The sequence below is a fragment of the Engystomops pustulosus genome, chromosome 3 (genome assembly GCF_040894005.1).
Source record: "Engystomops pustulosus chromosome 3, aEngPut4.maternal, whole genome shotgun sequence".
Classification (NCBI taxonomy): domain Eukaryota; kingdom Metazoa; phylum Chordata; class Amphibia; order Anura; family Leptodactylidae; genus Engystomops; species Engystomops pustulosus.
Genome location: NC_092413.1, coordinates 102886574 through 102958662, shown reverse-complemented (window position 1 = coordinate 102958662; position 72089 = coordinate 102886574). Strand labels below are relative to the sequence as shown.

Below are 72089 nucleotides of genomic sequence, written 5' to 3'. Positions count from 1 at the left end.
AGGCACTCAATCTATTCAATTTTTCTGGAGGGCCACCTACCTGCTCCTCTGGTTTGAAAACTTTTTTGGACTGCCACATACAGGCACTCAATCTATTCCATTTTTCTGGAGGGCCACCTACCTGCTCCTCTGGTTTGAAAACTTTTTTGGACTGCCACATACAGGCACTCAATCTATTCCATTTTTCTGGAGGGCCACCTACCTGCTCCTCTGGTTTGAAAACTTTTTTGGACTGCCACATACAGGCACTCAATCTATTCCATTTTTCTGGAGGGCCACCTACCTGCTCCTCTGGTTTGAAAACTTTTTTGGACTGCCACATACAGGCACTCAATCTATTTCATTTTTCTGGAGGGCCACCTACCTGCTCCTCTGGTTTGAAAACGTTTTTGGACTGCCACATACAGGCACTCAATCTATTTCATTTTTCTGGAGGGCCACCTACCTGCTCCTCTGGTTTGAAAACTTTTTTGGACTGCCACATACAGGCACTCAATCTATTTCATTTTTCTGGAGGGCCACCTACCTGCTCCTCTGGTTTGAAAACTTTTTTGGACTGCCACATACAGGCACTCAATCTATTTCATTTTTCTGGAGGGCCACCTACCTGCTCCTCTGGTTTGAAAACTTTTTTGGACTGCCACATACAGGCACTCAATCTATTTCATTTTTCTGGAGGGCCACCTACCTGCTCCTCTGGTTTGAAAACTTTTTTGGACTGCCACATACAGGCACTATCCAAATTAAATTGTCTCCATAGCAGCCTCCACACGTTGTCTCCATTGCTACCTCCAAAAGTCGTCCATATAGCTGCCTCCATACATCGTCCCCTTATCAAACGAGGTGTGTCAGGCAGAAATTTGGGTTGTTTTCATGGATTCCACATCAAAGTTGTTAACTTTGTCGCCACCCTGCTGTGTTATCCACAAAATATACTGGCAAACTTTTATCATTTACCAATATTATTTCAGCGCTTCTTGCGCATCTGTTTACATTCCCCTCACCCGCCATATCCTAAACTTATAAGAACGCTACTACACTTGATCTTATACAAAAGGTTCTTAGAAGTGCTGTTTGGGGAGTAGCCTAGAGACAGGGGCTTGGATTGGCGAAAGCTCGCCTGGCAGCGGAGCGCCAGCTCCATGCGCATCATGCGCTTCTTGCGCATCTGTTTACATTCCCCTCACCCGCCATATTCCAAACTTATAAGAACGCTACTACACTTAACTTGGTGCAGGCTGGGACCGAGTCTGACCCTGGGGCTGGTCATATACTGCCGACGCAGAGAATTGCGGGGCCTACCTCGGTCCAGGTCTCAAAGGCCTAGTATACCTCCTCCTCCTCCAACCCCTCCTCCACCTCCTCCTCCTCCGAATTACCATCCGTGGCCATGGCGCCATCAGTCGGTAGCTCTAGGCACAGCAGCAGTGCCGTCGCTAAGCGACAGCAGGCGGTGCTCAAACTGCTGAGCCTAGGCGATAAAAGGCACACCGCCTAAGAGCTATTACAGGGCATTCCACATCAAACTTGTTAACTTTGTCGCCACCCTGCTGTGTAATCCACAAAATATACTGGCAAACTTTTATCATTTACCGATATTATTTCAGCGCTTCTTGCGCATCTGTTTACATTCCCCTCACCCGCCATATCCCAAACTTATAAGAACGCTACTACACTTGATCTAATACAAAAGGTTCTTAGAAGTGCTGTTTGGGGAGTAGCCTAGAGACAGGGGCTTGGATTGGCGAAAGCTCACCTGGCAGCGGAGCGCCAGCTCCATGCGCATCATGCGCTTCTTGCGCATCTGTTTACATTCCCCTCACCCGCCATATCCCAAACTTATAAGAACGCTACTACACTTGATCTTATACAAAAGGTTCTTAGAAGTGCTGTTTGGGGAGTAGCCTAGAGACAGGGGCTTGGATTGGCGAAAGCTCGCCTGGCAGCGGAGCGCCAGCTCCATGCCAAGATCCAACTAACATAGTTTTAACTGCAGCACCTTTAATCTACTACTAGTTCACTGCCTCCATACATGGTCCCCTTATCAAACGAGCTGTGTCAGGCAGAATTTTGGGTTGTTTTCATGGCTTCCATGTTAACTTTGTCGCCACCCTGCTGTGTAATCCACAAAATATACTGGCAAACTTTTATCATGTACCGATATTATTTGAGCGCTTCTTGCTCACCTCCTTTGGTTCCTCTCTGCCACCCATTGGTTTGAAGCCTGAGTCCATTTAGGGTATGTTGTCATGCCACTCTCTAGCCTGCCGCTGCTGCCGCTGCCTCTGCATGCCGTCCCCTATAGTGTCAGGGTCAATTATTGGATGTTTTACATGCTATCTAGCTTCATTCTGTCACTCTGTCATGGCCATGCTGTTGCCCATAATTTTGGCATAATGGTGCGATTAAGCAGCCTCAGAGGCATCCATGCATGCTGCCCCTGCTGTTTCCTGTCCATTTCCGTGGTGTTTCCATCCTTTTCTGAGGTTCCCAGGTGTTTGGCCAAGCTTCCCTGTGCAGAGCCTTGGTCCCCTTGAAAAATGCTCGAGTCTCCCATTGACTTCAATGGGGCTCGTTATTCGAGACGAGCACTCGAGCATCGGGAAAAGTTCGTCTCGAATAACGAGTACCTGAGCATTTTAGTGCTCTCTAGTTAAGATGCCTAGAGATTTACCTTTTTTGGAGAGAATGTCCAACTCTTTTTTATATTGATTTGTTGGGTCAGATTTTAATTTTTCATAGGTACGGCTATCCCCTAATATGCGTTGTAATTCTTTATTGTAATCATCTTGATTTAATATAACAATACTCCCCCCTTTATCTGCTGGATGTATCACTATTTGTTCATTTCTTTGCAAGGATTTGATGGCTTCAATTTCTTTCCTAGTTAAATTATTACTATAAATAGACTGTTTTTTTGTTATTGGTATCTTCTTTATATCACGGACCACAAGGTGTTGGAAAGTATTCATGGCCTCTGAATATTCGTTTGATGGGTGAAACGTAGATTTATTTTTTAAAGAGGTGTGGATATATTGGTTGTTATTGGTCTGGGTCGTTATGTTTGGGGGTTTTTTAAGAAAATATTTTTTTAGAGCTAAATTGCGCATATATTTTTTGACACCAATGAAGGCATTAAATTTGTCAAATTTGTTAGTGGGCGCAAATTTTAACCCTTTATTCAATAGAGTATTTTCATGTGGTGTCAAAATATGTTTACTCAAATTATAGATCTTTTGTCCCGTGTCAGTCTCCTTTGGGTCTGTAATAGTTATTAAGTTCACTGTCTTTTTCTTTTTGGAGAGTTTCCCCCCCCTACAACCCCTTTTGTTACTTTTGTGTGGTCTATGTGAAAAAAATCTTGTATATTTCTGTCTCTGTTTTGATTATGTTTAGTGACATTTCTTGTATCCATTCTACCTATGTGATTCTGTTTATTTCTACTTTTCTTCGGTGGCATACTTGATGGTATATGTGTATGCTTAACAGTATTATTTATTTGGGGCGTTTAGATTATTTCCTAATTGTGCAGTGTTTTGATGAATTTCTTCCATACTACCATTTGGTATGTCCAGTGTTTCAAATCTATTCTGAGTTGGAATGGGGGACAAGGTGTGCCTATGTTCACAATTGATGAACTCGTGATGATCAGGGTTATGTTCCCCACCTGTATTTAGTGCAAGAGTATTAGATGTTTCATTTTGAGTGGTGGGATATGTACTGATATTATTTATATTTCTATCCTCCGTAGATGTATAATCCAAGGTGTGATAGCTCACCTGTGAAACATCTAATTGCGTTTCACTAATGGATGTTTCTAAGGGCTTTAAGTTGGTGTTATTATGGGGTACCCAGTCCCTAGAAAATGTATGTCTCTTTTTCTCCATGATTTCTTCCTCTTTCTGTCTCATTTGTTTTTTTATATTACTAGCTAAGAGGACAATATCCGGGTGTTCTTTATGTGGTTTGATCTGTTCAAACAAAGCTAATATCTGTTCGTTAACTTTCGTTAACTGCACCCGCCTTTTTTCAAAGATAAAGCGGACAATACGCTTAGAGAATTGGTGAAACATATTGTTCCATTCCTGGAGGATTGCATCGTCCCCCATATCTGATGCCAAATATTTATATACAATTAAACCTTTCGGTACCTGCATCATACTCAAGGTATTTTTCAAGCGATGCTATCTCCCATAGGGTTTTCATTTCCATTAACAAATACTTCTCTAATGATTTCAGAGCTATTTTGGTGTTATTAATGACCTCGTCCCTAGTTGGGACTTCCCTGGATGAATTGGGGAGTTTGAAAAATTATTGAATGTTGTTAATACGTTCTTTTCTGTCGAACCATAGTTCACTCATTTTGTGAGTGGTATTTGCTGCCTTAGTGTAATAAGAGGGCACAAACGTAAGTTTGGATTAAAAAAGGGGGGGATTTTTGATATACACTGGCGCAAAGATGTAGATGGGTTGGACAAAGTGCTTAAATAAGCAAAAAAAGAGAAAGGAAAAAACCTTTGCTGGTAAGGACAGTGTGCCTCTCCACTGCTACAAACACTACTTAAGTAAAAAACAAGGATACCTGCGCTGGCTATAAAATTAGGACTATTAGGTTCGGATAAACGCTAAACCACTAACAGATCTACAATGATTTAAACATCAGTGTGCACGATGCACTAACCTGTAAGTGGCACCCCTCCTGTGTGGGAAGTTTGATTCCTTCCGTTTAGTGAGGTTTTGTCCCGTAGGTCTCGTAAATCTCATGTAGAGCAATAATCTTTTAGTGAGGTGTATTTCAATTCGGATAGCGTTTCCAAGCCAAGTAGTAATCCACAAAATGCAGATCAGCACGCGAGCCCCGGCCGGTGGCTTCGCTGTATCTGACTAACAAGGTACCGGTGACGTCACCCTAGGTACGGTCCGTCTGGTGAGACAAAAGGGTTTTCCACCGACGCGTTGTTGAGAGCTCCGGCTCTCTTCCTCAGGGTTGAATTCTTAATCTCACTGATGCGGGTAATCTTATAGGTACGGTGCCATTATTAGGGAGAGAGCTGATCAAGTTCTTGTGGTTGGTCTGGACAAATAGTTTCGTTCTGTTTAGTTTTAAAATGCGTCTTTTTATAATTCTATTGTATCGCTATACCCAGATAAGATGCCATTCTCAAAACATTTTTATTAATTTATAAAAAAATATATATATTTATTGTTAAAAACATAGTATTAAAAAATCATTGTTTCCACCACTGTTTTAATTAATTAATTAGTTGTCTTCCTAAAAAAGTATATATATATATATATATATATATATGTATATATATATATATATATATATATATATATAGTCATAAACTATAATATAAAAATGTGTATAAAAGTAAAAATAAAAAGTATATATATATCAGTGTACTTCAATTGGGCAGTGGGTACCAGTGTAAATCTTCCACTTAAAATGCAAATAATTCGATCTCGCTGTTCAAACCATTATGGATTAGCGTATCTAGCTCGAATATTTGCGTCCCTTAAGAATCTACGCCAATTTATATGTAGGGCGGTGGGAGGAAGAAAATATCTACCCTACTGGCGGGCTCGGTGCGAACTTGGTCCTTTGGCGCAGGTTTATCGATGATGTCATCTTTATTTGGGCTGGAGGGGAAGAATCCTTAAAAAGATTCTTAAGGGACGCAAATACAAACACCTTCTTTTTGAAGTTCACTTCAACCTACAGCCAGGAAGAAATACACTTTCTGGACCTAACAATTTATGTCGATAAAGGAAAAATTAAAACTAAAACATACAATAAACCAACTGACAGCAATAGCCTGATCCTTAGAAAGAGCTGTCATTTGCCCATATGGCTAGACAACATCCCCAAGAGTCAATTTCTACGTCATCGGAGAAATTGCACTGAATTGGATGATTTCCTGAAAGAAGCGGACCATCTAGAGAATAAATTTATTCAAAAAGGATATGAGCTAGATCCTATCAGGTTAGTACGAACTGAAATAGCTAACATTCCTAGAGACACATTGTTAGCCACTGGGCGAGATAGAAAAGGAAGCCCTCCAAAAGAAAATGGAAAAGATGATATAGCGAGTATCCCAATAATTACACAATTCTCAAAAGATCATTTTATGTTCAAACGAATCATCCAAAAACATTGGAGTATCCTTAAGCAGGATAAAACCATTGGTGAACACATTCCAAAAAAACCAAAATTCGTGTTTAGGAAAGCACAGAATCTGGGAAACATGATAGCACCAACTGTCCAAAATAAAAAGAAAAAACCAACAACTAATTCTGGAACATATAATAACAACTTTCTGAAACAACCAGGTTTTTATCCGTGCAGACACTGTACAGTATGTAAGAATATAAAAGCAAGATCTATAGTACAGATGTTCGGAAATAAGAACAACTCCTTCCCAATTAAACATCATATCAGCTGCAATACAAAAGGAGTCATATATTGCATACAGTGCCCCTGTGGGAAAAGTTACATTGGAAGGACAAAAAGAAAACTTAACATAAGGATAAAAGAACATTTGCGGAATATAAAAAAACAATTTGACGGCCACCCACTATCACGCCATTATAAGGACAAACACAATGGAAAAATCGAAGGAAGTGTAATATTTGGTATTGAACAAGTGAAAAAGAACTGGAGAGGGGGCAATTATATTAAATGTATGTCAAAGGCAGAAAGCCGATGGATATTCGAGCTAGATACGCTAATCCCTAATGGTTTGAACAGCGAGATCGAATTATTTGCATTTTAAGTGGAAGATTTACACTGGTACCCACTGCCCAATTGAAGTACACTGATATATATATACTTTTTATTTTTACTTTTATACACATTTTTATATTATAGTTTATGACTATATATATATATATATATATATATATATATATATATATATATGTATATATATATATATGTACTTTTTTAGGAAGACAACTAATTAATTAATTAAAACAGTGGTGGAAACAATGATTTTTTAATACTATGTTTTTAACAATAAATATATATATTTTTTTATAAATTAATAAAAATGTTTTGAGAATGGCACCTTATCTGGGTATAGCGATACAACAGAATTATAAAAAGACGCTTTTTAAAACTAAACAGAACGAAACTATTTGTCCAGACCAACCACAAGAACTTGATCAGCTCTCTCCCTAATAATGGCACCGTACCTATAAGATTACCCGCATCAGTGAGATTAGGAATTCAACCCTGAGGATGAGAGCCGGAGCTCTCGACAACGCGTCGGTGGAAAACCCTTTTGTCTCACCAGACGGACCGTACCTAGGGTGACGTCACCGGTACCTTGTTAGTCAGATACAGCGAAGCCACCGGCCGGGGCTCGCGTGCTGATCTGCATTTTGTGGATTACTACTTGGTGTGGAAACGCTATCCGAAGTGAAATACACTGCACGAAAAGATTATTGCTCTACATGAGATTTACGAGACCTACGGGACAAAACCTCACTAAACGGAAGGAATCAAACTTCCCACACAGGAGGGGTACCACTTACAGGTTAGTGCATCGTGCACACTGATGTTTAAATCATTGTAGATCCGTTAGTGGTTTAGCGTTTATCCGAACCTAATAGTCCTAATTTTATAGCCAGCGCAGGTATCCTTGTTTTTTATCATAAATGGGTTAAGAACAAAATAATACTTGGAGAAATGATATACAGTATTAAGCTAAACAAGATGGAAATTGAGCCAAAGGATAACAGACAACTGGCAGCTAACAGTAGTAGTATAAAAATGTACCTAAGAGTCTAAGGTCATTATTATTGATCTGAAAACCCCATTAAAATAGTTTTAATTAAAATGAACTAAAATGTAATCATTAGATGTTTCAATGCACAAAGACCAGTATAAACAAAGCTATTATCCTACTGTTCTGAGTGACTACAGGCATAAACAACAATTATTGGCCATTGTAAAGAGAGTAAGCAATGAATAAGAATAAAAATGACCTTCATCATTTCCTAATTGATCGTTAGAAGTTTTACAGTCTTTTGTTATGAATGCAAGGTTATGGGCGTTATAGTAACTTGAGAAGATCAAAGGAATAAAAGTAATATTTACTAGATAAAAAATGGAACGCTCTGGTAATTCAATTGGAAAATTTAAACTTTCAACATAGATGACAATGAATTTGTGTGTTGAATTAATTTTTATATTTGCTTGTATTTTTTTCTTTTGCATTTCTAACTAATTGGAGGTGCTGACTGAATGTGAAATGCCACAACTTAACTGCATTAATGTGAGGAACAGACTTCTCAAAAGGATCTATTAAGCTTTTCTAATCGAGAAGCACAGCCTGGCTTCATAAGATAGCAGATGTGAGGATGATTGTGAGCCTTTTGTGTGCATTTCTTTGGATAAGAAGACTAATTTGATTACAGTGGAAGCAAGTGATATCATCACAGAAACCTGTATAAATAATAAAGTCATGAGTTAATGAGCCTTCCTGAGAAGGGAATCAAAAAGTTAATTTTTTTGTCACATACCCAGCATGCCAAATCATTTTGAAAACCTATTTTTAGAAATTGATCCGTCCTCAATTAAATTACTTAATTAAATTAAATGTCATGGTTATTATTTTATTATTCAAAATTCTCTCTGAATTGTAAATCATTTAATTCTACTCAATTGAAGCTAGTCTGAAATATTTAATTATTGTGTTTTTTAACATTAAAAGGGAACATTTTATGGAAAATAACAGTTCAAAACATTGTTTTCCTTGAAGACTATGGAAGTGTGTAGACAAACCAGGGCCGATTCTAGCCTATTTGTGAAACTTGAAAATGCTCCCCACCCAGCGCGCGCGATAATGCTACCTTACATATTCATTAGACACAGACATTAGTGACATCTAGTATCTTACAGGTAATGATCTGCTCCTTCAGGTAGATAACATCTTTATGATTTATCCCAGCCATGGTTTTTCTCTGCTCAATTGACAATCAATTCACAATCTCTTGAATCAAACATCTTCAGCTCTATTCAGCACAACTCCACACTGTGCCCCTAAAAATCCCACAGTCACTTACAGTATAATGGAGCGTTTTTCTAATATATATTATCCTCACAACATGACTGAACAGACTATTCCCCACATAAACCATCCTTTATATAGTCACTCGAATTATAATATATACAGCTCCCACAATTTATTAGGTGCGGTCATGGGGCAGTAACGTTCTTTTGAGAAACCAGCAAACCTAAGTCTCTTGATTAGAGATGAGCGAACATGCTCGTCCGAGCTTGATGCTCGGTCGAGCATTAGGGTACTCGAAACTGCTCGTTACTCGGACGAATACTTCGCCCGCTCGAGAAAATGGCAGCTCCCGCCGTTTTGCTTTTTGGCGGCCAGAAACAGAGCCAATCACAAGCCAGGAGACTCTGCACTCCACCCAGCATGACGTGGTACCCTTACACGTCGATAGCAGTGGTTGGCTGGCCAGATCAGGTGACCCTGGGATAGACTAGCCGCTGGCCGCGCTGCTCGGATCATTCTGTCTCTGGATGCCGCTAGGGAGAGAGCTGCTGCTGGTCAGGGAAAGCGTTAGGGTGTTCTATTAGCTTACTGTTAGGCAGGAGTGATTCTCAAAGAACCCAACAGCCCTTCTTAGGGCTACAATAACGTTCTACTTTTTTTATTTTAATTTGCATCTTTTACCATTTTGTGAGGAATTAGCAGGGGGACTTGCTACCGTTGTGTTTAGCTCTTAGTGGCACACATATCCATAGCAAAGACCGAAGTGGGAAAATTCAGTAGGGGTTGGATTTCTATTAGGCAATAACTCAGTGTCATCTCATCTGGCATAGTAGTGTGCTTCCTTTGATACTTGGCTAGAAAATAGCCATAGGAGAATACAAACAGCTTCTTGAAGCCTACAGTAGCGTTCTATATATTTGATTTCTGGTTGATCTGCTGGTGGCTGTAGTTTCTGCAGTGCATGTACTTGCCAATTCTGAGCAATTTGTAGTGAGACTTGCGACCGCTGTGTTCTGCGCTTAGTGGCGCACATATCCATAGCAAAGGCCGAAGTGGCAAAATTCAGTAGGGGTTGGATTTCTATTAGGCAATAACTCAGTGTCATCTCATCTGGCATAGTAGTGTGCTTCCTTTGATACTTGGCTAGAAAATAGCCAGAGGAGAATACAAACAGCTTCTTGAAGCCTACAGTAGCGTTCTATATATTTGATTTCTGGTTGATCTGCTGGTGGCTGTAGTTTCTGCAGTGCATGTACTTGCCAATTCTGAGCAATTTGTAGTGAGACTTGCGACCGCTGTGTTCTGCGCTTAGTGGCGCACATATCCATAGCAAAGGCCGAAGTGGCAAAATTCAGTAGGGGTTGGATTTCTATTAGGCAATAACTCAGTGTCATCTCATCTGGCATAGTAGTGTGCTTCCTTTGATACTTGGCTAGAAAATAGCCATAGGAGAATACAAACAGCTTCTTGAAGCCTACAGTAGCGTTCTATATATTTGATTTCTGGTTGATCTGCTGGTGGCTGTAGTTTCTGCAGTGCATGTACTTGCCAATTCTGAGCAATTTGTAGTGAGACTTGCGACCGCTGTGTTCTGCGCTTAGTGGCGCACATATCCATAGCAAAGGCCGAAGTGGCAAAATTCAGTAGGGGTTGGATTTCTATTAGGCAATAACTCAGTGTCATCTCATCTGGCATAGTAGTGTGCTTCCTTTGATACTTGGCTAGAAAATAGCCAGAGGAGAATACAAACAGCTTCTTGAAGCCTACAGTAGCATTCTATATATTTGATTTCTGGTTGATCTGCTGGTGGCTGTAGTTTCTGCAGTGCATGTACTTGCCAATTCTGAGCAATTTGTAGTGAGACTTGCGACCGCTGTGTTCTGCGCTTAGTGGCGCACATATCCATAGCAAAGGCCGAAGTGGCAAAATTCAGTAGGGGTTGGATTTCTATTAGGCAATAACTCAGTGTCATCTCATCTGGCATAGTAGTGTGCTTCCTTTGATACTTGGCTAGAAAATAGCCATAGCAATAGGATAGGATTGTTTGGTTTTAAAAACTCAAAAAAAAACAAAAAACACAAAAAAAAAAAAAAAACACAAAAAAACACCAAAAAAAACAAAAAGAAGTAAAAAAAAGAAAAAAGTTATAACTCTCATTTTAAAAATGTTTAACCCGAGGGCTAGGGGTAGAGGACGAGGGCGGGGACGTGGGCGTCCAACTACTGCAGGGGTCAGAGGCCGTGGTCCTGGGCGGGGTGAGACACCACCTGCTGATGAGGGAGCAGGGGAACGCCGCAGAGCTACACTCCCTAGGTTCATGTCTGAAGTTACTGGGACTCGTGGTAGAGCACTGTTGAGGCCAGAACAGTGCGAACAGGTGATGTCGTGGATTGCTGACAATGCTTCGAGCAATTTGTCCACCACCAGTCAGTCTTCCACGCAGTCCACCCATGTCACCGAAATCCCCACTCCTCCAGCTCCTGCACCTCAGCCTCCTCCCCCCCAGTCTGCCCCCTCCCAGGAAAATTTGGCATTTGAACCGGCATACTCTGAGGAACTGTTTTCTGGACCCTTCCCACAGTCACAAACCACTTGTCCGGTTGCTGCTGAGCAATTTTCCGATGCCCAGGTTTTCCACCAGTCACAGTCTGTGGGTGATGATGACCTTCTTGACGTAGTGGAAGTGTGTAAAGAGGTGTCCGACGATGAGGAGACACGGTTGTCAGACAGTGGGGAAGTTGTTGTCAGGGCAGGAAGTCCGAGGGGGGAGCAGACTGAGGGATCGGAGGATGATGAGGTGACAGACCCAAGCTGGGTTGAGAGGCCGGGTGAACACAGTGCTTCTGAGACGGAGGAGAGTCCTCGACCTGAACAGGTTGGAAGAGGCAGTGGTGGGGCCAGACGGAGAGGCAGGGCCAGAGCTGGTGCATCAGCGCCACTGTCAACTAGTGAAGCTCCCGTGGTGAGGGCTCTTGCGGCGAGGGCTAGATCTTCAGAAGTGTGGAGGTTCTTTAAGGAAACACCGGATGACCGACGGACTGTGGTGTGCAACATTTGCCAAACCAGGCTCAGCAGGGGTTCCACCACTACTAGCTTAACTACCACCAGTATGCGCAGGCATATGAATGCTAAGCACCCCACTCAGTGGCAACAAGCCCGTTCACCTCCGGCCGTGCACACCACTGCTCCTTCCCCTGTGTCAGCTGCTAGTCAGCCCCCTGCCCAGGACCCTGGCACAAAAACCCCATCGTCGCCTCCACGATCCTCCACAGCATCCACCAGCGTTCAGCTCTCCATACCCCAGACGCTGGAGCGGAAACGCAAATATAGTGCAACCCACCCGCACGCCCAAGCCCTTAATGTGCACATCTCCAGATTGCTTAGCCTGGAGATGCTGCCCTATAGGCTAGTAGAGACCGAGGCCTTTCGCAACCTCATGGCGGCGGCCGCCCCTCGGTATTCGGTCCCCAGCCGCCACTACTTTTCCCGATGTGCCGTCCCAGCCCTGCACCAGCACGTGTCAGACAACATCATCCGTGCCCTGACCAACGCCGTTTCTGACAAGGTCCACCTGACCACGGACACGTGGACGAGTGCTGCCGGGCAGGGCCACTATATATCGCTGACGGCACATTGGGTTAACTTGGTGGAGGCTGGGACCGAGTCTGACCCTGGGGCTGCTCATATACTGCCGACGCCGAGGATTGCGGGGCCTACCTCGGTCCAGGTGTTTCAGGCCTACTATGCCTCCTCCTCCTCCCACCCCTCCTCCACCTCCTCCTCCGAACTACCATCCGTGGGCACGGCGCCATCAGTCGGTAGCTCTAGGCACAGCAGCAGTGCCGTCGCTAAGCGACAGCAGGCGGTGCTCAAACTGCTGAGCCTAGGCGACAAAAGGCACACCGCCCAAGAGCTATTACAGGGCATCACGGCGCAGACTGATCTGTGGCTGGCACCGCTGAACCTCAAGCCGGGAATGGTTGTGTGTGACAACGGCCGTAACCTGGTGGCGGCTCTGCAACTCGGCAGACTGACACATGTGCCATGCCTGGCCCATGTGTTAAATCTGATAGTGCAGCGTTTCCTCAAGACATACCCCAATCTGTCTGATTTGCTCACGAAGGTGCGCCGCATCTGTGCGCATTTCAGGAAGTCCAGCCCAGATGCTGCCACTCTCAGGGCAGCGCAGCGCCGCCTCCAACTGCCCGCTCACCGACTGTTGTGCGACGTGCCCACGAGGTGGAATTCAACACTGACCATGTTATCCAGAGTTTACCAGCAGCGCAGAGCGATTGTAGACTGCCAGATGTCAACTTCCACCAGAACTGGTAGTCAGGTCAGTCAGCTTCCTCAAGTCTACAATGAGGAGTGGACGTGGATGTCTGATATCTGTCATGTGCTGAGTAACTTTGAGGAGTCAACACAGATGGTCAGTGGCGATGCCGCCATCATCAGCCTCACCATCCCGCTGCTTGGCCTGTTGAAAAACTCTCTGGTCAGCATGAAGTCGGAAGCTTTGCGCTCGTCACAAGAGACGGGGGAAGAATATTCCCTTGTTGATAGCCAAAGCACCCTGAGGTCTGTTTCTCAGCGCATATCGGAGGAGGTGGAGGTGGAGGAGGATGAGGAGGAAGAGGAGGAGAATGTTGGCGAGACACAAGAGGGGACCATTGTTGAGTCCTTCACTGTTCAGCGTGTATGGGCAGAAGAAGAGGAGTTGGAGGAGTTGGAGGAGGAGGAAATGGACAGTCAGGCCAGTGAGGGGAGTGAATTCTTACGCGTTGGTACTCTGGCGCATATGGCAGATTTCATGCTAGGCTGCCTATCCCGTGACCCTCGCGTTCAAAGAATTTATTCCAGCACCGATTACTGGGTGTTCACTCTCCTGGACCCACGGTACAAGCAAAATCTTCCCACTCTCATCCCTGGAGAGGAAAGGAGTGTGAGAATGCATGAATACCAGCAGGCCCTGGTGCACAAGCTGAAACAGTATTTCCCTTCTGACAGCGCTAGCGGCAGAGTGCGTAGTTCTGCGGGACAAGTAGCGAGGGAGAGTAGGCGAGCAGGCAGCTTGTCCAGCACTGGCAAGGGTACGCTTTACAAGGCTTTTGCCAGCTTTATGTCACCCCAGCAAGACACTGTCACCTGTCCCCAGTCTCGGCAGAGTAGGGCTGATCTTTACAGAAAGATGGTGAGGGAGTACGTAGCTGACCATACCATCGTCCTAAATGATCACACAGCTCCCTACAACTACTGGGTTTCAAAGCTGGACATGTGGCACGAACTGGCGCTGTACGCCTTGGAGGTTCTTGCCTGCCCTGCCGCTAGCGTCTTGTCCGAGCGGGTTTTCAGTGCAGCTGGTGGCATCATCACCGATAAGCGTACACGCCTGTCGACTGACAGCGCTGACAGGCTGACGCTTATTAAAATGAATAAAGGCTGGATTTCTCAGAATTTCCAATCTCCACCAGGTGAAGGAAGCTCAACCTGAATAATTGATCCACTCCTCCTCCTCCTCCTCATTTTCCTCCTTCTCCTCCTCTTTGTACAGTAAAGCAGAGGAAAATGGCTATTTTTTGACAGGGCCCACTGGCTCTTGCTATAGTACTTCATGCATTTAATTTTTCTGGAGGGCCACCTACCCGGTCCTCTGTTTGAAACAATTTTTGTGAGTGCCACATACAGGCACTCAATCTATTCCATTTTTCTGGAGGGCCACCTACCCGGTCCTCTGTTTTAAAAAATTTTTGGGACTGCCACATACAGGCACTCAATCTATTCCATTTTACTGCAGGGCCACCTACCTGCTCCTCTGGTTTGAACAATTTTTGGGACTGCCACATACAGGCACTCAATCTATTCCATTTTACTGCAGGGCCACCTACCTGCTCCTCTGGTTTGAACAATTTTTGGGACTGCCACATACAGGCACTCAATCTATTCCATTTTACTGGAGGGCCACCTACCTGCTCCTCTGGTTTGAAACATTTTTGGGACTGCCACATACAGGCACTCAATCTATCCCATTTTACTGGAGGGCCACCTACCTGCTCCTCTGGTTTGAAAAATGTTTGGGACTGCCACATACAGGCACTATCCAAATTAAATTGTCTCCATAGCAGCCTCCACACGTTGTCTCCATTGCTACCTCCAAAAGTCGTCCATATAGCTGCCTCCATACATCGTCCCTTTATCAAACGAGGTGTGTCAGGCAGAAATTTGGGTTGTTTTCATGGATTCCACATCAAAGTTGTTAACTTTGTCGCCACCCTGCTGTGTTATCCACAAAATATACTGGCAAACTTTTACCATTTAGGGATATTATTTCAGCGCTTCTTGCGCATCTGTTTACATTCCCCTCACCCGCCATATCCTAAACTTATAAGAACGCTACTACACTTGATCTTATACAAAAGGTTCTTAGAAGTGCTGTTTGGGGAGTAGCCTATAGACAGGGGCTTGGATTGGCGAAAGCTCGCCTGGCAGCGGAGCGCCAGCTCCATGCCAAGATCCAACTAACATAGTTTTAACTGCAGCACCTTTAATCTACTACTAGTTCACTGCCTCCATACATGGTCCCCTTATCAAACGAGCTGTGTCAGGCAGAATTTTGGGTTGTTTTCATGGCTTCCATGTTAACTTTGTCGCCACCCTGCTGTGTAATCCACAAAATATACTGGCAAACTTTTATCATGTACCGATATTATTTGAGCGCTTCTTGCTCACCTCCTTTGGTTCCTCTCTGCCACCCATTGGTTTGAAGCCTGAGTCCATTTAGGGTATGTCGCCATGACACTCTCTAGCCTGCTGCCGCTGCCTCTGCATGCCGTCCCCTATAGTGTCAGGGTCAATTATTGGATGTTTTAGATGCTATCTAGCTTCATTCTGTCACTCTGTCATGGCCATGCTGTTGCCCATAATTTTGGCATAATGGTGCGATTATGCAGCCTCAGAGGCATCCATGCATGCTGCCCCTGCTGTTTCCTGTCCATTTCCGTGGTGTTTCCATCCTTTTCTGAGGTTCCCAGGTGTTTGGCCAAGCTTCCCTGTGCAGAGCCTTGGTCCCCTTGAAAAATGCTCGAGTCTCCCATTGACTTCAATGGGGTTCGTTATTCGAGACGAGCACTCGAGCATCGGGAAAAGTTCGTCTCGAATAACGAGTACCCGAGCATTTTAGTGTTCGCTCATCTCTACTCTTGATGCATCTGGCTGGATACGGCTGGTATGGCCACTTTCAAATGATATACCTCTCTCCAAGTCTAAGTAGTAACTACTAACCTATATTGCATTCAATCTTGATCTAGCTGATATGGAGACTGGACTCTAGATTTCGAGTCCTTAATTGCTTTTTAGAAAAACCAATACCATAAGATAAATTACCCCTTAAAATACCCTAAAGTTCCACCCTTACAAATAAACATACTGTAGTTATGAGTTGATAATAATGCTAAAGTGTTGATCCAGTGGAATGCAAAATAACCCTGGAGAAAAAACACTTTATTCTTTATTAGGGAAAAATATTACTTCAAATATGATCTCAATTTCTTTAATCACCTGATCAACCTTTTCCTCCAGAAGTCCAACTCCCATAGCATGTGACAACAACTAATAATCATCGATGGCATCATTTGACATTATAAAATCATCCAGTCCTTATCTTACCATTTGCCATAGCTTATGCCATCATTACCTCTTGGCTTGAGCATTAGACAGTACCTGGAAGGGTAGCTGAAAAAACAGAACCACAGAAAAGCCCAGACACATGTTTTGCTAAGCAGCTTTGTCAGGAGACCACAGCCTATGAGACTTTTTATCTGGCACTGGTCAGGTGGCTACTGCATCAATACAGTATAGATTCACCAACATGTGTCTTGTGTGTGTGAACCCGAAATTTTAGTATTGGGATCTGGAGAATAAAGAAAGAGTAACAGATGTTATAGTTTATTCAAAGTCTGGTCCAACCAGAGGAACAAAAAAACAACTAGTGGATGAGTAGGGTTTGTGCTATTATTAAAAAGCATTGTGCTATTGTGGGTAAAGTTTGTGCTTGGCCTATCTTTTGAATGACAGCAGTTTCCTCTGGAAACTTACATATACAGGGTCAAATCTTGTGGAATTGCTGCAAATTAGCTATTATTGGACTCATCAGCTTATCTGCCGCAATACACATTAGTGGCATAGTAGAAGGCACATCCGTTTCATAGGTGTTTAAAAGAAATAGGGTAAAATTATTTATGCTTTGGAATTAGAATCCCTTCTATCATATCAATTACTTCTGTGGAGCATTGCCTCTGGACTCAATGGGGGTTATTTGTCATTAGACCAGCTACTTGGGATGGTTCTATGTCTATTTTTGGAGCTCCACTGCCCATCAGATTAATTCAAGTGGCTTTTGCCCTTTAATAAATGTTTTATGGTCTATTTTCTATTTTTCTTTTTTTCAAAAAGTCCGCAAAAAATCTCAAAATGCATAAAAAGTCTCAGAACATAGACCATCAGGGGACTGTAGTGAATCTGAGACTTTTTATGAGACTTTTTGCAAAAGTCTCAAGTCATGAATCAGGCTTTGCACTTTGTTGCATTAGCAGTAGTTCTATGTTTCAGCCAGATTAATAGAGAGGTGTATGTAGTCCTGTGAGACTTTTTAGCAGAGAGGGAAAAAAACCCTCAATATGATTACTTTGAGACTTTTTTACACCAAAAAAGCCCAGGAAAACCAATGATAAATAGCCCCCAATGCCCTGTTTAGGTAAGAATGAGGGGGGAAGAAAGGGTGTTAAAACTTTCAGTGTCACATGTAAAATATATTGTTTGTGCACTTTTTCTGTTTGCAGTCGTTAAACATTGTAAGCAATAACGTTTTCTACTGAACACTTGGTTTCTCTTATATTCAGGGTTGCAGGCTAAATAGGTGTGTTAATACACTCTAAATACACAAAATGTAATCGCTTAAATATACAGTCTCGTTACTCCAGGGTGTATTTTTTGCCTAGTGCAACAGCTTATGCAGAGACAATGAAGTTTTATAAATTTCCACATATAACTTCAACAGTACATATAAATTCTTGACAAGGTGGCTTTTGATTGAGTAACACTCAACCCCCACTGCGGAGGTATATATGGCCACCGACATAGAGATAAAAAAGTCACTTATAGAAGCATTAAGACAGGGGGGCATAATTTTATTTGGCCTGTAAACCTGGATGTAAGATAGGAAAGCTGAGTGTAAGTGTTTTATTGTTTACAGCATTTATAGACTTAAAACAGAAACACAAATTATATATTTAAAATGTGACAATAAAAGTTTATGTTTTAACGCCCTCCACTTTCCTCTCCCCCCGCCCCATTCTCCCCCCTTTTCTATTAAAAGTCCATCAAGATGGTGGTTTACACTGAGGGTGTTTGTTGTTGCGTGTCCCTTGTATTAGATGTGAAATTACTATAATAATGTTTAAAGGACATCTACCACCTGATGAAAGACTGTATGCAAACGAACCAGAGGGGCTCCAGGCTTCATTAACACCTATGAAGTCTGGAGCCCTTCGGGCTCATTTGCATACAGTAATTCATCCTGGTGGTAGTTGTCCTTTAATCGTAGAATCCCTTGGTTTTCCACCATTAATACTGTTGGAAATATGACATGATGTGGCTTGAGACAGTTTAAGGGTCTTTGTGGACAGAGGAAGAACTAAGCCATAAATGCCTACATTGCCCCTAATAAAGATTGCAGAGACAGCTGCATGTGATAACAATGGACTGTGCTATTACACCTGGAGGCCATCGCCCCCTGGAGATTCTTCCAGATCCTGTGGGAAACAAAGACTCAAGTTACTTGTCCTGCAAGGTTGTGTGATAAGAATGTATTGATTCTACATCATCATTGGATTGGCCAAGACAGTGGTGGAGGTGGGATGATGGGCAATGTGTGTGAGCTATGTGTGTGTGTATATAAAATGGTATACAGATCTTTAGAGAGCACTTCCTTCCCCACCATCTCTCTGTCCCTTAGTTAGTTTACCCTCTATTTGTATTCCCCTGTATTGTACCCTTAATAAATCCCCTATAAAGATCCATTGAATATTGTTGTTAATTTAATATTAACTGGCACCCCAAAACCAAGCAGATTTTACATTTGGCACCCCAGATGGGACCTGTAATTTAAATTCTACAGAGAATCCACGTCAACATATCTGCGCTATTTCAATCTGTGAACGGAATTTGGATCTTTGGTGAAGAGGAAATCCTGGTAAGTAACAAGTTTTCATATTACATTACTATCTTTGATAAGCCAGGTTGTTTTATGTGAATGTATAGGAAGTCGTTAAGTGTGAGCGGTTGTGTTTTAGTGTACAGAGGTAAAGTTGTAGGAAAAAGTTTGTTGCTGTACATTTTCCTAGATTGAATGAGTATAAAGGTGTAAGCAGTGTGTAAAGTAGCCTTTCAGAACGTTAGTGTGGTAGATAATTACACAAACTGTGTTTGCTTAGTTTGTCATTTGTGTGTTTGTCAGTGTATTGTGGTAACAGAGATGGAACTTGTTCAAAAGTTTGTGAAAAAGTATTCCTCTGCTCGCTACCATTCATGTGCAGATGGTTCACTAGAGGAGCAATATAAGGAGCTGATGATGCAATGTAAGGCCCATAATGAGAAGTTAGATAGGAAAGTGCTCAGTAAGAGAGGGAAGAAAGAAAGGTTGGGCAATGAAATTATGATGTTAATCAAGATGAAAGAATTGGCTGAGGTAAAGGAAGTAAATTGGTACATACAAAGGCTCCAATGTAAGGAAAGTATAGACAGAATCAGTGACTCTGTGATTGACATTTCTGCTAAAACAACTAGTGAAATGGATAATCTACAAGTAAAGGTGGATGAGCTGTCTATAAGAAATCATGAGTTGGATAAGCAGCTACATGAGTGTAGATTGAGTTCTGTATCTACTGAAAGTCATATAAAGTCCTTAGAGAGGGAGATCCATCAGAGGGACGTGTTAATTACGTCACTAAAGAGTCAGTTGTCTGAAGCAATGGCCCAACTGTGTAAACAAGAACAGCAGATCCGGTCCCTCCAAGTACAAAACCAGACCTGCCATAAAGCAGCAGATGTCTGCATTGTCACACCCGGGGGTTGGAGTGATGAACACAATTTAATACCTGCAGATAAGTCTCCAACACTCAGCATCCAGGACAGACTACATCTGTGTCAGGTTATTGGAGAATGGGATACAAATGAATCACCAATAATTGTATCCAATAAATTTGAAGCTGTGGTGAGGCAATACAACTTGTCTAATAAGGATGCCTGGTCTCTGCTCCAAGCATGGCTTCCTGGGCCTCTGGCAGCACAATTGTCATCTACACACATGGGAAATGAGGATTGTGGTGCAGACTTCAGAAGGAAGGAATTGCAGCGTATCATGGGAGGGAGAGACATAAGGGGTGAGAATACCCTGAGGAAACATAGGTTCAGGACAGGTGATGACCCCCTTATGTTCTGTAACAAGTACCTGACCTTATTTAGGAGTGTTTACAACTGCCCCGATATGTCTCAGGATGACTCTGATTTCCTCTATTCAATGGCAAATCAGTGTAATGTGGATTACACCACAAAAATTGCCCTGAAGAACGCCACATCCCTAGAGAACTTTATTAATATACTCAGGGACTGGTGTCAGGAGTCTAACAATAGGGATGAACCATCAGGATATCTGTCTACAGAGTACAGAGCTAGGAGGACAAGATATGTCCGGTATTGCTATGGATGTGGGAGGCCTGGACATATTAAACGTTTCTGTGATGTAAATAATGCAAACCATAGGAAACATTATAATTCATTGCATGCAGAAATTGATGCCATTGAGCCTGAGACCGACCAGAACACAGTGATCACAGAGACATGTGAGGAGGCCATGACACCTCCTGGAAGTAGCCACATAGAGACATGTGAGGAGGCCATGACATCTTTTGGAAGTAGCCACACAGAGACATGTGAGGAGGCCATGGCACCTCCTGGCACTAGCCATACAGAGACATGTGAGGAGAATACATCACATGTAAATAAAATCCCCAATACACACAGGGATAAGAAAGAACAGCCTCCCCCTCATGGCAGGGAGCACAAAGAGGGTGCTAATGTCCCAGTGTACAATCCATGGGCAGGGCTGCCATTCTGGCTATTCTGGAGCTGGTCACAGATCGCCCTCCCCCTGCTAATAAACAGTGCACAGTACAGCAGCAGCATGGCTTATTAATGTGTGGCTATAACAACATACATTGTGAATAAATGGATTTGGAATTGTGTTGATGGTATGAATTTCTTGGTGTCTAAATATTTTGTCTTTCTTTTGTAGGCTGGATGTTTTGTGTCACATGACTCCAGGACAAAGAAACTAACACTTTTGTTTTGTTTCTACAGGTTCCATTCTTTGATCTCGTGTTTTACATATCTGTTTTAAGTAATGTTTGTGTGATAACTGTCATTGTGATTTTGGTTTTAGGCAACAAGGTTGTTTGTTGAAAAAACAACTTATTAATATTGACATTATTGTTTACAGGTCATAAAAAGGTAGTATGTGAAAGATTGTTTGTATCATGAATAATGGTTAAAGTTTTATGTCTTTACAAATAAAACCACGTGGTGTAATGAGCTCAAAGTTTATGAGGGTTAATTGTTTGCAAACAATTTAAAAGATAACATCCCAGTAACATCCCATTGTGATGTGTAGGTCCTGTATGTAATGTATTTGTTGTTTTTTTTGTGCTATGTCTTTGTTCTTTATCTTGTCCCATAGATGACCTTACTTAATCATTGACAGAAGAAGGATCGGAAACTGCCTGGTGTCCCACTCTAAGATGTGTAGAAGCTGAATTAGCTCTCATTGTTTTATGTTTGTCTGTTTTGTGTTCTGTTAAATGTAGTATGTAAACTGTGTCAATACACATTTGCGTTTAAGTCCCTGATGCTCAGGAATGTTGGAATATTTTTTTTTTCGCATTTTTTTTTAAATGAAGCATTTTTTTTTTCTTGATTCAAGTATTATTATTTTTTTTTTATACAGTGTTTGGTACCATTTTGTGGTACCAAAGGGGCATGCTTTTAGAGAGTAATGCAGTACCAAAGGGGCAGACTATAGTGAATTCGCATAAGTAAATAAATAAGGTGGATGAGAATCATTTGATATTTAGCTTTATTTTTTCCATTTAGGCATTTACCAGAGGACCTTACAAAATTTTAGTATTTTTAAGGAGAAGCCTTTAAAATTAAATAATGTGCCATCAGATGAAATAAATGTCAATGTGATAATTTTTGGTTGTTTTTACTTTGCCTAAAAACCTGCACTGGTAGCGGAGTAATAACGTACACTACCAGCCGAATAGAAGACAAGTTGTTCCTGGTGTGAGACAAATATTAGTGGTGATCTGTAATGCTTTGTGTACAGTCACACCTAGTTATGAATGTGATTGTCAGTAAACAAGACACATCTCAGATACGTTCTGATATGTAGATGTTTGCATATATTTTTCTATTTAAGGTTTTCTTTGATACATTTGTCTCACTGGCAACTTAATTTAAATTTTCTAAAACAAACTGCACGCTCCTTTATACCAGTAAAGCATCTAAATGAAAACCAAAGGGTATTAAAAGCAGCATTCAGTTTGCATTTTTTTTTTTTTTTTTAATTTTTCTTAATCTATATGTGTCTGTCTCCATGAATGCCTAAACATATAGTAATTAATGTCTCAGCTACATGACTACATTATATATTATATTTTATTGTACACAAGTAAGATTAGATTAAGGACACCTATTCTAAAGGGTGATTAGTGACATTTTCTGAATCCACTAATATAATGACTGCGGATATTTTATTTACATGATATGTATTCATGTGCAATGGTATACCTTTAGTAAATCTATACAACTCTGGACAGCAGAAGACACATATGATATGTAATGCAAAAATATTTGTGGAGAGTAAATATAAAACCTTGTAAAAATAGACATTCAATTTGGTAATGGGGTAAAAGTGATAAAACTGATAGTTCACCCTTACGAAACTAGTTATAAACTTAATCTGGAAACCCCTAGACAACCCCATGAGCTATCTGTTTGAATCAGTTGTTGCTTTACTATTGTTATTCGTCTCTATTATTATGAATTTTGGTTATTTTATTATGATGTAATTTCATATCTGCTTTATAATGATTTCCAGTTTGCTTTGTATATGATATACAGTGTTAGTTTAATGTATATTGTAAATATGACAGTTACTAGTATATATGGAGATATATATTTGTTGGATAAATGGTATAGATGGAAAAATGTCATTCAAGAAATGGATATGAGAATGAATGTGAGTGAATGGTGTGATGACCATTGGTGCCCTATCCCTTACCCATAAAACCTTCAACTACTTTGCCTTGAGGAAAGCCAGAAGAAGAAAGATCATTTCCACACCCAAAGAAGATAATGGAGGAGAAATGGATTTTATTTTCTGTTCCAAACATGATCTAATGGTGTGTGGGCCTTTCAGGCCCAAAGGGGCATAATGTTGGAAATATGACATGATGTGGCTTGAGACAGTTTAAGGGTCTTTGTGGACAGAGGAAGAACTAAGCCATAAATGCCTACATTGCCCCTAATAAAGATTGCAGAGACAGCTGCATGTGATAACAATGGACTGTGCTATTACACCTGGAGGCCATCGCCCCCTGGAGATTCTTCCAGATCCTGTGGGAAACAAAGACTCAAGTTACTTGTCCTGCAAGGTTGTGTGATAAGAATGTATTGATTCTACATCATCATTGGATTGGCCAAGACAGTGGTGGAGGTGGGATGATGGGCAATGTGTGTGAGCTATGTGTGTGTGTATATAAAATGGTATACAGATCTTTAGAGAGCACTTCCTTCCCCACCATCTCTCTGTCCCTTAGTTAGTTTACCCTCTATTTGTATTCCCCTGTATTGTACCCTTAATAAATCCCCTATAAAGATCCATTGAATATTGTTGTTAATTTAATATTAACTGGCACCCCAAAACCAAGCAGATTTTACAAATACCTTTATGGTAACTGCATTTGGTGCATGTAGAAAGCAATGACCTGCTATACTTCACCTTTTGTAAGGTGTTGAATTTATTGACCATGGCATGTTGGAATTTTGCTTCATCTTGTTCTGTTTAGCTCCTAGCCTACAAGGATACAGTGATTGGATGACAAATCAATAATGCAATCCCAGCTGCTATTTAAGCTAATGACTTTCAATAAGTCACAGATTTATGTTCTTACTTTTTGTTCTAGAAATAAAAAGAGAATTAAATGATTTTTAACTCCAGCAATAAGAAGCAATATTCCTGGAATACAGATTGATAAATCCATTCTAACTGGGCGAAAAAATAACAGAAAAAAATGTATTCAACAGAAAATGAATTCCGATGATTGTCCAAAGTGTTAAATTGCTACATCAATACTGTAGCTTTCTCCAGTAATTGTAATAGTGGAAGAAAGAAATTAACTTATTTATTCACAGTGACATGATTTCATGTATGCTGAGTAAATCATATAGACTTATACTTTGCTTATGATACAAAGGCTGTTATGCATATATATTGCAAAAAGAGTGGCTGTGGTTCACAGCAACCCAAATTCAGCTTCAGTAATAAGAGCACACATCTGATTTGTTTCAATGAACAATATGAATACATATTATTAAGCAACAACCAAAGAAAAATTGACAATGTTCAACATTTTAAAGATTGTAACACTGAATTGAGTACAACACCAGAAAATAGCAGTACAAATGGTGAAGAAAGTATACAAAACGTAACCCCTACGTGCACCTGGGCGTTCTAGTACATTATTGTGGGGGTGTTACTATAATGTCCTGCTTCTGACACCGGCTCACGAATGGAGCCAGCACCAGAAGCAGGTATATTACAGCTGACACCGTGCTCTAACACGTGCGATTGGAGACGGCAGTCTAGAATGACCAAGGCGTGTAAGGGTCTTCCCCCTATGGATCAGATCCCACATGCCGCTTACCGGGGGATCCGATCCTCTTCTGGGCAGCCCCAAGGTCTGCCAAGTGCCCCAAGGCTGCCCGATGTTTTTGGCAGTCAGACCCCTCCCGGGTCTAACTGTAAACTGTATGTGCAAAATAAGCCCCTATAGGTCCACATTAAAAAAGAAAACAATTATAGCCAGAAGAATTTGAGAATGCAAATCTACTTTGGATGGTGCCTCCTTCCATTCTATTCCCTTCCGTGCACTCAAACAGCAGGATAACACCACATATGGGGTATCAGTGTACTCGGGAGGAATTGGGTATCAAACTTTGTGGAGCCTTTTTTCATTTAATCCATTGTAAATGTTTAATTTTCCACTCAAAATCAGTGCATTGTGAAAAAATATTACAATTTGTAGACCGATCCTCCATTTTGTTTTAACCTCAATAAAACACCTGAGGGGTTTACAAACTTCCTATCAGTGCTTTTTCATTTGTTGAGGGGTGTAGTTTCCATAATCGTGTAATTTACAAGTCTAGATATTATTTAGGCCTCTCACAGTTGATTAAAAGCTGAGCAGGTCCCTCTAAGTACGGGTTTTGGTGATTTTCCTACAAATGTAAAAAAAATTGTTCCTAAATTCTGAGCCTCATTGCATTCTAGTAAAATACGTGTAATCTTTAGAAACCATGCCAACATAAAGCAGACATCTGGAAAATGTGAGTTATGATTTTATTTGGGTGCTATGGCTATCTGCTTCAAAAGTAGAGAATTTAGAACTTTGAAAATAAAGAATTTTTTTTCTTTCAAGTACAATGTGTCACGAGAAAACAATCTCAAAATCCCCTGGATATCTTATAGCGTTCCAAAGCTATAAGCACTTACAGTGACACAGGGTTAACTTTTATTTTAACAGTTAAAAATGAACCGAAAGACACAGTTGAGCTGTGAAATAAACAAACACCTATAAAACAAAGCTGATTATATTATGAGACTTATATTGGTCACTGCAACCATAGAGATCTAAACAGATCTCTAAATACGTATTTAGAGATACAAATGTATGGCAACATAAAGCTAAAAATACAAACCATAGATTTTATGGCTGCTCATCCAAAGGTCTGTAGCAGTGTAACCGAAGGTACTCCTCTGCAATAAAAGTCATATGCATCTGCCCGGTAATGTGTAATGGATCATTCCTTCTTTAGGATTTCAAAGGGATTCACTGACCATCTTGGATGTGAAAATATGGTGAGTGAGGGATAGGACAGAGTGCAACAAAGCAATAAAACAGTGGATCAAGAGTTGTAGTAACCTGTCCCTATTGTGTTACCACGGACATATCTCATACTTATAACCCTAACCTTGTCAGCTGGTCTGCGATCATGCTGAATCAGCACGTTGCTTCATGCCCTTGACGCTGGTATGTACAGTGCCTGCGAAAGATATTTTCATCAGGGACGCTTCTGTGCTGGATTCGGAGTTCCCAGGTTTGGAGGAGCACTGCCGCGTTTGGAGGGTCTCCTGTCCCGATGCTGAGTTGGCATGTAATTAGAATGAAATCATTTTTTTTTTGTATGGGGCTGCCACAGGAGGGTCAGGGTAAGTGGGTAAGTCAGGGTAAGTGGCTCAAGTAGGAAGAGTTCTACCACGGTAGGGTGGGGGGGTAGGTTCGGACTGTCGTGTCAGATATGCCTTTTTTTTTTCTTTTTTCCTTTTTCTGAGAGATGGGTACTAGGATTATTTCTTAGAATATAAAAGGAATGAAATGAAATGCTGTATTATTTTTGATTATATCGCTAAACAGCTCCCCGCAATTGTCATCCTGCTGGAAACCCACCTTAAGAAGGAGTCTTTGCATTTGATAGAATGTAGCTGGGCAAGTCAGACATACAGTTCTGTGTTTTCAGCTTTTTCTAGAGTTGTTTCAATATTGATTCATAGATGAATTTGATTTAAAGTCCTGGATTTCCAGTGCGATGTAGAGGGAGATATGTATTCCTGCATGGCATTTTGGAGGGTACTAAGTGTATTGTGGCTGGAGTCTATATTCCTCCTCCCTTTAGATATGAGGTCTTGCTAAGATTTCTGCAGTATCTAGAAAGGGTGTGTGTCTGCCCTGTTGTTGACTTCAATTCTGTTTTTTTGAATAAGAAGGATCGTCTGGTGAAAGGTAATTATTTCAGAGTTGGTGCGGTCAATACCCCTATTTCTAGATTCTGCCAGGAAGTAGGGTGGGTAGATGTCTGGAGGTCCCTAAAAGGTGACCTGCCGCTATATTCTTGCTACAATCATTCCCACAATTCCTTCTCTAGGATAGACAGCCTTGGCAAATGATTTAGCTGCTGGGTGGGCTCGGAAAATATGATATGACAATCCTCTGATTTCAGATCATTCCCCGCTAGTCGTAGAATTACCCTGTATGATTAAACCTTCATTAATGTTTTGGAAACTTGTTTTCCCTGTTAACGGACGAGGATAAAATTAAGAAAGAGCTTTGTTGCTTTATTGCTGCAAATATATCTACGTATAGCTATGGATTACTAAGGGATTCGTTGAAGTAATTTCTGAGAGGAATATTGAATTCAGAAATCATATTTATGCGTCAAAGGTTTGCTAGACAGGAAAGGACCCTAAAGGAGTAAGTTATGAAAAGAGAAAGGGAAACTCAGGGGAACAGTTCCCAAGATTCTCTTGATAGATACATTCAGGCTCAAGAGGAGTATAATAAATTTATTGCTAATAAGGCAATGCAAACATTTTTTTTTTTTGGATCATAAAGTTCAATGTGAGAGTGGATCCCCCTCTAAATGCCTTTTACAGAAAAGTTAAGAATTCCAGGCGATAAAAAATAATTTCTGGGAAAGTACCTGTAATGAGAGGGAGATCAAGGAGACCTTTTTACAGCTTTTTCTAAATATCTATTCCTCAGACTTTAGATGCTACAATAGATATAAGATCCTATTTTAATGGTATCAAAATTCTTACTCTACAGGCGGATAAGAGGGACCTATTATCCCTTTTAATCTCAATTAAAGAGCTTGAAGAGACTTTGTCTTCCTCTAGATGTAATGCCTCTCCGGGATTGGATTTTTTACCCCTGGAGATTTATAACAGATTTGGATTTATCCTTTGGATCTATGGGAAAATGCACAGGCTGAGGGTAAACTCCCGGATTCTTGGTATGAAGCTAGTATAGTCCTGATTCATAAAAAAACAAAGATCCGGTGGAGGGGGAATCTTATCGTCTGATCTCTCTTCTCAATGCCGATTGTAAAATTGGTTGCTAAGCTTTTGACGAATAGATTAAAGAAAGTGGCTCCCTCACTTATTCATGAAGATCAATGTGGCTTTGTTGGGGGCCATCAGATTAGTATTAATATGAGGCGGATGCTTGCAAGCTTGTAGATGGGCCAGGGGGGAAGGGGGGGGGGTGCCGCTCCATCCTGTCATTAGATGCCTCTAAGGGCTTCGACAGGGTGGAGTGGTCCTTCCTTTGAGAAGTGTTTCATAGGTTTGGGTTAGGCAATAGATTTGTGGAATGGGTCAGACTATTCTATTTTGCCCCAAAGGCCAGTATTAAGGTGAACAGAGATTATTCTTCTTTCTTTTCCCTGTCAAGGGGAACCAGGCAGGGATGCCCCTTGTCCCCATTGCTATTTGCAATGTTTATTGAACCGTTGGCAATTAAGTTTAGGGCAGAGAAGGAGATAGAGGGTGGATTATTTACTGGATAATAAAATTATGTTATATGCTGATGATGTTCTCCACTGCCTGAAAGATTCAGGGACATCAATGCCGGAATCTATGAAAGTTATTAGGAAGTTTGGAAGATTTTCAGGCTTCAAGATAAATGCTCAAAAATCCATCTTGGTTCCCCTTAAAAAGGATTCACTGATAAGCCTAAACCATCTTGATTTAAAAGTCTCCCTTTCCTTTGATTATTTGGACCTAAAGATTAGCCACAGCGTGGGAGATTACTTAGTGTTGAATCTGGTCCCTTTGTTAGGAAACTTGAAAAATACGGTTAATACATGGAGTTCTCTCCCCCTAAATCGAGCAGAGAGGGTTGTACTGGTTAAAAGTATATTATTGCCTCAAATTCTCTACATTTTATGTAACTGTCCTTGTTGGATAGATAAGAAATGGTTTGGCCTTATCCGCACAATTATAAATAAATTACTTTGGTTGAGAAAAATGGTCTGCATTAAACAGGAAACGTAAGGATAAGGAGGTCTTTCTCTTCATCCTTTTGCCATTATTTCCTGGTGGCCCAGATCCAATTTATTGTGGAAAACAAAACAAGTAGGCTATTCCAGTCGATCGCGAATCTGGTGGGGAGGAGATATGATTCCATCTATTCCCTACTGGAGTCGGGTCAACTGAGAAGTCAGAAATTAATCCCACTCAAAAAATCTATTGGTGAATACCTGGAGTTTAGAAGAATATTAGGGATTGAGGGGGGATTCAAATGTACTCCTCTATGGGGTAATCTCAACTTGCCAGAGTTATATAAAGTGCATGACGTCGGCTTCTGGGGAAAAAAAGGTATTATTTCTTTGGGCCAATTGGGTGAGAATGGAGAATTAACTTCCTTTCAGTATTGGTTGAATAGTGAGATTCTTAAGGATAAGGATTTTTTTAGGTACTGGCAGTTTCTTCACGCATATAGGATTGGAAAAATCATGATGGGTTTTAGGTAGAGGAGAGTGGCAATTGTACTGGACTTAGGAGGGGATTACAAAAAATTTTGCTAAGATTTGCCGCATTTTAAGGAATTGTATGGACCAAAATTTTAGGCACATTTGCCAAGTGAAATGAACAAATCAGTTTTTAGTATCACAGAAGCACAATGGGATGATATTTATAAGAATGTGGTGAGATGTTGTATTAATTTAAATCACAGTTGTACACAATTAAATATTTTATATAGAATTTATTTTTCACCACTATTAGGCTACATTCACACTATAGTATGGTGGACGTATATATACGGCCGACGTATATGCCGCCGATATACGTCCCCCATACACTTCTATGGGCTTGCGGTGCCCTACGGGAGCGGTACAGTGCAGCACACGTGCGGCACCGTACCGCTCCGTAGCCCAGGAAAAGATAGGACATGTCCTATCTTTTCCCGTATTACGGCGCCGCGGCCACACATCGCTGTGGAGAGGGGCGGGGGTGAGCTGTGCTCACCTCCTCCTCCTCCTCTCCCCGCGCTGCTGTGTGCCCGCTGTGCTATGGAGCGGCAGGCTCACGGCAGTGGGAATGTAGCCTTAATGTTTAAGCTAGGCTTAGAGAAAATTCGAATTGTATGAGGTGTATAAGACCAGATGCTGACATTCTACATGTTCTTTGGGATTGTCCGAGGAATGAGAAATATTGGCATGAGATTTTTTCAGACTATTGAGTCTCAGGTTCATTGTACCCTTTCTCGCTTAGTCATGTTTGGTCTATTGGGCCTCCTCCCGATAAACTTAGATCTTGGATTAAAAAGTGAATTGGTTTTGAAACTCCTATTTTGGCAGGACTGTTGCTAGTTAGACACTGGAAAGATATGAAGGCTCCTGGGGTGAGAGAATGGCGAAATATGATAGTCTGTATTAAGTCATAAGAATGTGCGTACGAAAAACGCAATAGGAGGGGTTAACAGGCTTAACCGAATTTGGGACCTTTAATTAGGTACTGTCAGAACTTGCAAATTGTTGTGATGGGATCCGGTTTCAGGCTTCTTGCTGGAAAACAACATCCAGTGCTGCTTGTGATTGACAGCTCCATTTCTGATCCTGGGAAATCTGGGTGTGTCTCTGTAATTGTTTTGCCTGCAGCTGCGGTTTGAGTGATGGACGGCTGAGCCAATCAGTGCTGGAGGTAGTATCCATTACTGCCTTATATTCTGCCCAGCCCTTCATTAGGTGCTGGTTATTGCAGTCTGTGTATCTAGTGCTCTTGCCATTGCGTTTCTTGCAATTCTGTGTATTCACTTCTGCTTTGCCTACTGACCATTCTGTTTGCTATACGATTCTGTACCTTTGCGGCCATCTTGGTTTTGACCCGGTTTGTTTGTCTCCGCTTCACTGTCTGTATCTGTTGTTTGTCCCTGAGTATCGTTTATCTCCTAGTGTGACCCCACCTTCCTGTCTGTCTTGTGTCGGTTTCTGTTACCAGTGTGAACACTGACCTATATATGTATCTTGTAGGGTCACTCAGGGACCGTCAGTTAGGTTCCTGATAGTGGGTTAACCCTTACCAGAGCGGTTTATCCGCTTTAGGCAGATTTTTTCCCTTTCCTTTTTTTCTTTTTTCTTTGGTGTGTCTCCAGCTGGCAGGGGGAAGGGCGAGATGGGTTAGGGGGGTTGCGATTTTGTTATTCTTTAGGTATTCACTTAACATTTCTATTAGTCTTAATGTTTGTTTTGTTTTTTTATACATGTTTATAGGTCTGTTTTATTGATTGTAAATGCTTTGGTGTCTAATAAAGCTTTAAAAAAAAAAACCTCACCCTACTAAAACTGGTCCTATTATGGACTGTAGTGGTGAGTTCCAAAAATGCAATGTAGAATGTAGGTTTTTCATAAAGGCATGTCTTGACATTATATATTTTACACTAAGGAGACTCTTCAGAGGATGCAGAACATCTCACCCACCTAAAAACAGAGTTTAACACCCATTTACAGTATGCAAGAATATAAGTGCAGTCAAAACCCAGAAGCAATGGATAATTCTAGCACATTCACGGGAATACTGTAAAACAATTCTTCTCTTTATTTCATATTATTATTCATAACTTATAATCAGATCAGACTTAGTGTGAAAACAGACCAACGCGTTTCGTGCTACACGGACTTATTCATGAACTAAAAGTGAGAACATAAATTACAGTGGTGGACTTCTGAGTTTTATCTCCATGCACCAAAGGAATCAACTACTGGAGAGGTGATCTGGATTCTGTTCTTCGTATGTCAGTGAAAAACCTGGTGTTAATCTGTTAAATTGCAGTCTATGGGTCCACTTATGGCAGATTAAAAGGAGTCTCCAAAGACACCACAGTGCTGGAGTAGGGCAATACTAAGCTGCATGTGTCAGGTATTACAGCACTTTTGACATCTTGAACCAGTTGGTGGTATACCTCAGTTGGTGACCTGAGTATTTTCAAAACTAAAAGAGAGGCTGTAGCTAAGCGTGCACTCTCCAAGGAGCACAGCTGTTTATGGCTGTGGTTCCGAGGTCAGAGTTATAGAGAAGATAGGTCCACAGTCTATAGGGACACAATAGGGACAGTCTCTACCCTTAATGACCTTGAGTTATCGTCTTCACCTGTAACATATAGTACTTGAGAGACGAGGCTATGCTCTGCGTGTAATGAGGGAGATGAAACATAGGAGGACCATGCAGAGACACAGGTCCTGGAGGGAAAAGTGCACTTATAAGATTCTCACTTGAAACTACATTTGATCTCTTTTTAACAAACTGAAGCCTTATGGAAAATAAAAATTCTTAAAAAAGAGTTGTAAATCTATTAGAACAGATTTTTTTAAAATGGTATTATCATTTTCTTAATAGATTTATTGCGTTAATGCACAAGCTATAAAGATAATAGAAGTTCTCCTACTGGGACTTTGTGATATACCATTTATGTTTTACTATTTTATTGTGCAACATTTCCTATTTGGTCAGTTTAATAACATCTAGATAGTTAGGGCCTAGGGAGAAATAATTTTCTAAGAAAAAAAAAGTTATTAAGAAGACAGAAGGTATTGCATTTATTGACTTATATTGTTCCAGTAAAACAGCAAAGTACATGAAATTGTACTATCAATGTTAATAGAGTTGTTTGGTAACAATAATTGCATTATGTAGCTCTGATGGTACAATACACATAATACACTTTTTCACATTGGGAGAAAGAGATACTGTCTTGATAATAAAAAACTGGAATTTATAGTAATTGAATGCCATACTAATAGCATACTGGGCATATTGATAGCATTCTAAAATAGTTGTCTGTATTGTACATATCATGTACTGGCAATGTGGCCACCTGCCACAGTATATAGGCAGCCCTCTTCCCAATTATATAGACAACCCTTGCCTCATTATATAGCAAGCCCCCTCCCCCCAGTATATAGACATCAGTATACTGTATAGCCAGCATTCTTCCAGTATATAGGCAACCCCATTATACAGCCAGCCCCCTACCACATTTTCCCACCGGAAAGGTGGGTTTTGGATTTCAATTTTTGTGCTGAAAAACTTGGATTATACTCGAGTATATACGGTACTACATAGTATGTACTGCCTTTTGTCTTACTACTGTGTCACATGACAAGCACTAAATATCTCCGGCTGAAACAGGGGGACTTATTTCCTGTCTACATCTTGCAACTGTCTATATGCCCCATTAGAAGGAAATAGGCACACAGACCAATATATTTTGTCACATGTGTGGCACTGTACCGCTCCATACAGAACATGTACTATCTTTCTCCCTGTGCAGGGGCGTGTGACGAGCATCTCTATTAGGAGAGCATAGGGGGTCATCCATCCTCTCCTGCAGAGCGCCAGACATAGCCGAGCGGGCATACGTCCATGTGAAAGTAGCCTTATACTGCATCAGATTTATCTCAGCAGCCATTATAATCACAAGGCCTCCAACAGCAGCCATAATAGTCACAGGGCCTCATCACTTCAGTCTTTCTAGTCACAGAGGCCCCCCCACAGCTTTCAGTGTCACAGGGCCCCCTAGTGTACCCCTACTGTAGCACATTGTTCCGACACGGGAAGACACACTGGATCAAAAGATACAGGTAGAGATGAGCGAGCATACTCGTCCGAGCTTGATGTGACACTTGTGCAACAATATGGGAATGCTGTAGTTTTAAAAGTCAGAAACATACTCTAATCTCCATGCGGGTTCTTATTTTTTTATTTGTTTGCTGCATGTGCATAGGGTACAGGTTATGGTTTGGAAAAGATGTTAACTGTACAGAACAAGATAAGTAAAGGTATACACGGTAATGTAGATCAAGATGAATGGGGAGAACCTTCATGCCTCAGGATACAGACAGATATAAGGAAAAGGCTGGCGAGCTGCTTTTCTGTTCTGCAACTTGACTTGCTGTATAAGGACCTGACTAGTATCTTGATTTCACTCCTGCACCAAGCTGCTGTAGCAGTACTAGAATGATTGGCAGTGTTTCTCTCTATAAAAAGAGTTCTATTCTGTACTCTTTATTTAATATTAAAATATTACAGAAAATACATTTATGGACAAAATGGATATAATTTTTTTTCTCTAAAACTACCACCTGGCACCATTATTTCCCAGAGCTGTCAAAACTGAATTACTGCAATTTCTTGATGCAACTTGCAACCTGTATGAGAGATGAATTTGCAGAGATCTCAGGCACCATCTGTTTTGAAAACAATCAGGATGCACTCTGAACTGTATTACAATATTATGATAATACGGTTTTGACAGCAGAAATCATGTAGTCGCTAAAACAACATCATGATTGCAAAGAAGATGTCTGTGTTGAATTGTTGGTTAACCATATTGCTGCCACCGTGAACAAGTTACACCAACTTTAAAGTACTTTAAAAGTATAAAACAAAAACAAAATCAGTTTAGAAAAATAGTGAATATACTTCTACTGTGTTATAACTAAATTAATCATGAGAAAGAATATGCTTAAAGGGAACCTGTCACCACATTTACACATATACAGCCAGTGACAGGTTCCCATAGAGCTCTATTAACTAACTGAACCCCTTCTTTTAGCTTAAAATAGTTTCACTTACATGCGCAGAAATAACCTTTTATCTTATATTACCTGGCATCAGAGGGGGACAGGCTCTGCTCGGCCAGCCCCTACCATCTATCTTCCCCATGCCTTATGTTTCCTTACTGGTCGCAGTTCATGTCATGTGACCAGAGTGACATCTCAGCTACTTCAGCCTCTTAATAATAGAAAACTGTACCCAATGCATGTATCTGACCACATGAAGTCACAGCAGCCTCCATAGACTTCTATTCCTCTCCATCCTCTATGGAGGCTGCTATGATTTCATGTAACGACATACATGGTGTACAGTTTGCTATTCTTATAAGGCTAAAGGACCTGCAATGGTAACACTGGTCACATGTCATTAATGTAGCATAAGGCACTGTGTAAAAAGGTTGACACAAGGGGGCATATTTATCAGGACCGGAAATAATCGCAAATGCTAGCTTATTGCTAGCTTTTGCAATTATGTGCCCCAATCCGCCACCTTCACGCCAGTGGGGTGTAAAGGGGCGTGAAGGTGGGGGTGCCAGTGGCTGGGAGGGGGCCGGCGCGGGGCGTTAATGTCCCCGCACCGGCGCACTCTCTGCTGCCAGCGACTTTTCATATGTGAAAAGTCGCCTGCTGCGTTTTTTTCTACGCCAGGCCCTGCATCAAGAGGCGGAAGCTTCTTGATGTATGCCGCTGCGAACATGCAGCAGCGGGGCTATCATACGCTGGCCCACGAGCGCCAGTGTATGCTAAATATGCCCCAATATTTTCCTTTTGTACACAGAGCTTTATATGTCGGTAGTTGAATATTAGCATACGGTCCCTAAGTACAAGGAGGCAGAGCAGTGATTTGAAGAGATACAGAGGTGTCAGTCATAATAATGGGTGTGGTTTACTGATATCTCTGAATCTTCTCCTCTCTCAGGCTTCTAGAGATGAGTCAGAAAAGCTAATTTGCATATCTGAAAAATGGCTGTAATTACGGGACAGTGCCCCAATGGCAGCTAATTTTAGGTGATATAGGGAGGACTTTTAACCCTTTGTCAGCAGACATTGGTAGTCAGGGGTGGCAAAATCTGGTGACAGGTCCTCTTTAAGAATAGACATACGGTAACCACATTAATCATGAGTAAGAATAAGTCAAACATGCTTTCACTCTGTACAGTTGTACTCTTATGGCAGAAAAACTATTCCAATGAGGAAAAGCTAACATATGGTGAATATGGGATAAAGATACACTTTAGACACTTTATTTCTTCTTAATTAATAAAAGCTCTTTAGTGAAAAATCTTTTCTTACACATCTTAAAACAATGTGCTCTTAATTATAGCATATTGTATTCTTAGTCTGTTTAGAATTATTTGTTGCGGAGGCCTTGCACAATCTTTTGTGCATCAGGAGTATCAGGATACCAAACATCTGATATGAGTTGATATTTGATGCATAAAATGGTCATCATTAGAGATGAGCGAACATGCTCGTCCGAGCTTGATGCTCGGTCGAGCATTAGGGTACTCGAAACTGCTCGTTGCTCGGACGAATACTTCGCCCGCTCGAGAAAATGGCAGCTCCCGCCGTTTTGCTTTTTGGCGGCCAGAAACAGAGCCAATCACAAGCCAGGAGACTCTGCACTCCACCCAGCATGACGTGGTACCCTTACACGTCGATAGCAGTGGTTGGCTGGCCAGATCAGGTGACCCTGGGATAGACTAGCCGCTGCCCGCGCTGCTCGGATCATTCTGTGTCTGGATGCCGCTAGGGAGAGAGCTGCTGCTGGTCAGGGAAAGCGTTAGGGTGTTCTATTAGCTTACTGTTAGGCAGGAGTGATTCTCAAAGAACCCAACAGCCCTTCTTAGGGCTACAATAACGTTCTACTTTTTTTATTTTAATTTGCATCTAGTACCATTTTGTGAGGAATTAGCAGGGGGACTTGCTACCGTTGTGTTTAGCTCTTAGTGGCACACATATCCATAGCAAAGACCGAAGTGGGAAAATTTAGTAGGGGTTGGATTTCAATTAGGCACTAACTCAGTGTCATCTCATCTGGCATAGTAGTGTGCTTTGATACTTGGCTAGAAAATAGCCATAGGAGAATACAAAGAGCTTACTTACGCATACAGTAGCGTTCTATATATTTGATTTCTGGTTGATCTGCTGGTGGCTGTACTTTCTGCAGTGCATGTACTAGCCAATTCTGAGCAATTTGTAGTGAGACTTGCGACCGCTGTGTTCTGCGCTTAGTGACGCACATATCCATAGCAAAGACCGAAGTGGGAAAATTTAGTAGGGGTTGGATTTCAATTAGGCACTAACTCAGTGTCATCTCATCTGGCATAGTAGTGTGCTTTGATACTTGGCTAGAAAATAGCCATAGGAGAATACAAAGAGCTTACTTACGCATACAGTAGCGTTCTATATATTTGATTTCTGGTTGATCTGCTGGTGGCTGTACTTTCTGCAGTGCATGTACTAGCCAATTCTGAGCAATTTGTAGTGAGACTTGCGACCGCTGTGTTCTGCGCTTAGTGACGCACATATCCATAGCAAAGACCGAAGTGGGAAAATTTAGTAGGGGTTGGATTTCAATTAGGCACTAACTCAGTGTCATCTCATCTGGCATAGTAGTGTGCTTTGATACTTGGCTAGAAAATAGCCATAGCAATAGGATAGCATTGTTTGGTTTTAAAAACTCAAAAAAAAAAAAAAAACACAAAAAAAAAAAAAAACACAAAAAAAAACAAAAAAAAGTAAAAAAAAAAATAAAGTTATAACTCTCATTTTAAAAATGTTTAACCCGAGGGCTAGGGGTAGAGGACGAGGGCGGGGACGTGGGCGTCCAACTACTGCAGGGGTCAGAGGCCGTGGTCCTGGGCGGGGTGAGACACCACCTGCTGATGAGGGAGCAGGGGAACGCCGCAGAGCTACACTCCCTAGGTTCATGTCTGAAGTTACTGGGACTCGTGGTAGAGCACTGTTGAGGCCAGAACAGTGCGAACAGGTGATGTCGTGGATTGCTGACAATGCTTCGAGCAATTTGTCCACCACCAGTCAGTCTTCCACGCAGTCCACCCATGTCACCGAAATCGCCACTCCTCCAGCTCCTGCACCTCAGCCTCCTCCCCCCCAGTCTGCCCCCTCCCAGGAAAATTTGGCATTTGAACCGGCATACTCTGAGGAACTGTTTTCTGGACCCTTCCCACAGTCACAAACCACTTGTCCGGTTGCTGCTGAGCAATTTTCCGATGCCCAGGTTTTCCAACAGTCACAGTCTGTGGGTGATGATGACCTTCTTGACGTAGTGGAAGTGTGTAAAGAGGTGTCCGACGATGAGGAGACACGGTTGTCAGACAGTGGGGAAGTTGTTGTCAGGGCAGGAAGTCCGAGGGGGGAGCAGACTGAGGGATCGGAGGATGATGAGGTGACAGACCCAAGCTGGGTTGAGAGGCCGGGTGAACACAGTGCTTCTGAGACGGAGGAGAGTCCTCGACCAGAACAGGTTGGAAGAGGCAGTGGTGGGGCCAGACGGAGAGGCAGGGCCAGAGCTGGTGCATCAGCGCCAAATGTGTCAACTAGTGAAGCTCCCGTGGCGAGGGCTCCTGCGGCGAGGGCTAGATCTTCAAGTCTGGAGGTTCTTTAAGGAAACACCGGATGACCGACGGACTGTGGTGTGCAACATTTGCCAAACCAGGCTCAGCAGGGGTTCCACCACTACTAGCTTAACTACCACCAGTATGCGCAGGCATATGAATGCTAAACACCCCACTCAGTGGCAACAAGCCCGTTCACCTCCGGCCGTGCACACCACTGCTCCTTCCCCTGTGTCAGCTGCTAGTCAGCCCCCTGCCCAGGACCCTGCCACAAAAACCCCATCGTCGCCTCCACGATCCTCCACAGCATCCACCAGCGTTCAGCTCTCCATACCCCAGACGCTGGAGCGGAAACGCAAATATAGTGCAACCCACCCGCACGCCCAAGCCCTTAATGTGCACATCTCCAGATTGCTTAGCCTGGAGATGCTGCCCTATAGGCTAGTAGAGACCGAGGCCTTTCGCAACCTCATGGCGGCGGCCGCCCCTCGGTATTCGGTCCCCAGCCGCCACTACTTTTCCCGATGTGCCGTCCCAGCCCTGCACCAGCACGTGTCAGACAACATCATCCGTGCCCTGACCAACGCCGTTTCTGACAAGGTCCACCTGACCACGGACACGTGGACGAGTGCTGCCGGGCAGGGCCACTATATATCGCTGACGGCACATTGGGTTAACTTGGTGGAGGCTGGGACCGAGTCTGACACTGGGGCTGCTCATATACTGCCGACGCCGAGGATTGCGGGGCCTACCTCGGACCAGGTGTTTCAGGCCTACTATGCCTCCTCCTCCTCCCACCCCTCCTCCACCTCCTCCTCCGAACTACCATCCGTGGGCACGGCGCCATCAGTCGGTAGCTCTAGGCACAGCAGCAGTGCCGTCGCTAAGCGACAGCAGGCGGTGCTCAAACTGCTGAGCCTAGGCGACAAAAGGCACACCGCCCAAGAGCTATTACAGGGCATCACGGCGCAGACTGATCTGTGGCTGGCACCGCTGAACCTCAAGCCGGGAATGGTTGTGTGTGACAACGGCCGTAACCTGGTGGCGGCTCTGCAACTCGGCAGACTGACACATGTGCCATGCCTGGCCCATGTGTTAAATCTGATAGTTCAGCGTTTCCTCAAGACATACCCCAATCTGTCTGATTTGCTCACGAAGGTGCGCCGCATCTGTGCGCATTTCAGGAAGTCCAGCCCAGATGCTGCCACTCTCAGGGCAGCGCAGCGCCGCCTCCAACTGCCCGCTCACCGACTGTTGTGCGACGTGCCCACGAGGTGGAATTCAACACTGACCATGTTATCCAGAGTTTACCAGCAGCGCAGAGCGATTGTAGACTGCCAGATGTCAACTTCCACCAGAACTGGTAGTCAGGTCAGTCAGCTTCCTCAAGTCTACAATGAGGAGTGGACGTGGATGTCTGATATCTGTCAGGTGCTGAGTAACTTTGAGGAGTCAACACAGATGGTCAGTGGCGATGCCGCCATCATCAGCCTCACCATCCCGCTGCTTGGCCTGTTGAAAAACTCTCTGGTCAGCATGAAGTCGGAAGCTTTGCGCTCGTCACAAGAGACAGGGGAAGAATATTCCCTTGTTGATAGCCAAAGCACCCTCAGGTCTGTTTCTCAGCGCATATCGGAGGAGGTGGAGGTGGAGGAGGATGAGGAGGAAGAGGAGGAGAATGTTGGTGAGACACAAGAGGGGACCATTGTTGAGTCCTTTACTGTTCAGCGTGTATGGGCAGAAGAAGAGGAGTTGGAGGAGTTGGAGGAGGAGGAAATGGACAGTCAGGCCAGTGAGGGGAGTGAATTCTTACGCGTTGGTACTCTGGCGCATATGGCAGATTTCATGCTAGGCTGCCTATCCCGTGACCCTCGCGTTCAAAGAATTTATTCCAGCACCGATTACTGGGTGTTCACTCTCCTGGACCCACGGTACAAGCAAAATCTTTCCACTCTCATCCCTGCAGAGGAAAGGAGTGTGAGAATGCATGAATACCAGCAGGCCCTGGTGCACAAGCTGAAACAGTATTTCCCTTCTGACAGCGCTAGCGGCAGAGTGCGTAGTTCTGCGGGACAAGTAGCGAGGGAGAGTAGGCGAGCAGGCAGCTTGTCCAGCACTGGCAAGGGTACGCTTTACAAGGCTTTTGCCAGCTTTATGTCACCCCAGCAAGACACTGTCACCTGTCCCCAGTCTCGGCAGAGTAGGGCTGATCTTTACAGAAAGATGGTGAGGGAGTACGTAGCTGACCATACCATCGTCCTAAATGATCACACAGCTCCCTACAACTACTGGGTTTCAAAGCTGGACATGTGGCACGAACTGGCGCTGTACGCCTTGGAGGTTCTTGCCTGCCCTGCCGCTAGTGTCTTGTCCGAGCGGGTTTTCAGTGCAGCTGGTGGCATCATCACCGATAAGCGTACACGCCTGTCGACTGACAGCGCTGACAGGCTGACGCTTATTAAAATGAATAAAGGCTGGATTTCTCAGAATTTCCAATCTCCACCAGGTGAAGGAAGCTCAACCTGAATAATTGATCCACTCCTCCTCCTCCTCATTTTCCTCCTTCTCCTCCTCTTTGTACAGTAAAGCAGAGGAAAATGGCTATTTTTTGACAGGGCCCACTGGCTCTTGCTATAGTACTTCATGCATTTAATTTTTCTGGAGGGCCACCTACCCGGTCCTCTGTTTGAAACAATTTTTGTGAGTGCCACATACAGGCACTCAATCTATTCCATTTTACTGCAGGGCCACCTACCTGCTCCTCTGGTTTGAAACATTTTTGGGACTGCCACATACAGGCACTCAATCTATTCCATTTTACTGGAGGGCCACCTACCTGCTCCTCTGGTTTGAACAATTTTTGGGACTGCCACATACAGGCACTCAATCTATTCCATTTTACTGCAGGGCCACCTACCTGCTCCTCTGGTTTGAAACATTTTTGGGACTGCCACATACAGGCACTCAATCTATTCCATTTTACTGGAGGGCCACCTACCTGCTCCTCTGGTTTGAAAAATGTTTGGGACTGCCACATACAGGCACTATCCAAATTAAATTGTCTCCATAGCAGCCTCCACACGTTGTCTCCATTGCTACCTCCAAAAGTCGTCCATATAGCTGCCTCCATACATCGTCCCTTTATCAAACGAGGTGTGTCAGGCAGAAATTTGGGTTGTTTTCATGGATTCCACATCAAAGTTGTTAACTTTGTCGCCACCCTGCTGTGTTATCCACAAAATATACTGGCAAACTTTTACCATTTAGGGATATTATTTCAGCGCTTCTTGCGCATCTGTTTACATTCCCCTCACCCGGCATATCCTAAACTTATAAGAACGCTACTACACTTGATCTTATACAAAAGGTTCTTAGAAGTGCTGTTTGGGGAGTAGCCTAGAGACAGGGGCTTGAATTGGCGAAAGCTCGCCTGGCAGCGGAGCGCCAGCTCCATGCGCATCATGCGCTTCTTGCGCATCTGTTTACATTCCCCTCACCCGGCATATCCTAAACTTATAAGAACGCTACTACACTTGATCTTATACAAAAGGTTCTTAGAAGTGCTGTTTGGGGAGTAGCCTAGAGACAGGGGCTTGAATTGGCGAAAGCTCGCCTGGCAGCGGAGCGCCAGCTCCATGCGCATCATGCGCTTCTTGCGCATCTGTTTACATTCCCCTCACCCGGCATATCCTAAACTTATAAGAACGCTACTACACTTGATCTTATACAAAAGGTTCTTAGAAGTGCTGTTTGGGGAGTAGCCTAGAGACAGGGGCTTGAATTGGCGAAAGCTCGCCTGGCAGCGGAGCGCCAGCTCCATGCGCATCATGCGCTTCTTGCGCATCTGTTTACATTCCCCTCACCCGCCATATCCCAAACTTATAAGAACGCTACTACACTTAACTTGGTGCAGGCTGGGACCGAGTCTGACCCTGGGGCTGGTCATATACTGCCGACGCAGAGAATTGCGGGGCCTACCTCGGTCCAGGTCTCAAAGGCCTACTATACCTCCTCCCACCCCTCCTCCACCTCCTCCTCCTCCGAATTACCATCCGTGGGCATGGCGCCATCAGTCGGTAGCTCTAGGCACAGCAGCAGTGCCGTCGCTAAGCGACAGCAGGCGGTGCTGAAACTGCTGAGCCTAGGCGATAAAAGGCACACCGCCCAAGAGCTATTACAGGGCATTCCACATCAAAGTTGTTAACTTTGTCGCCACCCTGCTGTGTAATCCACAAAATATACTTGCAAACTTTTACCATTTAGGGATATTATTTCAGCGCTTCTTGCGCATCTGTTTACATTCCCCTCACCCGCCATATCCTAAACTTATAAGAACGCTACTACACTTGATCTTATACAAAAGGTTCTTAGAAGTGCTGTTTGGGGAGTAGCCTAGAGACAGGGGCTTGGATTGGCAAAAGCTCGCCTGGCTGCAGAGCGCCAGCTCCATCCCAAGATCCAACTAACATAGTTGCAGCACCTTTAATCTACTACTAGTTCACTGCCTCCATAATAATAATAATAATAATCTTTATTTATATAGCGTCATCATATTCTGTAGCGCTTTACAAATCATAGGAAACAAATACAAATGTAATGTAACAGAGCACAACATTTGTATGGAACAACAGGAGTGAGGTCCCTGCTCGCCAGAGCTTACGGTTTATGAAGATGATGGGGTAACACGAGGTAAAAGAATATTTAATGGTCAAGCCATTCTTCTTAGGGAATAGAAAAAAATATAATAAATGGAATTGCTGTCGCTTGAACCACTCAGCCGTCATCTTATATACCAGGTCCAGGGTGAATGGGACTGCAGAGAAGTCTGGTGCCTGTTGGTTGCTGGATAACAGATGGGAGGACGACACAGGACGGGTTAGTAGAAGAGTTAAAACTTCATGCAGTTAATGAGTGTTATAGGCTTGCCTAAAGAAATGGGTTTTAAGAGCACGTTTGAAACTTTGGAGGTTAGGTATTAGTCTGATAGTCCAGGGCAGAGCATTCCATAGAATTGGTGCAGCTCTAGAGAAGTCTTGGAGACGCGAGTGGGAGGTCCGCACTAGGGTAGAGGTTAATCTAAGATCACTGGCGGATCTAAGAGCACGGGTTGGGCGATAGACTGAGATAAGAGAGGAGAGGTAGGGGGGTGCAGCATTATACAGAGCTTTATGGATGAGGGTTATTATTATTTTAAACTGTATTCGAAAGGAGACTGGCAGCCAGTGCAGCGACTGGCATGAACTGTAAGCATACATGGTCCCCTTATCAAACGAGCTGTGTCAGGCAGAATTTTGGGTTGTTTTCATGGCTTCCATGTTAACTTTGTCGCCACCCTGCTGTGTAATCCACAAAATATACTGGCAAACTTTTATCATGTACCGATATTATTTGAGCGCTTCTTGCTCACCTCCTTTGGTTCCTCTCTGACACCCATTGGTTTGAAGCCTGAGTCCAATTAGGGTATGTCGCCATGCCACTCTCTAGCCTGCTGCCGCTGCCTCTGCCTCTGCATGCCGTCCCCTATAGTGTCAGGGTCAATTATTGGATGTTTTACATGCTATCTAGCTTCATTCTGTCACTCTGTCATGGCCATGCTGTTGCCCATAATTTCGGCATAATGGTGCGATTAAGCAGCCTCAGAGGCATCCATGCATGCTGCCCCTGCTGTTTCCTGTCCATTTCCGTGGTGTTTCCATCCTTTTCTGAGGTTCCCAGGTGTTTGGCCAAGCTTCCCTGTGCAGAGCCTTGGTCCCCTTGAAAAATGCTCGAGTCTCCCATTGACTTCAATGGGGTTCGTTATTCGAGACGAGCACTCGAGCATCGGGAAAAGTTCGTCTCGAATAACGAGTACCCGAGCATTTTAGTGTTCGCTCATCTCTAGTCATCATGTTAAAATCGGTCAAGTACCCTTGGTGTCTGAGGGTGGGTATGTGGCCATGACCAGTCACTGTAATTGTTAATAATCTCATTTGTGGTGGGAATAGGGGGTGGAGCTCTGTGTTAAAGCTCTGTGTGCCTCAACAGTGTATACAGCTGATATGATTATAGATATATGTCACTGTGTACAATATGTTAACTGCATAATGTATTATATTGGATCCTGGGTGACATAAATCTTAGCAATTGGATTGAATAGCTAGCTGGAGGTAGATATATCAATTAGGTACATTGGGTCAGGGACTAATGCTTTTTACAAAGTAAAGCACCCAAATACTGCAATTTAGCATCTGTAAAAAGGGGCTCTGAGCTACTTATTGGGGTGTCATATTTGTGTGGTCTGAGATAATTCACTGCTTTTCTCTGTTTTTTGCTGTATATTCTTAATTTTAAGTTTTAGATTCTTTTTACATCCATCTTAACTTTAATAATCGCTTCTAAGGCATAAAATAATATGAAATGAAGGGCATATCAAGTAGGCCTTAACCTATTATGTTTTAATTACTCTCCTTATTTGACAGGACACATCAAACTGTAAAGGAATATTCTGGTTGTCTGGTTCTATGTGTGAGTGTATGTGTGTGGATGTATGTATGTATGTATGTATATCTGCTTAAAGAATCTGCACTCTCGCGTTTACAATCTCCAAATTTTGCACAGCTGCTCTCTGTGACTCAGGGAACATCATTGACTAAAATTTTCACCATGGGTTTTCCAAAATCCATTTATTAACCACCATAAATACGGGCCATTGTCATCTGAATATTTTGCGGCCCCCACCTGGAAAAGCACTGGGGGAGTATGAAGAGGGCTCACGGGCTGAGCTCTCTTCATACTCACCGGGCATTTGATTCATAATGGTGCTTGCACCGATCGCGGGTGTTAACCCTTTGATCGTCGCAGGCAAAGCTGCTGGTGGCATTAAAGAGCCGGGCGCCGCCATCTTGGCTCCGATCGTCACTCCCAGTGATGTCACCGGGGAGCGGCGATCCGTTGTCATGACAGCACAAAGATCCAAGGCTGTCATGATAGAGGCTATCTACTACAATGTGGGATCTGCACATTGTAATAGATGGTATGCAAAATCCCCATATACTGCCATACTGTAGTATGGCAGTGTATGGTAGGATCAATCAGACAACTTAGGGTTAAAGTACCCTAGGGAGTCTGAAAAATAGTAAAAAAATAAATAAATAAAAAAAAGTAAAAAAAAAATTATATTAAAAAAACCATAAAAATTCAAATCACCCCCCTTTTCCTAGAACTGATATAAATATAAATAAACAGTAAAAATCCTAAACACATTAGGTATCGCCGTGTCCGAAAATGCCAGATCTATCAAATTATAATAACTGGTTTTCATTCCGTTTTACCATGTAGCGGAAAATAGTGCCCGAAGTCGCAAATTGCATTTTTTAGCCATTTTGAAAAATAGACAAAATTCTATAAAAAGTGATCAAAAGGTCGCACAGTCCTAAAAATAAAAGAGTTGAAAACATCATCAGAAGTCACAAAAAATGACACCACCCTCAGCTCTGTACACTAAAGTATGAAAAAGTTATTAGCGCAAGAACACTGTAAAATGAAGAATTTTTTTTCTGTACAGGAGGTTTTAATTTTTGTAAATGTATGAAAACATTATAAAACCTATACAAATTTGGTATCCCTGTGATCGTATTGACCCAATGAATGAAGTAGATCTGTCATTTGGGGCGCACAGTGAAAGCTGTAAAAACCAAGCCCACAAGAAATGGCACAAATGTGTTTTTTCATCATTTTCACTGCATCTAGAATTTTTTTCCCGCTTCCCAGTACACGGCATGGAATATTTAATACCATCACTACGAAGTGAAATTTGTTAAGCAGAAAATAAGACATCACACAGCTCTGTACATGGACAAATAAAAAAGTTATAGATTTTTGAAGGTGGGGAGTGAAAAATAAAAATGCAAAAACGAAAAAGGGCCTGGTCCTTAAGGGGTTAGTCCCATTCCCTCTGGTACTTGAAGAAGATGAAGTCGCCGCTCTGAACGCACTTGGTGCAGGTCAGAGCGGCGACTTCATCTTCTTCGATGAGAGGGACATGGAGAGGCAAGTACGGGGGGATGGAGTGTCCCTGACTGGGCTCAGTGCGGTAGGAGCTTAGGAGCCCTCGGTGCACAGGACGCGTTCATAGAGAATACACGTCTCCCAGCTCGGGGATTTCCTTGCGCTGAGAGACGCCATGACAGCAGCTTCTTCTCACCGGGAGTTTTGTTTTCAATCTAGTGCAGGCTGGGAAGAAAAAAAAAGTGGGGCGGGGAGAACGTGACTTTATGGCTCATGGACTTAGCTTTTTTGGTTGACATCACACATGAGCATAATGTACTGAATAAGAGGTTACAAGGCCAGGGGCAACTTGTCAGTGCTGCCTATGACAGCGTGAGAGCGTTCTCTACAAAACTTATGTTGTGGAAAGACCAGCTTTCTCAAACAAACCTTTGCCATTTCCCACTATGCAAGTCACTCATTGATTCAGGCACACTATTGACACAGAGACACATTTCAAATTTTTGCAGACCCCTTCTCCTTTGATGTGCAATATGCCCCTCCAGTGTTTCAAATAGAGCTCATTGACCTGCAGTGTAACTCTGAACTCAAAGCCAAGTTTAGGGATGTGAGTGGAAAAGCAGACAAACTTGGGCAATTTTTAAGAGAATTGCCCCCCAGCTTCCCTGAGCTTTCCCTAATGTTCAAGCAGACCATGTGTCTTTTTGGGAGCACATACTTGTGCGAAAAGCTCTTCTCTACCTTGAACTTCAATAAGTCAAAGTACAGGTCTAGAATTACTGATGCTCATCTTCAAGCTGTGCTGAGGGTCTCAACTGCTTCCTCACTTACGCCAAATACGTCTCGGCTATGCAAGAGTAAGCGCTGTCAGATCTCTAGCAGCAAGAAGTAGGCAGATAAAGCCATGTTCAAACAGTTTATGTCCATTCCTGTTCTGAAAGTTAAATGTTAAAGAACTGTTAATAAAAACATTTGAATCTGAATAATGATATTTTGTAAGCGCATTTTTTGTGGAAATCTTGATGCGGCCCAGCCTTACCCAGAATCTACCTCCAAATTGGACAACACTACTGATTCAGACAACAGATTGTGTCGCAAGACAAGCTCTTACATGAACCGGGAAGAAGAAAGTGAACTCCGTCGGAACTCAGCGGGGAAGCGACAAATGCAGGAAATTGGACGCACAATCTTAGTGAATCGCGGCAGCTCTGAATCCTCGTCGGACAACGCACCTCGGGGATCACGACGGGACAGGTAGGTAAATGTGCCCCCATGTTTTGATGTGGCTGTTAACCTATTAGTTCCTAACGTCAATGTAGTGACTTCAGATTCTACATACAGGGACGGGGTCAGCCTTCTGCATCTGACTGCTCGTACCGCCATTGACTTATATTTCCACTTCACAGAACACAGGAGGGCATATAAAAAACTGTCACTAGGAAGTACAATTTGTTATGCAGAAAACAAGCCCTCACACAGCTCTGTACATGGAAAAATAAAAAAGTTATAGGTTTTTGTGGGGAGCGATAAACAGAAAGTAAAATGGAAAAAGCCTATAAGTGGCACGGTCTTAATATGTCCTTATGCCACAAGATAAAAAGTTAACAAATTCTCTGGGATAAAGGTTTGTGGTACCTGAGGCATTTTGGTTGTGTTTGGAAACATAATCCAAAGGCTCCACTGAGTAATAACATATTTTGGTAACATATTGGGGGTCATTTACTAAGCGCCTGAATCACGTTTTTCTTGCGGGTTACCCAAATTTTTCCATTTTGCCGATTTTCCCTGCATTCCTACCTGATGTTTTGAATAGTTTGAAGGCTAAGTTAATAGAATGGGGTGATATGTGGGGGGTTTCTGTTAACAGAACTTCCAAAACTGCTCTACAAATGAAATTTGAGAGAATGCTGTTCGATTTGTGATCTTTCTAGCATCGTAATAAAACAAAAGGACACTTCCAAAGTGACGCCAACACAAAGCTGAGATATGGTAAATGTTAGAAAAAAATGAAACATTTTGAAGTTTGAAAATAGCATTTTTTTTCTAAATGTTTTCCAAACTCACCTTTTTTTCATAAATAAATTCAAAATATATCAATCAACATTTCCCACTAACTTTAAGTACAAAATGTCATGTAAAAACAAACTAATAAACAATTGGGTAAGATAAAGCATTCTAATGTTATAACAGGATAAAGTGACACATGCTGGTTTTAAAAATAGGCCTTGGTCATCAAGATGCAAATAAGCTTGGTTACTAAGGGGTTAAGTTATACACTAACAGAGAGAATCTTGACTATATATTGATTAAAAACTAAAATACTTAAGAATGTACTGAGGTCTCAGTGTATTCCTATAAAAACTTAACTTTTCCTTTGTTTTCATGTTTTATGCTAATTTTTGTTTGGTATATTGATGTAGCTTTTAAGTGACCTATGAAGGCATAGTTGAAACATATTTGTGTTATACAAAAATGCTTGTATCACCACACTGAGCTTATATAATTCAAGGACTAGGACTACATCAAAAAAGTACCATAATATTTTTTTTGGTATTGGATAATTTCAACACTTATGGGACAAACCATTAAACCACAGTTTTATGGCATATTATAACACAGGAATTATGGCACGGCACTAAGTTTGGAGGCTAGGCACACATGCAATAAGATTGTAGACCTTTATGGGAAATGACTGCAATCTTGAATGATTTACTCCAGTTCAGTGTACAATACAAATGGAATATTTCTTAAGCAAAGTACAGTAAAGTCAAGCATAAAATTGTGCTCCCTGTCCATTCAATGTTCTGGCAACTATGCTGATTTTTAAGTACGTGTGCAGATTGCAGCGTGACATTTCGTAATAACTAAAAGATTAAGAAAATATGTGCTGAGCACTTACTGCTTTATAGCTCCATTTTATCAAACTTTGAGCTAGTTGAAAAAACTATATGTGATTTTAGGTTGACACGCTACAGTGAATTACAGTAAGGACCGAAATATTTTTGCAAGACTGGTTATATTAAAGGTTATGAAGCCAATAACTAGCATTTAATTCTGTATAATATATGAGACAACAGTAGCTGAACTGTGCCTGAACTTCTAAATTCTATCTCTATGGGATCAGAACTAGAACCTTTATGTTTTATAATTTAACGTATGTGAATGCAGTCAACTTGTACTGAAAAAAATATCAGCTATATAAGTTTTCCCTTCTGATTTAGCGGCCAAATGCATATAGAAAATAATTGGCTGGAAGCCAAAATTTAATAAAGGGAAAGTCAAGAGAAAATGGCATAACTTGTTGTTATATTGGCTAATGATGGCATCATACACTCACCGGCCACTTTTTTAGGTACACCATGCTAGTAACGGGTTGGACCCCCTTTTGCCTTCAGAACTGCCTCAATTCTTTGTGGCATAGATTCAACAAGGTGCTGGAAGCATTCCTCAGAGATTTTGGTCCATATTGACATGATGGCATCACACAGTTGCCACAGATTTGTCGGCTGCACATCCATGATGCGAATCTCCCGTTCCACCACATCCCAAAGATGCTCTATTGGATTGAGATCTGGTGACTGTGGAGGCCATTTGAGTACAGTGAACTCATTGTCATGCTCAAGAAACCAGTCTAAGATGATTCAAGCTTTATAACATGGCGCATTATCCTGCTGAAAGTAGCCATTAGATGTTGGGTCCATTGTGGTCATAAAGAGATGGACATGGTCAGCAACAATCCTCAGGTAGGCTGTGGCATTGCAACGATGATCAATTGGTGCCAAGGGGCCCAAAGAGTGCAGCCAACTTGTACTGAAAAAAATATCAGCTATATAAGTTTTCCCTTCTGATTTAGCGGCCAAATGCATATAGAAAATAATTGGCTGGAAGCCAAAATTTAATAAAGGGAAAGTCAAGAGAAAATGGCATAACTTGTTGTTATATTGGCTAATGATGGCATCATACACTCACCGGCCACTTTTTTAGGTACACCATGCTAGTAACGGGTTGGACCCCCTTTTGCCTTCAGAACTGCCTCAATTCTTTGTGGCATAGATTCAACAAGGTGCTGGAAGCATTCCTCAGAGATTTTGGTCCATATTGACATGATGGCATCACACAGTTGCCACAGATTTGTCGGCTGCACATCTATGATGCGAATCTCCCGTTCCACCACATCCCAAAGATGCTCTATTGGATTGAGATCTGGTGACTGTGGAGGCCATTTGAGTACAGTGAACTCATTGTCATGCTCAAGAAACCAGTCTAAGATGATTCAAGCTTTATGACATGGCGCATTATCCTGCTGAAAGTAGCCATTAGATGTTGGGTCCATTGTGGTCATAAAGAGATGGACATGGTCAGCAACAATCCTCAGGTAGGCTGTGGCGTTGCAACGATGATCAATTGGTGCCAAGGGGCCCAAAGAGTGCAGCCAACTTGTACTGAAAAAAATATCAGCTATATAAGTTTTCCCTTCTGATTTAGCGGCCAAATGCATATAGAAAATAATTGGCTGGAAGCCAAAATTTAATAAAGGGAAAGTCAAGAGAAAATGGCATAACTTGTTGTTATATTGGCTAATGATGGCATCATACACTCACCGGCCACTTTATTAGGTACACCATGCTAGTAACGGGTTGGACCCCCTTTTGCCTTCAGAACTGCCTCAATTCTTCGTGGCATAGATTCAACAAGGTGCTGGAAGCATTCCTCAGAGATTTTGGTCCATATTGACATGATAGCATCACACAGTTGCCGAAGATTTGTCGGCTGCACATCCATGATGCGAATCTCCCTTTCCACCACATCCCAAAGTTGCTCTATTGGATTGAGATCTGGTGACTGTGGAGGCCATTTGAGTACAGTGAACTCATTGTCATGTTCAATAACCCAGTCTGAGATGATTTCAGCTTTATGACATGGCGCAGATCAGATGTTGGGTACATTGTGGTCATAAAGGGATGGACATGGTCAGCAACAATACTCAGGTAAGCTGTGGCGTTGCAACGATGCTCAATTGGTACCAAGGGGCCCAAAGAGTGCCAAGAAAATATTCCCCACACCATGACACCACCACCACCAGCCTGAACCGTTGATACAAGGCAGGATGGATCCATGCTTTCATGTTGTTGATGCCAAATTCTGACCCTACCATCCGAATGTCGCAGCAGAAATCAGACCAGGCAACGTTTTTCCAATCTTCTACTGTCCAATTTCGATGAGCTTGTGCAAATTGTAGCCTCAGTTTCCTGTTCTTAGCTGAAAGGAGTGGCACTCGGTGTGGTCTTCTGCTGCTGTAGCCCATCTGCCTCAAAGTTCGACGTATTTGCATTCAGAGATGCTCTTCTGCCTACCTTGGTTGTAACGGGTGGCAATTTGAGTCACTGTTGCCTCTCTATCAGCTCGAACCAGTCTGCCCATTCTCCTCTGACCTCTGGCATCAACAAGGCATTTCCGCCCACAGAACTGCCGCTCACTGGATGTTTTTTCTTTTTCGGACCATTTTCTTTAAACCCTAGAGATGGTTGTGCGTGAAAATCCCAGTAGATCAGCAGTTTCTGAAATACTCAGACCAGCCCTTATGGCACCAACAACCATGCCACGTTCAAAGGCACTCAAATCACCTTTCTTCCCCATACTGATGCTCGGTTTGAACTGCAGGAGATTGTCTTGACCATGTCTACATGCCTAAATGCACTGACTAGAAATTAAGTGTTAACGAGCAGTTGGACAGGTGTACCTAATAAAGTGGCCGGTGAGTGTATATTATACACCTTCATACATTAGGTTTGATGATTTGACAAATTGCAAGAGAAAGAGAGGACAATTCCTTCTGTACATAGCATGCACAGTCTGGTTAATAGCCTTCTTATAATTATGTCAAGGAGACAATATTTTATAAAAAGCTACATGCTTTCTAACAGACCAGTTTGCAATTGCTTTCATCTAATGAAAGCAATTGCCATTTTGTGTGGCATAGAGATTAGGAAATGCCAATTTTTAATTTTTTAAAAACTGTATGTAAATTTTCATTTACCGGGGGAGGCTGTGGATGTTTTATATCTGGGCTTTTCCAAGGCATTTGATACAGTGCTACACAAAAGGTTGGTACATAAAATGAGACTGCTGGGATTAGAGATAATCTGAGTATTTGGCTAAGTAATTGGCTGATAGAAAAGTGATTAGTGATAGAAAACAGAGGGTCGTCATTAAAGGAAACCTACCATTTCAAATTGTAGGGGTAAGCTGTAAATACCCAGCACCAGCTCAGGGTGAGCTGGTACTTACTTTCGTTAGTGTTATAAACTGCTGGATCGCGGTTTTAACACTTTTTAAAGTTTATAGCAGCAGCTGCTTCGGCGATGTGCACGTCTCCGGCATTTCCTATGTAGGCGTGCACGATCGTGTGCACGCAGCGCTGAAGCAGCTTCGGCTATAAACTTTAAAAAGTGTTAAAAACTGTGATACAGATTTCAAATGGTAGGTTTCCTTTAATGGCACGTTCTCAGATTGGATTGACGTCAGTATTGGACCACCTTCTTCTTTATTAAGGAGGTTCTCAGGTGACAAAGATTGACATTACTCTACCTTATCTCTCTACACTTATCACTTCACTAATTCAGTGTCATTAAATCTTCTGCCCCCTTTTTATGTAATCAAAGTCATTCCTGGCACTGGCAGCATCTGTTACACTTACAGTTTCCATAGAAACAACATGTATACTGTCTCTGCTCTCTTGATCCCTGCTGTGGGGGTGTGGCTACATGTTCCTGTGTGAAGAAGCTATGCTGCCAAGGGGGATTGTAGGAGATGTAATCTTTTAGCAGAATGGGGGCAGCCATCTTGGAGTGATGTAGCTGTAGCAGTGAGCTGTGAAATGAAGAAAAGGAAAAGAAAGCATACAGCCCAGGATGGTGAGGTAAGGTTGTGTAACTATAATATATCCAAAAAAAAACTGGTCACTTTAAAAAAAAAAGTACATATAGTGACTGGAGAACCCCTTTAATGACCTTATAGAGGAACTACACAGTCAAGTTTCAATATTTGCAGAGGATACTAAGCTGTGTAAAGTAATTAATACAGAGGCCAATAGTATTATATTACAGAGGGATTTGTGGAAGCTGAAAGATCGGGCAGAGAAATGGCTGTTGAGGTTTAATGTAGATAACTGAAAAGTTATGCTCTCGGGCCATGAAAACAAAAACTATGATTATGTAACAGTCAATTAGAATAATAAGAACAGGTACAGAGGAGATCAACCAAGATTATTAGGGCAATAAAGGGACTAGAATTCAAGATTTCAAAACTTGGGTTTTTACAGTTTAGAAAAAAGACGACAGACCGCATTACAATAAACAAATACCTGAATGGGAAGTACAGGAAGAGGAGAGGTAGTTGTACCTTTGGCATGGACAGGGATTATTTACTGTAAAAGCAGTGAGGCTATGGAATTCTGTGGGGAAAAACATTTAACTATTTCACTATGTGTGTGTATTTCAAAAATAAACCAGACGAAATTGAGGCATTGGTCAATTACATTGCAAAGAATGCCTCAATTAACATCAGGTTGTTTTCAGCCCGCTCCACCTCTTTAGAGCCCTCCACTTCACCCCCATTAAAAACAGCAAGCCAACTCATAGAGTAGTCACTAATGTTCTATGGTAACTCCCCTAGATGGCATTGTTTGGGTCAACCACCTGCCCCTTCCCCAGTTGCAGACATAGAGCCACACTTATTAAAGCATTTCTGCCAGTTTTCTGTATGACTTTGCAATGAAAATGTACAAACTGCTTGCACATGTATTTATAAAATGTCTGCACCAGTTTTTTGTTGTGGCTGCATTGTATCCAACAAGACAGAAAAATGTGCACCTAAAGGGGTTTATTAGTGCTTGGTCGGAGTTTGCACAACATTTACTACTGACAATTGTGCACAAATGTGCACAATTCTGCACCAAAAAAAGGGGGCACACTTCCATATCAGTGTAGGGGGTACCTCCCTTATAGAAAACCTCAAGTAGGGCATAAGGGTGTTCCAATGTTCCCATCTTTATCAATTACATTTTGCTACATTCCCCTTAAGGTTCTATTAAGCCTTTGAACCAGACTGTCTGTCTGTGGATGATATATAGAATTGTGCAACGTAATTGTGCAATGTTTAGGAGGTAACACAGCTCTTTGGTGACCCTTGACTTAAATAGGGTCCCTTGGTCAGTTAGCATCTCTTTAGGGATATCTAAATCTGAGTGAACATCTGGAACTGTTCCCTTGCTATTACTTTTGAAGAGGTGTTTCTTATAGGGATGGCCTCAGGATAACGTGTGACAAAATATGCTGGTGACCCCTGGCAGACTTAGGTATTGGCCCATCCAAATCCATAGCTATACGCTCAAAGAGTACTTAGATTATGGGTAAGGGGATTAGTGGAATGTGGTAAAGGGGTGTGTATTTGACATCTTTTTGGGCAGCATATGAGGGCCTTGCAAAATAAGACCAACGTTTACCCAAGTCACAGTCCATGGGTTTGGTTATATCTGGACAATTTACAGCAACATGTCCCAGAGCATGGCAATGCCAGAAGACTATCTGTCCCTGGGCAACAGGCATAGCGTCCATTTGGAGATCTGATAACCTTTTGGCTTGACCCTTTGAGTGGATGCCACTCTCTTTAGCAGACAATCTCACCCCTTTAACAATAGGAACAATCTTACCACTGGACGGTCTTATCTTTTTACCAGGGACATGCAAATCCTGCAGGCACTCTTATGTAGCAGTGAACCTCTCAACTGCAGAGACCAGGTCATCAATGCTTTTAGGATTTGTTTCTCCAAGGCAGCGCTCTATCCTCATTGGTAGCGTGTGGATGAAATAGTCAGAGACCACACGGTCCACAATCTGGTCTGTGGATAAGGCCTCTGACTTTAACCACTTGTTGGTGAGATGTTAGAGGTCATACAGGCTTGTCAAGATAATATTCCCAGTTGTAGACCTGCTGGACTCTGACAGCTAATGTAACCCCTAACCTGACCTGGAATTCTCTTTTCAACATTGCATAAACTTTTGCATTCTGCACTTGCAGGTCAAAGTAGGCTTTTTGGGGTTCTCCTGACAAAAATGGGGCAATACATCCGCCCACTTTTCCTAGGGTAGACTCTCTCTCTAGACAATCCTTTCAAATATACCCAGAAAAACATGAATGTCATCTTCTGGAGTCATCTTTCTCAGGGTCTTCTGCACCTAAGCGCAACCCTGGAGTTGTCACTTGTAACTGCTGCTGGAGGGACTGATTCAGCTGCTGTGGCTCTTTCACCAATGTTTGGTGCAACCTTACAGCTTCCTCGTGCACTTGTCACTGCAGAGCATTTGCTTCCAGCTGTGCGGTGTGGGCTTGTTGGTGGTTGATGTTGGACTGCATAAGCTGCTTTATAAGCTCCTCCATGTTTACCAATTAGTCAGGCCTTTGTCAGTTGATACCTTTAAGAGTACTGACTATTTAGGAAACTGCCCACATCCTCCACCAAGATGTAGTGGGGTCAGTTTTAAGTATAGAAAAGACCAGAAACACAGACAGGCTTGACAGCGGAAATGTGCTTTTAGTGGCAGCAAAAACAATGCAGTTTTAAAGGCAGGAAAAATAAAACAAAACAAAAGCTGGCTCTTCTGAGCACTACCTGTACAGTAGTGATTTCTTCACTAGAGAAACAGCGTACTTATAGCGGCTAGTGACACATGGCTGGTTAGCCTTCAAGAGCGATGTCTCTAACACACTGCTCCAGCCCAGGATGGAGCTCTGGGTTACAAACCCTCTTCCCAGCTGCACTTGGTAATTTGGTCTGTGCAGGTTCTGGTCAGTGCATTAACCCTTTACCGCAAGTAAATAATTTATCGGAAAGGAGCATACATCCCATCTGTTTCCTTCCTAGCCGCTGTTCTACAATAAACACAGTCCCCGGGTTACGTACAAGATAGGGTCTGTAGGTTTGTTCTTAATTTTAATTTGTATGTAAGTTGGAACTGTAAATTTTATAATTGTAGCCTGAGCCAGAATTTTTTTGGTCTCTGTGACAATTGGATTTTAAAAATGTTGGGTTGTCATAAGAACAAGGATTAACAATAAAGATTCATTACAGATACCTTTAATAACTGTTATAGCTGTTTATTGTAGCCTAGGGCTAAAGTACAGTAAATTACTTATATATACTTTATATGGTAAAGGTTGTCTGTAGGCCGGTGTTCTTAAGTAGGGGACCGCCTGTATATAAAAAAATATATATAACAAAATGAATTCATAAAGGAGAGATTATATTTATTATAAATGATGATTTAATTATAACATTTTCCAATCTATTCATATAACGTGTATCTCCATCCATACATGTGCGTTAGAGATGGGCAAATCAATTTAAACAAAGTGAAATTTGTTTCAAATTTCAAGAAAACTTTGAATCCGAATCCAAAGTTTACGGTGATTCATGGGAACTAATTAGTTTTTTCCCCTTTATTAGCAAAATGGCCGCAAGCACAACGTGTTACATGGGGCAGAGAACTGTGGGAAGAAGAAGGAACACCCTCGATCACATGTGCAGACATGTAAGCCAATCAGCGACCGGCAGGCTTATGTGATGTCACAGCCCTATATAAACAGACGGTCATTTCATACTGCATGTGCTGTCTCTAGCGCCTAGCTGTTTGTACTCAGTAGCTGATGGATTGATTTTTGCTCAAAGTCCAAGGTGTTCAATTTGGGGGATCTCTATACCCCAAATTTGAATCCTTTTTTGTTTCTAAAGTTGATATCAAGAAATCTGTGTCAAATCCACATAGTTGGTGGAGTGATTCTTTTTCTCAAAGTCCAGGGTGTGAGTTTTTGGGGTTCTGTATTCCCCAAATTTCAATTCATTTTTTGCTGCTAAAGTTGATATCAAGAAATCCGTGTCAAATCCACATAGTTCATTAACCAATATGTCAGACAGAGAGGTGGCAGATGGAGCAGGCACAAGTCGCAGCACAGTAATGGGACGGCACAGCAGGGGTGACTCTGTGAGGCAATAACTGCCGGGGTCATCTAGCAGCAGTGTGTTGATGAACAACCCAAAGGTTCTCGATTGGTTGACTAGGTCATCCACTTTTACCCAGTTTACATCTGAAAACCCCTAACCTCAACCAGCCTCTGTTCTGTTCATTTCCCTCAGCCAGAGATCTACTAGGTCAGTGGTGGCGAACCTATGGCACGGGTGCCAGAAGTGGCACTTGGAGCTATTTCTGTGGGCACTCAGACCATTGCCCCAGGACAGAGTTCACCAAATATGACCAAATCTACCAAACCTTCCTGCAGTCCCAGGCAACTTAAGAGGTGCTGCTCTCAATGCTATTTTAAAGCCACGCTTCATTGTCTGTTTGGAAATCCCGGAAAAGTGAGAAGGTGTGAACAGGGCTGCAATATCTTTGGAGGTCATCCTGCAGGACCCACTGTTTTTCCTGTACAGAGAAACCCTGGAGAGAAGCTATAATGAGAGTCTGAATTTACCCTCCTTCTTTCAACTGTATTGGTAACCTCAGGGGGCCAATACGATTGAAAGATGTGGAAGAACAGGTAGCAATAAGTTACTGTTTAAAAAGCCATGTTGGCACTTCACAGTAAATAAGTGCATTTATTTGTAGTTTGGGCACTCTGTCTCCAAAAGGTTCCCCATCACTGTACTAGGTGGTCTGAGCTCCTCAAACTCTTTGAGGACAGTCAGTCAGCAGCGACTGGCATCGAAGAGGTGGGGCAGAAATCTGCTGCTTGGTGCAGTAGGCAGGAATGTAGAGATGTGGAGAGTGGCACGGAAGGTTATGTTGCACTTTGAAGTAGTCAGGTTATGCATAATGAGACAGTTGAGGAGAATAGCAGTGACAGGGAAACACAAATTGATGATGATGTAGCTTATCGCAATTGGGAACCAGGTGAAGCAAAGGCTTCATCATCATCGTCGAGAGAAGAAGGTGTCAGCTTGAGTGTTAGGCAGCAAAGCAGGCAGCAAGTCCCGACTCTGGCCGTGAGTCAGCAGGGTGGCAGAAGTGCGAGGATGGAAGTCAAACGGCTGCGGGGTACAAAGCCCGCTACACAGGTCCAAGTGAGCAGTGGCACAAGGTATAAGCGCAGCACGGCCTTACTAGTCTCTCAGTTTAGAGTGTTGGTGGTAAAATCACCAACTCGGCGGTGTGGACAATTTTTTGTTAAGATGCCAAAGGAGCCAAACGTGTGTATTTGTAGAATCTTTGGGTAAAAAGGGAAGCGTGTTAAGGGAGCTAACGTTGACACCACGGCCCTGCATCAACAAATGCAGCCTCACCATCCAATGGCGTGGGAGAAACGGGTCTCAGATGTGGTGGTCCATCCTGCCGCCGCAGTAACAGCAGCAGCACCTAATAGCACACATGCTATTTCAGCCAGTCAAGGCAACAGCACCTCTGCCGATGGGAGCGGTTTGTCTTTGACATCATCTCCCTGTCCAGATGCTTCTGCTCCTCACTACGCATGGCGCCAGCAGCAGTTTAACAAAGAGACAACTGTATGTGTCCAGCCATCCTAAGGTGCAGAAGCTGACCGTGCTCCTGTGAAAGTTCTGGGTACTTTAGTCCCTCCCTTTCCAAGTCATGGACTCTGCACCCTTCAGAGAACTAATTGCTTGTGCCGAACAAAGGTGGAGAGTTCCAAGCTGAAATTTATTTTCCAAAAAAGCAGTACCAGCCCTTCACAAATATGTAAGACATAAGGTGGGCCAGTCCTTGAACGTGGACATGTGGAGCTGTAACTATGGTCAGGGCCAGTATATGTCCTCTACGGCCAACTTGGTGAATGTGCTTCCTGCCAAGCCCAACTAACAACTTGAACAGGAGACGCCATATTCTCCGCCACATTGACAAACTGCTGCCACTATGCCAATGTCCGCCTCCTCCTGCTCCACCACCATCATACCACATGTGCAGGGCATAGTGGTATCACGCAGATCTACACCTGGTTTGCCAAAGCGAATGAAGTCACTCAGGGGTGGAACTGCTCCGCTTCATGCAAGAAGATATCAATGTGTGGCTTTCTCTACGACAACTGCAAATCGGGACCACGGTGACATACAATGGGAGGAATGTGGTGTCCGCGCTGCACCAAGGAGGGATGGTCCATGCGCCCTGCATGGCGCACGTTTTCAATCTGGTTCAATCTTCCACCCTTCTACAAGACATTCTAAAAATGGCCAGGAAACTGTGCATGCGCTTCATCCATTCTTACAAAGCCAAGTACACCCTCCTCGAGTTGCAGTGGCAGAATGGCCTCCCACAACATAGGCTGATATGCGATCTTTCCACCTGTTGAATTCCAGCCTCCATATGTTAGACTGCCTATATGAACAGAGAAAATCCATTAATTATTTTTTGATTAGCGGAGTACTCCTCCTCCTGTAACTTTGATGTCAGCCACAAGCAGCTCATGTGTGACACCTGCCGTTTGAAGAGGCCACATTATTTGTGAGGCGCCAGGACTACGGAATGGATAACATAATTCCACTGCTTCATGTCCTGGAACTCATGCTGCAATATCTGTTAGGGCACTGGAGAAGTGGGGACTACATCTCATGGCCACATGAGTCCACTGGGGGCTGAACTGGAGGAGGACATTGGAGCACAATCGGAAGAGTCTGGTGAAATTAGTGGTTTTTCTACTCAAGTGACAGGAGAGGAGGAGCAGGAGCATCCGTAGGAAGTAGAAGATAAGGCAGATGACCCAAAAGCACCATGGCAGTATACAGTTTAGATGGAGGCCGTAAGTCCCTCAGAGTCACTTGAGCAGATGGCCCACAGCATGCTGCTTTGCCGAACTAAGGACAGCCGAATAGTCAACATCTGGCAATGGGATGATTTTTGCCTCTCCACCCTCTTGGACCTTCGCTTCCGGTCCAAAATGGGTGCCTTTTTTCCAGCTGCCGAGAGGGAGGAACAACTGGCGTACTATAGAGTAATACTGTGCAGACAGTTGGCCGCTACCTTTGTGTGCCATTGTAAATCCTCTGTCAGGTCCGACCAGGGGATTGCTGGTCGTCATCGATTATGATCAGCAGGTGGTGGCCTACTTGGACAGCACATTACCACCTCAGGTAGAGGATTGCCTATACTACTGGGCAGCTAAGCTTGAAGTGTGGCCGCAACTTGCGGAGTTTTCGGTGGAGACACTCTCCTGCCTTGCCATTAGTGTGGCATCACAGTGGGTGTTCAGTGTGGCAGGGGCCATCGTTACCCCAAGGAGAACCCGCTGTGATTGTGCCACTCTCTGACCTCCTGCTGCTGCCCACCTACATACTCTGTGATTGTGCCACTCTATGACTTCCTGCCGACCATGTTGCTGCCAGCTCCAGAATTTGTCATTGTGCCACTCTCTGACCTCCTGGTGCTGCCACCTCCGCACTCTGTCATTGTGCCACACTGTGGCCTACCATGTTGCTGCCAGCTCCAGAATTTGTCATTGTGCCACGTTCTGACCTCATGATGCTGCTGCCACCACTTCCACACTCTGTCATTCTGTCACTCTGTGGCCTACAATATTGCTGCCACCTCCATAATTTGTCATTGTGCCTACTCATGCTGCTGCCAACTGACCGCTGTCTCCCAGGAACACCCTGTTATTTCCATAATGCTGTTTTCACCCTCCACCACTTTATGACGTTGCCACTATGTTTGGATTTTCCCTTCATTTTATCTGTCAGAAGGAATTAAAAGCTTCAGGATTCTGTCGTAATCTATAGAATCATCTGTGGTCAGTGTAAAGAGTACACTCTTTGATGTTATGGTGAGACCTTGGCTCTCCGCACAGTCCTTTTGAGCCAGCACAGACATTACCTTGTGAGGCTTCTTTCCCGCTTCACTTATTTGGTAAAGTTGGCCCCTGTAAGAGCCCATGGAATTTAAGAGTGAAGAGCGGCAGCTGTGTGTGTGTGTCATACTAAAACACAGCATTGTTTGAAGACCAAACCCCGCTCCCTATACATATTTGAGCATGACACAATATTCTACATCACCCTACAAGCTCTCTGCAGCCAGGAAATACCTGGTTTTTAACGTGATCCGTCATAATTCGATTCAGGTCGAATCAAATTTTGTCCGAAAATTCTGTGAACTCGGCAAATCAAATTTTTAAGAATTCGCCCTTTTATAATGTGCGTATGTGATAATATTTACAACAGAGAAAGTACCTACTTCTCAAAAATATTTTATTTAGAGGTGGTGGATATTAATAGAAGGTGCCACTGTTTAAAGAGTATTAATCACAATACTGTTGACATGGGAGAGATAATGGACAAAAAAACTGAACTAATAGTGTTTATTGTGAAAGACCTGATGGAGAAATTTCATGGTATACCATAAAAGAAAGAAAGGTTTATGCGATAAAAGGATAAGCGGCATATACTGCACCAGGACATATAAAAGGGTAAGTATGAAGGGGTGGATTATGATGGAGCAAGAGAAAGGGTTAATTAAAAAGAAATGAATGAATAAATATATCTAGACTATCGGCATGGGAACCCAATCATGGCAAAATGATGAACCAATAATTCAAGTGGCTATATTGAATAAACTTAAAGTGGGGTAGATTTATAAAAAAAAAACTTTATAAACAAAACAAAATCTTTTATAAAAAACAAACTTTATAGAAAAACAGAAACTTTATAGAAAAACAGAAATTACAGGCAGTCCCCTACTTAAGAACACCTGACTTACATACGACCCCTAGTTACAAACGGACCTCTGGATGTTGGTAATTTACTGTACTTTAGCCTTAGGCTACAATAATCAGCTATAACAGTTATCACAGGTGTCTGCAATGAAGCTTTATTATTAATCCTGGTTCTTATGACAACCCAACATTTTTAAAATCCAATTGTCACAGAGACCAAAAAAATTTGGTTGGGGGTTACAATGATAAAGTATACAGTTCCGACTTACATACAAATTCAACTTAATACTGCCTGTATTTACAAAAAGATTTGTTCCAATGCAGAGGTGGAAGAGTTGTCAGGGCAGTCTACACATGGCTTGCAGAGTGGATTTTTTTGGTCCAGCACTGGCAAGCTACTCCACTGTCCAGCCAGGGGACAATTTTTAAGGAGGAGGAGTTTTCCTCACAGCAGGGAGACATCCACCGTAGCTTACGGCATAAACTTGGCTAGTGTGGATGCCAGTTACTACATGCTCCAGTACATGCTCAATGAACACCAAGTTGTTCTTATAGTCAACAGCATTGATCACTGGGTGGCCACCATGTTGGATCTTGGATATAAAGATAACATAGCATCCTTGATTCCATCACTAGATTGCAATAATAAATAAGAGAATACAAGTGCACCCTAGTGGGGTCACTACTGGTAAGATTAAATACTCTGTGGCAGCATGAGGCCAAGGAGGAGTAGGAGCAGCAGGGACAACAAAGTAACACTGTATGCTGAAAAATAGTACTAAGACTGGCACTGTAATGTAACACTGCATGATGCAAATAGTACTAAGACTGGTATTGTTACATAACACTGTATGATGCAAAAAAATACTAAGACTGGTACTTAAATGGAAAACTGTATGATGGGCCTTTAAGATGTTACTGTATGATTCTGTAAATGCAAATAGTAGGACTGGCCCTGCAGTCCTTGAGTCTTTGAGTAACAGCATACAGTTCTTTGGAGTGCAATTATCTCAGATTTCCACTTATACTTTATCACAACAGCCTCCTCTCCCTACATAACTGCCCTGAAAAATGGCAATTGTTCATTTTTGCTATGTCTCTGTCTGTCTGAATGACCCTTGATCAGTAGCCTCTTCCTAGTTCTGTGTCCTCTCTGTAATGCCACAGTGACAAGTGACTCCCTCTTATACGGCAGGGTTAGATGTCCCACAAAGACAATCACATCCATGCTAAATGTGGGCATGGCCACAGATGTTAAGAGGCTGAAAGCTGGTTGATTGGCTCAGCAGTCAATCAACCAGATTGCAGTGTTTTACCAAACATGAACCTGAAGCCCGAACTCCGGCATCCTGATGTATTTGCCATCTGGGCCTGGCATAGAATTGCACTATAAAATAGCATGTGCTTTGCAGTCCCCCCCTCCTCCCCCCATTCATGTCCTTCCCTACTTTCTTAGAGTGGAGCTAGCATAAAAGGTAAAATAGCCGCAACTATGGGTGTTTTGCAAGGCGTTGCGATTATTTTAGGGTTTGCATGCAAGAAAACTGGCGTATAAGACCCGATGTATCGCCCCCATGGTATTTTTTGTACTGTCCATGAATAAAACAGCCTGTACACAGGTCCATTATAGTCAAATGACCAACTAACGTATGTTTTTACAGGCAAAAAGAGTAAGAATTTTCTTTATCATTTGCATTGCTGATCTTAGTCTATACGGCTCCATTCAGAGCTCCTGTAGAAAATTATGCCACATATAATATTATTGATGCTTAATGCAGAATTATATTTCTTTCAAAATTAGGATTAATTCATTTCACCTATTATAAACCAATAGGATTCATCATGCATAGGTGGTATCTGTTGTATTATGAGTCCAGCAATACATAGTGATTTCAAGATGCATTTGTGTTAACATGCAGCAGAATGATTGATACATAATTTACTATGCAATATGTAACATATTTTACACTAGCAGATCACAACATAATGTTGTAATCAAAACAGTACAACAGAGAGGTACAACCTTACAATTGTAGATGATGCCTCTGCTATGTGGCCCCTGTTTTTCGAAATATACCACATACATTGCTGCACATTATTGCTTATTGCACTAGTAAAAAATCCAGAGCTTAATAGAGCAGAAGTGAAAGGCCATGTAAGACAAAGTGACAAGATAATCTATTCTTTAACATGTGTTTTATAAAAATGTCTTTTTGAGTATATTATTCAATCCATTACACATAATATTAGCTATTGAGATGATGAAGAGAAGGGATGACTTAGCTGAAAGTCATCCTAGGATGCAAAATACCCAGCACGGGAATCATTCATCCATGTAACAGAGTATGTACTGTTTTAAACATTCATGATTCATTACCACAGTTGGCACTTAATGATGTCAATGCAATATGTATCTCTTTCTAGTTGTCCTATGTGCAGTGCATTTATACTGCTGTATGCAGGCTAGAATGACTGCTGAGCATTATCATTTTTCACTCAACAGAGCAGCATATTTTACAAACAAATGAACAATGCCAGAATTATTTGTAAACACATTCTCAGTAATTGTGTCACTATTTTTCACTGCTTTATTTTCTGCATAAAAATCAGCTCTTTATAAATAGCTGTTTTAGGTTAGTCCCATTATACAATCGAATATAGAGAACAAAGTAAAGAACCAAATAGATACAATAATTGGTTAACCTATGCATTTCAAATTACACCTACAATAACTTTTATGATCCCCTATTTTAAGTCTACTCGGCAATGATATCACAACTCCCTCCTTTGTAATCAAAGCGTTTACACTTTTTGGGAAAGGATTTCTATAAGGCTTTGAATTATACCGTGAAAGTTTTTACCCATCCACCCGGAAGAGCACCTGTGGGATGAAAACTCTATACTTAGAGATCCTGCATGTTTACTACTGATGGCTCAAAGCTCCTGGGTCCTATGGCACCTGCTTATCAGCGGTCTAATTTGTCCCCTTCCGATCCTCACCACACACTTGGTGATCAAAGCCATCATTTCCCAATGAAGGTGTCAAAGCATTTATATTCTAGCAGAACAGTGTGATTCTGCTGCTATCTGACATTTGGCACAGTGAAATTAGATAGGTAACATTCTCCATACATTTGACAAAGTCAGGCCCATCATGTCAAGTTTCCGTCCTGCACCAAGGTGCAATCACGGAGACAAAGATGGTACAAAACAAACATTAAAAAGAAGTTAAAAAGATATGGGTCAGAACCTGGAGGACAAATGCAGAACATAATTCATAGGCAAATGGATAGACAGAAAATAAGGCAAAGGGTCAGTGATGCGAGAATACAAAAGTCAAAATGAACACTCGCTAGCTCAGAATAATTGTATAGCAAAGAAGGCAGAATTATCTAGTAAACCTGTTCAGATGTCCCAGCCCATAAGATGATTGGATTAGATGCCTCTAAAGCCCTGGAGGAGCACAGGTGTTACATTAGTCACATTTTATAATTGGGCCACAAAACCCTCATTAGTCCCACCAGTTTTGAAAAAATGCTGACGATGGTACATATTGAGGAGAAGCGGAGCATGCAGGTCCTTGCCAGAGACCTATGTTTGCTGCTCAAGACCATAGCCCTTCAAATGAACCATATATTAGACTGCATTGCAGATCAGATAAGAATCAAGAATTACAGGTAAAAAGCTATGACCTGCCTTTACAATTTTAGCATGAGGACTATAATCAGTACAGAGTCTGATACTACCATTCTTCTTCTCCAAAAAGCAGAAGTCTATCCCTATAGGAGAATTATAAGTACGGATAGGTCCCTTATGCTTGAAAATATTCATAGCCCCAAACTCTGGAGGAGATAAATTGAAGATAATTTCTTTGGCGCATTTATTCCCCTTAAACCCCAGAGGGATATCAATCATTTCTATGCAGGGGTAAAGATATTTTGTCTCAAACACCAACATAATTTGAAATGTAGTCAGGCAGGTTGTCCATTTGACACTCTGAAAAAATGGAGTACAGAGGGAGTAACAATTAGGACCCCATTTAACCAGCTTCCCTGTATTCCCATCAAAGACTGGATTATTCTTTAAGAACTCTGGGGTGTAACCCATCTGGTCCAGGAGCCTTATACACATTGATTTTATTGAGCTTAGATTGAGTGTACATTTAGCCATTCTAGTATATCACGGAATTCTATTACAGAGCTTTCCCTGACTACTCGGGCATTGGACTTTTTAGCTGATCATCGAAAATAATCTGAACTGGTGGGACCGTTCCACAGAAAATAGTAGGCCATACACTCCATCCAGCTCACAAGATCTGTGTGGGTGGACATCCTGAACTAGACAAGGAGAAGTATTTATGGCTTCCTTTCCTGTAATGTTGATGTAAGGGAATGGCTTGGAAGGACAGACAAGGCCAGTGAGCTATAAGTCTAAAACTCCATTCAAGCTTTCCCTGCCTAATAATTACCCAGCCTCCTTTACTGTAACTGATGGTCCAGCATCCAGAGACATAACTAACCAGATCTCCTTAATTTCGGTACAAGAGGTTAATCAAAGGGGAGAGGAGGTGCTGAAAGTTGGGGAGAGTTTGACTTTAGTTTTAAACTCTGCCTCAATCAATATACTACCTGTGGCCAAACATTTTGCAATCCTGGCTATAATATCATGGACATGAAAGTTCCAATATTAAAGGGAAATTTCAGGGCCCAGATTTGGGAATACAAGTTTATCACCCTCTTTGACACTCTCCACACAGGACTCAATTTATCAGGATTCACAAAACAATACAACATCAAACAAATCTACTCCTGAGATAGTGGGGGTCATCAGAGACATTTACATTTTGTATAATTTCTCTCCTTTGTGTATAAAATCTCTGTTACTTCGGAAAGCCTGTTATATCATGTCTGATAAAGGTACCTTAGCAGTACCAAAAGCTTGCTTGTAACATTTGTTATTTCAGTAAGCTATCAAAGGGTATTACAATCTCGAGAAGGATACTTTATTTAACTTTTTAAAAGCTTTAAATTTGATTTTATGGATGAAGTCAACATGCTGGGTCATAAAAGAAACATGATCTTGAATATGTTAGACTGCTTGACAACACGCTGTAATAATACATAATAAATTATTATACTAATTTCTGTTGACAGGTTCCCTTTAACAATGGATTGTTTACTTATAGCCTACCATACTATGCAGTTTTAGAGTTACTAAAGCTAACATAACTTGACAAAATGGCTTTGCTATTTTCCTTCACAAATATGGTAGACAAGACCTTTATATAAGCCTCTATGAAGTAATGGACCTGATCTATCTTTTGCAGCTCGAGCAGTCATCTCACGCAGTAACTGTTAGCTCTTACTTATTAGATATGTAATTTCTACTTTTGTAATATACAATAGCTCCAACTTATATGTCACTATTCTTTGTCTGTTAGCAAGAAATAGTAATGCAGTTTTTTGTGTGTCTATCAGGTCAAAGGACACGGCAATCTAATGATTTGATGACCTGGATAACAGAGAGGAATGGGCATTATACTTAGGAAATCAGCAGTCACTGCCAAATCCAGTGAATAATACATTTTAGAGTGAAGGTTAATGTGATCTAAATCAAATGAATTGTGCCACAAGTTATCTCCTAATATTTCTAAAAAAAAAAGTCATGGATTTGATCTTCATGAAGCATCTTAGAGGACATCTACCATTAGATTACCTACTCATCTCTGAATCTCATTCTGATCACCAATAACCTTCTTTTTTATCCTTTAGAACAGCCTGATTTCATAGTAAAAAGATGTATATGAGCATCTGCATGCACTCCTGGCTTTTTGGGGCTCAGTTCTCTAATTTCCTTCCCCCTGCCTCACCTACAGTTTTCCCATCATCTTAATATTAGTGTAACAGAAATCTCTTAATACAATGTACAAAAGTAGAGAAATTGAAAAAAAACAGAGCTCTATCCATTTACTTACAGAATATTCTAGATGGCTATAAACTAAATATTGTCCTTGAGATTGTTGTTTGTCCTTCATAGTAACCCCTGACACTGGACGATCAACTAGGACATTATGTTATACTGCCAGGTCTTTTAGAATGGGATCTTACCTTAGTTTATTCCGATGAAGACTGAAACAGAGAATATCTAGAATAGAAGTATTTCTACTAAATCTACTCATAAATATATATAACAGAGGCTAGGGGCGTAACTTTGAGAGCTTGGGCCCCATAGCTGAGTTCTTCCCCCCCCCCCCCTTTCACCATATAAAAAATAAATTATACAAATTTGTAAAGACACGTTTATACAATCACATACATTTACACACTCATGTATACACATTTGTATTATATACACACATAAAGTTTTAAACTCATGCACTTATTTTTATATACTTGTATACACTTACGCTATACGCATTTATGCACTCACCAATACATACAGTATATACAAACTCATACAGAATATACACACATACAGTATTTACACATCCATACATTTATACACAGTGCCGTATATACACATCAAATTTCCACATTTACTGTATTCATACATATAGTGTATATATACAAATATATACAGTATACACTCACCGTTTATACACGTACATGCAGTATAAAACACTCTGGGGTAGATTTACTTACCTGGTCCATTCGCGATCCAGCGATGCGGGTTTTCGTACGGCCACGCCCCCGATTTCCGTCATGTGCATGCCGGCACCGATGCGACACAATTCGTTCGCGTGCGCCAAAATCCCGGGGCAATACAGGGAAAATCGTCGCAAAACCGTGAATCGGGCCCTTAGTAAATGACCCCCACTATGTACACACATAGAGGATCATTTATCATATGCCGGTGTCCGTGCGCCAGCGTATGATAGACCTGCGGCTGCTGGATACATCAAGAGGCGAGATCCTGGGCAGGGCCTGGCGTAGAAATAAACACAGCCAGTAAATTTTCACATGTGAAAATCCACCGGCTGTAGGGATTGTGCAGGTGCTGGGACAGGAATACCCCAAGCCGGCCCCCTCCTCAATGTCTGCACCCCACTGGCGTGAAGGAGGGGATTGGGGAAAATAAGCTAGCATTTGCAATTATTTTAGGGCTTCTACACCTCCAATACTGCGTAAACATACAGAATATATACAAATACATACAGTATATACATCATCTACACACATACTGTGCATAAATACAGCAAATACCATATACACATATATACATACACACACACACACACACACACTATACACACATATATACATACACACACACCATACACACATACATACATACACACACCATATACACATATATACATACACATATATATATATACACACACACCATATATACATATACATACACACAACATACACACATATACATACACACACCATACACACATATATACATACACACACACACCATACACACATACATACATACATACACACCATATGCACGCCGGCCCGCCGGTTGGCGTGGGGAAGTGCAGGCTGGTGAGAGGACATGTCATCTAGAAGGTGGGAGGACCACAGGTGGAAGGCAGTGCCGGCTGGGGGGGAGGACGCGTCAGCAAGAGGACCTGTCCACCAGTTGGTGGGACAAGGAGCAGGAGATAGTGCCAGCTGGTGAGAGGGTGGAAGTGCCGGTCCGTGGGAGGACCTGCTGGCCGGCAGGTGGGAGGAACGTCCAGGCGGGCGCGTGGGAGGGAAGACATGCAGGCCGCAGGGAGGGAGGATGAAGAGGGAAGAGGACGTACCGGTGGGCTGGAGGGTGGGTCATGAGTTTGGGACTGGTAGGAGGGTGCTGGCCAGCCCAGGTGGGCAGTTCTGCATTCAGCACAGCAGACGGGGAAAACGGCACTAATAAATCTTGGTATCGCCGTCCATCCCGGGCCCCTGTGCAGCATGGGCCCTGTAGCAACCGCTGCGGCTGCTATGGCTGTTGTTATGCCACTGTCAGAAACTACCCTTCTCTTCTCACAAGCGATGGGTAGATGCTAAATATGTAAGGCAGAATATTTGCAAGATACTATATTACGTGGGTCATGTTATGACCATGACCCACTTTAATAAAGCATAAAACTGAATAAAACTTTGTTAACAAATGAATAAAAGACATCATCTGTAAAAATATTTTGTCAAAACCACTAAAAACAACCCAGCCATAAGTTTAATTTTGTATTATTACATATTCTGTCCACTTGCATAGTGAGCAACACACACCTACAAACAAAGTAGATGTGACAATGTAAAAATATAAATTTCAATAAATACAATATACAGTAGGGCAGGGGGCAGGAGCAGCACTACAGATCCTTTCTTCTTTTTTCAGGTGAGATTCTGACAGTGTCCTTGCATCTTGCATCCTCCAACCAGACCTCAGATGTAGGGGAAGTTGGATACCACTGATTCCTGAGTGTCTGGCTTGATGCACAGCCTAGCACTAGTCATGTCATGGGGTGCTTGGTCCAGGTGAGCAGGCCACTTTCATGCTGGGCAGGACTAGCAAATAGATGCAAGGATAGGAGAGGCTGGGATCAGGTATGTGTAGGGAAGGGATGAGATGGTGAAGGGAAGGCACATGATGATAGGGGCAGACAGTGATCACATGTTGGGGGTTGATGAACATATAATTCACAGTCTCTTTATTTAGTAAACTTCTAACACAGCAAAGGTTAACAGGCTGAGGTAGTAGGTCGTTCCTGGTAGGTCTATAAGGTAGCTGATGGTGGATTTGCAGCCTGGGTGTAGTTTAGAGCCCTGCTCCTGTAGTTTGGGTCTGGAGAATAGCTTATGCTGCTTGGGCTTGTCCATCTGTGGAGGGATTGACTCAGAATTCCCAGTCTTGCAACGAGCTTCCCTTTTTATAAACTTTTGCAGGAACTCATTGCAAGGCATGCTTCTCTCCCCAACCAATGACTGACCTTGCTGCAGTTTAAACATCAACCCTACTTTCACAGACAGATGGCTATTCAGCTGCAATACTATAAATAACCTTAGATGGGGGCATTGAGTAAGGAATGAATCCCTTAATTAGCTATATTACCCAAAAACAATGTCTAGAGCTATGCATACGCTGTTTACCATAGAAGGAGCTAACGGGAGTGGGTTTATCTTGCAATGCCCAATCCTGCAGGACATTACATGTCCAGAGCCCATTATAAACATATAACAACTAGACCATTGTCTACAAAAGCAGTGAATGTCCCTTTGTCACTTGGCAGGAAACAAATCCTAGTCCAGTATCAGTTACCCATGGTTCAGGAAACTGACCTAATTATCACCTGTTGCCAGACTTGGGTAAAAATTCTACCCTTAATAAAAATCTGAAAATTAAAAAATAAATTGATTGCCTCAATCATATGGAGTGATCTGATAATAATACAATGCATATGCCTCTATATACAATTGCAGGATCCTTACACTCTAGGGAAATACATATTCAATTTAAAATATATTAGTAACAGGCAGTAAGGACTTCAAAATTATTGGAGGAAGGAAATAGCACTTCCTTCAAGCCATTGACCGCGAAAGCAGAGCAACATAATGGCTATAAGGCTCTGTCAGGACATAAGAAGAAAGGCAGATTTTGATGGGGTAGGAGGGAAAGAAGGCGGGGCAACAGTTATATGAAATGTGGGGAAAAGTAATTTGTGTCAAAAAAATGCAAGGTCTCGTTGTACAGAGAGTACAGGGAAGGCAGTAGGTTGGATGTGGCTTGGAGGGACAATCTGTAGGTGGCATGGAAATGAGGGGTACAGTAGAGGTGGCATGGGAAGATCACCCAATCCAACACTGTCTCAGAGGCCAGTGTGGGTTCAGGCTTCTGCTTCCCAGCTGGGCTCAAATATGCGTGAACTCATCATTCCAGAACGTTCTATGAGATTCTATGACATTCTTCAGCAGCTGAGGTGTATAGTATGTTCTACAGTATGCTTAAGTGTGCATTATGATGTTCTGAAACAGCTGAGGTGTGTATTAGGATGTTATGCAGCAGCTGAGGTGCA

At 42.3% G+C, this 72089-nt stretch overlaps 1 protein-coding gene across 1 annotated transcript; it reads left to right on the top strand.

Moving 5' to 3' along the window:
* Window positions 1-19548: 19548 nt before the first annotated feature.
* Window positions 19549-47264, top strand: LOC140122863 (posterior protein-like). The gene is made up of 2 exons (XM_072144108.1): window positions 19549-20914; window positions 46882-47264. Exons 1-2 carry the CDS (start codon window positions 19549-19551, stop codon window positions 47262-47264), a joined length of 1749 nt encoding a protein of 582 aa, XP_072000209.1.
* The last annotated feature ends 24825 nt before the right edge of the window (window positions 47265-72089 follow it).

What these genes read in the sequence shown, in the direction of transcription:
- LOC140122863 (XM_072144108.1), top strand. Translation starts at nt 19,549, where the DNA reads ATGGAACTTGTTCAAAAGTTTGTGAAAAAGTATTCCTCTGCTCGCTAC. An exon ending in CACAGTGATCACAGAGACAT is followed by an intron (nt 20,915 to 46,881) that starts GTGAGGAGGCCA and finishes AAATTTTTGCAG; the next exon opens with ACCCCTTCTCCTTTGATGTG.